The following is a 72,089-nucleotide window of genomic DNA, read 5'->3' on the forward strand; positions in this document are numbered from 1 at the left end:
CTAAAATCTCTCAAAATCTCAATTGAATACGTCCTTCTAAGATAGAGAGCAGAGAAATAGAGGGAGGAGTGGACAAGGTCAACAGAGATTGACGGAGAAAGAACCTGGCTTCTCTGCCCTCCCAATTCCCATACACTCTTATTTTCTCCTATTTGTGCAGTCACGGTTAAACCATGTCAACATTTTATATCACTATTGTTTTTTGTCTTATTATTGCTATAAAAAAATTAATATAAAATGTTAACGTAGCTTAATTATGACCGTACAAAATAAGAGAGAATAAAAGCGTATGAAAACTAAAAGGGCAGAGAAGCCGGGTCTAGAAAGAAAACGAGAAGAAGATGGTGAGGTCCATAAAAAGTCATTAGATACAGACAGAGAAAATATAAGATAATATTATTTTATATTATATTTTATCTATTTTTGTTAATATAAAATAATAATCGTTTAATATCAATTGCTCGGACAATTTAATATTATTGTATATCATATTTTATCTATTTTTGTTAATTTAAAAAGAATAATTTTTTAACATCAATTGATCGGACAATTTATTTTACGGAGGGGAAATGCACCCGGACAAATTACCGTTAGCGGTGTAATTGGTTCATTCGTACGACGAAAACTGCCGAACAGAATAATTCACATTTTCAGAGAATCTGCACTGCGGTCTGCCGTTAGCGGTGGCGCTGAATGATTGGTTCATTGTTACGACGAAAACTGCCGAAAAGAATAATTCATATTTTCAGAGAATCCATATGCAGGAAAACACTCATTTGACATTTTGCAGTGCTAAACAAACTGTCACACAAGAACTTGTTTGGACGGAAGGAAAATCCCAGGGAAAATCAGTTCAATCACCGGAGAATTGAACAAAAAGAGAAGACAAATGGAAAAAATGATAATGCAGGCATACTCTGTCTCATTCTCCTCCTCCTCCGCCTATAACTCCCCCAACTACCGCCATTGCCGCCACATTGGAGTGAGTAATCGTCGGAGTCGAAAGAGGAGCAACACCTCAAATGCTCATTGGCTCATCTTCTCCACATCTCCGTCATTGTCCACCATGTCCACCACCACTAGAAGCGGCTGCAATTGGATGACGAGGAGGAGAGAGAGAAGCAAAGACGTCGAATCATCACCTGGGCGCTGTGCAGCTGCCTCGGGCGCTGCATTGCCGCCGCCAGTTCCGCCAAATACAGAAAAGGTCCGCTCTCTGTCTTTACTTTTTTCTCTTTGATTTGATTATCTTTCTTCTTCTTCTTCTTCTTCCTAATGAGCTGGTCGCATTATTGCAGCAAAGGGAGGTGCCTAAACTCCGGCCGCTTCTCCGAAGATTATGGAAGGTGGCGGCTCCCTATTGGTCCTCCGAAGACAAGGTGCAAGCGAGGATCCGGCTCGCCATAGTCTTCGCTCTCACTCTCGCCACCACCGGCATCAGCGTCGGCTTCAATTTCCTCGGCCGCGACTTCTATAACGCCCTTTCCGGTCTCTCTCTAATTTGTTAATCTTTTTGGTAATTAATTAAGTTAATTCTTTTACTGAAATTTGTTTCCTCTTTGCTTCCGTAATTGGATTTTGATGATAATTTGAAGACAAGAACCAAAAACAATTCACGAAGCAGCTGCTTTACTACTTAGCTGCATTTGCTGGTGGAATTCCGGTGAGTACTTCCTCTGCTTAGTTTTTTTCCCCTTTTTTCGGGTCTTCGCCTTCATCCTTCTGCAATCACAAGAAAGGAAAATACAAAAAGGCAGTTGCTAAGATTTTGTCCAAAAGAAGACTGCAAAAGAACAATGAATGATGAAACTAATGCCAGATGTTTATGCCAGTGAACTGCAACCCACAGTGGAAAAAACTTAAAATTTGCTCGACGAGTATTAGCTTTTCGGGTGTTCTGTTCACAAGTTTCCACTTCTTTGCAATTTGATCATCGCCAATGGGTTCATATTCGTATGATTGTTGTTGATTCGTTTGCCTACACAGTTATGTGGACATGGGAACAATGACCTGGTCTTACTGATATATTTGTTTCCTGTGTTAACGACTTTTTGTGCAGATTTTTGTGTTGCGATATTATGCAAGACAAACTCTTTCTTTGAGGTGGAGAGCTTGGATGACAAAACATTACATGGACCGTTACCTAAGCAACCAAGCCTTCTATAAAATTCAATCCCAATCAATGATCGATAATCCAGATCAGCGCATTGTTGATGATCTAAATTCGTTCACAGGGACTGCCCTATCCTTCACTGTTACAATTTTCGATGCCGTGATAGATCTCATATCGTTCAGTAACATCTTGTTCAGTATCTATCCTCCGCTGTTTGCTGTTCTATTTGTATATTCAATTGGTGGAACAGCCATAAGTATCTATCTTGGGAAGGTAACTCTACCTCTTTTTAACCATTAAGTATTTCCCATGTATGCAATTGAAACTCAGTTTAATGAAAACGTTGTACCCGTGTTTTCAGAATTTGGTTTCTTTAAACTTCATGCAAGAGAAAAAGGAAGCTGATTTTCGTTACGGACTTGTGCGCGTCAGAGAAAATGCTGAATCCATTGCTTTCTATAGCGGTGAAGCAAATGAAATGCAACTTTTGCTACAACGCTTCACAAGTGCTTTCAAAAATATGAGTGTATGAATAATTTTATCTTCTTCTGTTTTCACTTCTCTGCATGCAGTTATGCTTAAGACTTGCTGTTTTTTCTAAAGTTACCTTTGGTACGCAGATGCCCACGAGGTTTGATCTAGAGCATGATGTTCTGTTTGCATTTAATATTTTTACTGATTCAAAATTACTATGCATGTAGATTGTTATGCCATGCACATCCAACTGATTGTGTTTTACTCATATTCCAACCTTGCAGAAATTGTTGATATGTTCAAGAAATGTCGACTTTTTCACCAGTTGGTACATCTATCTTGTTCAGATTCTTCCCGCTGCTGTTGTTGCCCCTATGTATTTCTCAGGCAAAATTGGGTTTGGTGTCATTAATCAGTCCACATCTGCTTTCAATCATATTCTTGATGATTTCTCCCTTATTGTCTACGAAATTCAGGCTATCAGTGCATTTGCAGCTGTAATTAATCGACTTGGTATTGTCTCTGTATCTTTATTTATATATTTGCTATAACGAGGATCTGTTACGTAACTTTGATTTGACCAGATAGAACTTCATAAGGAAGCTTTCTAATTTGCGTGATATAACGGGGTCTTAAGATTGAACGAATATGGATTAGAGTCTCACTAGAAAGACACGGACAAAATAATGGCACGTTTTCTTATCGATATTTTAATTTCTATTCAGTCAGATAGTTACCGACATCATTTGCCCACATCGTGTAACTTTTTGTACTTGTTGAGGCCATTTGAAGCCATCTTCAATAATATTTGTTATGACTAGGGATGCAAAAACTACTAGAACGTGACCAAAATTTCAACTCAACTTTTCTATTCTTCACCACTGCTTTTATGTTGCACTTACCACTTTTTTAAAACAAATCTTTTATACTTGAAGTTATGAGGTTAACTCTTCAAGTTAATTAGATTTATTTTATTGTCTACAGATTCATAATAATGTGTTCTTGTCATTTTGTCTGACCCTGTTAATATTTTTATCTATGATGTTCAATATGGCAATGCTCTCTTATGTCTCCGTTCAAGGAGATCTTTAATGGCATAGATGTATGTTAAATTTGAATACTTATTTGCCTAGTGATATCCGAAACATACAGGTGAATTTGACGATCTGTTGGATAGGAGCAAGTCGGAATGCCATTCTGACCCCTCAGAAGGGATAAGTTTAATATATAGTAACGTCAAAAGTTTACCGGAACCGGAGTCAAATGGATCCATTCCCATAGAAAAGCAACAAAAGTTGGTGGATATAGAACACTTGACTGTGGAGACTCCAAGTGGTACTGCATTGGTTAGGAATCTATCGTTGGTAATCAACAAGAATGAGCATTTATTGGTTAGTAACTCCATTGTTCTATTGAATTTATCATTAGTTTAGTAAGTATATCTTGACTGGGAGCTGAAGAACTTTTCCCGTATATGATCATTTGAACAGGTAACAGGACCAAGTGGGAGCGGTAAAACATCTTTGTTAAGAGCAATGTGCGGTCTTTGGAGTACTGGAAAAGGAAAAATCATATTCTATGTGAAGGACGGAGAGGATAATCAACCGTCCATTTCTTCTGGTGCAGTAGTTCTTGAGGTAGATACTGGTAGTGATAAATGTGGGGAACTTGGAAGGCCCTCGAATAGGAATTATGAAGGCATATTTTTCCTTCCCCAAAAACCATATATGGTATTGGGAACACTACGCCAACAGTTGCTTTATCCTACATGGGCTGAGGATGCGATTTCCACAGCAGACGGTACTAAACCAACTGGTATGTACTTCAACTCCTTTTGCCACATGGTATTGCGCTGACTGCTGAGGAAGCCATAATCAGCAGTGACAATTGTTTTGTAATTCTTGCAGGGTCACTTCCTTTCTTGAAGCAGGCACCAAAATCAGAACATACGAGTGAAAAGCCTAGTAAGCCCACAACGGAGGACCTGATACAGGTTTTGGAGGATGTCCGACTTGGCAATTTATTATCCCGATTCAGCAGTTTGGATACTTCAAATGACTGGTCTAGTGTTCTCTCCCTTGGAGAGCAGCAACGCCTTGCTTTTGCGCGCTTACTGCTCTCCAAACCAAAATTGGTTCTACTGGATGAATCTACCAGTGCTTTAGATGAAGCCAACGAGGTATTACCACGCTCTTTCCTAAGACTTTCAAGATTCATATGTTTTTCTCCCAAGTCCTTTATAGTAAAACCTTGTTACCCGTTTACTGTCATGGAATGGATGCATGCATGCAACATTTAGGCAAATTTCGCACTATGCACACGAACACCTGAAACGAATAATCTGGTCTGTAAAAGTTGATACGCATAGGCTAATGAACTTGTTCCAAGTCGTTTTCAAGTATTGGTGTTGTACCACTCATTTGATATCATATGCATACATTGTCCACCTGCTTCATTTCTTTCCCATGAGGCCTAGAAGAGTAGTTGTTGAATCACTACGAGATAACAGGATATAATTCCAAGTTCTAATGACAATCTCCCGGTTATGCTTTCTGTTGGCAGGCTCATTTATATCAGCAGGTTGAAAAGGCGGGCATAACATATATAAGCGTTGGCCACCGGCGAACTCTGTACGACTTCCACAAGAAGAACTTACTGATATCCACCGTGGATCCCAGCAGCGCCGAACACAATTGGAGCATTGACTCCATCGATCGGGAAGCATCATGCAACTTATGAAACCTATAATTTTAGTTGCCTTTTCTTACATTATGTCACTTGTTTGTCCTCAAATCTGGAAGTTTTTTGTTTTCAAATACTGCGGAAGATGTATGAAGTTATTTTGATGGTAATGCACTAAATTTTATGCTCTTTTGAATTTCTTTCAGGGTGATTTTGTATAAAATCAATAAAAAGTTACAATATTAACAATTTATCAGTCATTTAGTACTACGGTCTAGTGCATTCCTCTTTACTTGTAAGTCAGAGGTTTTAGGTTCGATTTTCGCTACAGGCGAATTTGAACCAGCCCATTGTTAGGCTTAACCTACCTCTTAATGTAGATAATATCATTTGCTCAAAATATATATATCTATATATAAAGCCGGCAAAGCTTTTGAACAGTGGTTTTTGGAGTCACATGCTTCCCCAAAAATAAGTGGATAAAAATGCCCCTCAATCAAAAAAACTTTAAAAATAGCCCAAAATAATGCATCAAATATGGCAGGAGTATTTTCGTCATACAAACAATGATAAACATTGTTTTTAATATTTAACTATTTACTATACAGTGATAAACAGTATTTTTAATATTTAACTTTTTCTTGTACAATGTTTTTTTTATTTTTTATAATTAGTACTCACAATGGGTTAACAATAATGTGATTCAATCAGTTGTTTATTAAATATTATTTTCTCTATTTTTAATGTAAATTCAATAGAATGTAGATCAAAATTGAAAGACTAATTTTATTATATGAATTCAACAGCTTTGATTGGTTTATGAGAGGTTTCTTGTAGCATGGTCTAATATTATTTATTTAAAACGTGTAAGTCGTGCGTAGCACGCCGTAATTTAAAAAATGTCTTCTGCACACACGTGAGCACGTGCATGAAGGCTAGTATGCATGCATGTATGTATGTATGTATGTATGTATGTATATGCCTTTAAAATAGGTCAATCATATATTGTGATACTTAAATACCTTTAAAATAAACAAAACTTACAAAATCTGCCACAACAACTGGCACCCACTCCAACTGACACCCCATTTCTCATTATTTTTTTTTATTTAGGAATAAGTCAATACGGATCAGGCACTACGTTGTAGTATCTGTTCCTAATTCTGTTTTTTACATTTGAATTTAAACAATGCGTTGCAGTGTACGTTTCCTGATTTCGTTTTTTTTTTTTTTCCATCACTCACACACCTCCTACATGTTCTTTTTTACATTTGGATTCAAAAACTACAATGCAGTTTCTATTTCCTGATTCTGTTTCTTACTTTTGGATTCAGATGCTGCGTTGTAGTGTCTGTTTCCTAGTTCTGTTTTTTCCATCACTTACACGTCTCATACCCTTCACACCACACGTGACTCTTGACTTTTCCATTTGGATTCAGACACTGTAATGCAATGTCTGTTTCTTGGCTTAGTTTTTTAGATTTGGATTTAGACACTCTAATATAGTGCTCGTTTCCTGGTTCTTTTTTTTTTTTTTTTTTTTTTTTTGTCTCAAAGATAGAATTTATTAGATTCCAATTGAAATGTTTACACCTTCCGTCAGGATATTGAAAATAAAATCTGGGCCAATACAATCCCATAAATGGACATCTCCATACTTAGAGACATAAGAGGCAACAACATGAGCAGCGTGGGCACACTTGAACGTTGCATTTTGGAATGTTTGAGCGAGATTCCAGAGGTCGTGAATGACACCCTACAAAGGTGCATCTGTTCCAGTTTCCTTATTGATCATCATGCACGATCGGCTTTGCATCAGTTTCAATCTCAATAGACTGGGTATCTTCCCTTCACGTTCCTATAGCTCTCCCTTCAATGATGTAGCTTCAGCCATTTCAGTGGAATGGAAGTACAAGTTTCCCATGCAATCCTCCTGCAGAGTGCAGTAGACCGGCAAAGTCCTTTATAACCCATCCCACTCCACCTTTATGTGATTGTGGATTCCAAACTGCATCACAATTCACCTTAAGTGTCGTACACACTGGTATTTTCCATCTCACCTCAAATTCCAGTTCATTGACTCCTTCCATTGCATTTGTGGTTGTTGTGCTTCCTTATATTCAGACATTTGGATTCAGACACTACAATGTAGTGTCCATTTCCTTGAGTTGAGTACACTCCTCCATGTAAAAGAAGGGCACGAGAGAGAATGATAGAATATTCATGTTCTAACTATTTATAATAGTTAAAAGCTTATATGACATTCATAAAGAGAGAGAGAGAGAGAGAGAATAATAAAAGAGTCAAGTTCAAACTATTTTTAATGATTTAAAGTTCATATGGCATTCATCATTGACTAATGCATAATTAATAAAAATATATCATTGATTAAGTCCAAAACAAAAATGGCATTGATATATAGCTAAATAGTAAAGCTTTTATTGACTTTCAGCTTAATTACCTTTTTTTTTTAATTAAAAGAGAAGAGAAATTGATTCCTAGTTTTGTTGCTCATCTATTCTTTCGGTCCCTTCCTCTCCATCTCCCTTCCACTTCTTCCCTTGAAAAGCGAAAAGTAAGAAAAAAACTTATCGAGTCATTTGATACTTGTGCACATGGCGAGGCAGGATTTTAGTCGAGAATGGTCTAAAAGTTCCAATCTGAATTACTCTCTTATCGCACAAAAATAACTCTGTCATGTGGTGAGAAACTGACCACCGTCATTTGGATCTTGTATGGTGTCATCCTCATTATCCTTTTCCTTAAACCTCTAGCCTCTCTAACTTTCTTCTTCTCTCTTTCCACTGATCCGCAGATCAGAGTTCTCAAAGCTTACAAGCAATAGATAGACTGCCTGAACTCCATAAGAGTCACCAACCTCAAATTAAACCAGATGAACGAAGTTAAAGTAAAAACGTTGGTTTTGGATCCTGAGTCTACAAAAACCTTGAAAATCATAAACATAACACAATTTTTTTACGTGGAAAAAAATGTCAAGATGGGGCCTGGGACTATTCTAGTCCCTCCATGACTACGCATTTGTTTATGCAAAGAAAATGCTAGGTGGGACCTAATTATAATAGCAGGTCCTCAACTCTATTAGAGAGGTGATACAATTGGATCCATTGTGGTCACCTTTGCAAGACGCTATATACAATGAAAGTAGCTTGGGGAATATGCTTCTTGTCTTTTTCTCAATCGTAAATCATTGTAATAAAAGTATGGTTGGGTTGCGTACGGTTCGGCCAGTAGGCTAGGGCGATACGCTCACATCCTTTGCACTTGAGTTCAATCTCTCCGTAAATGACAGTTGTTTCAATTTTCAAGTTACTACTTTGCATCGTTCAATCATTTCCCTTTCTTTTCTGACACTTACTCTTAGAAGGTTTATGAGGCCTTTGAGCTTGTAAACGGACTTAAGAAGACAACACTTGGGAAGACCTTGGACCTTTTTAAAATGAAACCAATGGATGATAGGCCATTGAACCTTATGAACTAAAAGCTTGAGATTACCTTAGAGCTTCTTATTGTGGTTGTGGTTGTGGATTAAGAGTAAGAGAGGTAATACTTGAATTTGAATTGGCCAACTGTACACAATACAAAACAAAAACAAAATAAAAAAATTAAAAAAAATACTACCTTAGTTGTTATAAACTTTAAAAAGCCTGCAAAAGCAACAAAACACATCAAAAAAAAAAAGAAACAAAGAAAGTTCTTTTACTTGAAATGATTGACTTGCCCAATTCAATCTTTTCATAGAAATTGTGGTCATCATCCTCCAAATTAAATTATTTTTTTTATTTGCAGTACGATTGTATTCCAAATGTTCAAAATTGAAACTGTTTCAAAACCACAAAAACAAAAATGTTCAACCCAATCTGATTTGGTCTATGTTTCAATTTCGGTTCCAAGTGCCCATCCTACTTTGAGATAGTCCTAGCTTGGAAATATGGAACAAGTAACAAGTCATTAGCCAAACTTGTCACACAATTAGACGGAGAAAACGTGTAACACAATCCTAGTGACAAGATTGTCAAAAGACTGGTCTAAAGATTACTTTTCTAACCACAGATCCCCACACTATCCAATTGATCTCAAACAAAAAGGAACATGAGAAACTATCACAGGGGAACACAGCTCTTTGGTCTTAATAATTATTCAGATTAAACAAAACATGTTAATCCTTTAAAAACAAATATTGAAAACTGAAAATGTTGCCTTTAAACTCTTTTGCCAAGGCCAACACTGTCAAAAGTCCTCACATATATTGAAAGAAAACAAAAAAACAAAGAAGAGTTCCATGGAGCAACATCAAACTTCAAGCCAAATCTTCTTTGGAGTTACCAGCTGTGTCATTCAAAAACTCAAAATCCAGCTTCCTCCCCAAGACAAGCCCTCTAGCACTACGCCATCTACCCATACTCAGCGTCTGTACACATAACCGACACCTACCAAAAGCAGTTCCGGAGAAACCAATACCACGAGGCCATCACCGACTTTTCTCTCAAAAGTGGACGCCATTACCGTTGCTATACACACCATTCAGGGAGCCATTGGACGGCTTGAAAGCGTGTCCATTTTGGTGGGCTTTAACCGTCCTGTGTCCATTACTCGTCCCATTTGCAACTGGCTTTGGTACATGGCCATTGATTTGTGGGATTGTATTTGGATGCCTGCATGCTGCTGCTATTAGTCCTGTGACAACAAGAAATTAATCCCGTTAGCCAAACTAGACGCAATTTAAAATCAAGCTTCCTGGTCACTGAAAACAGACAATAGTCAATGCTACAACCATTGTGGTTCTCTAACAACGAACCACTGTCGTACAAAAAAAGATAAAGTGAACTCTACACTTCATCCTCAGTGCATCCCCCATGTGCTGAGGGTTGATGTAAAGCACAATTGTCCTCACTGATGGCCAGCTTAGCGACAGAGCGGTCACCAGGACCGACGTACCCAAAATTAAGCATCCGGAGACTTCCACAAAGATGTAATCAAAATGCCACCTAGCCTCTCAAAATTGACCTATGGATGTCTTACTAAATCATCCAGAAAAGTTAATTACATAACAGAGTAACTAACACTTGACAAAAGAAATTTCTCGTTCTTGCAACTTTTTATCGATAGATTACTTGTTTCATAAATGTAATGTGGCCTGACCAAAAAATAGTTCAGAGCAAAGCAGGGGGAGGAAAAGGGAACAAAGAACCAAAAAAATACCTAAGAACAGAGCAGAAGGTTTCCCAGGCCTTGACTTATATTCAGGATGAAACTGAACGCCAACAAAGTATGGATGGGCAGGCAGCTCAACAATCTGCAGTTATTAAATAATTATATGTTCATAATTACAAGAAATGGAATAAACTAAATTGTTCAGCCACTTGGATTCATATACAGCTATCAACATATACTTACCTCCATGCGCCGACCAGTTTCATCTCTGCCAACAAACGATAAACCAGCATTTTCAAGTTGTGATATCATATCAGGATTGACCTACACATAACACAAAGTCTGTTTCATGAAAAAGAAGACAATTCCTTTTCTTTATCATTGTACGTGGGGTCTGTAGAAGGCATGTAAATTACATGTGCTGACGATGAACTAAACTTACCTCATATCTGTGTCGATGTCGTTCATCAACAAACGCCACATTACCATACCTAAACATGAACCCAAACCGTAATGCTATGTTAGCATGACTTGAGAATGTACAATGGGGGCTCCATGAAGTTTATAGAAACACATATATCACATATATGTACTGTATATATAAGATGTTAGTTTAAATCAATTCAAAGTGCTCACAGTTTTGCAGATTTGCAGTCAGTAATCTTGAAGAAAGTCCTCCTAGAACCAAGACGCATAGTTCCTCCCATATGAGTTTTTGAACCCTTCCAGTTGAAAAAAGACAGTTTTAGAAAAACTAAAGCCAATTCAAGTATAAAAGTTATATCACCTTCTGAACGAGTATAAAATCGCATACCTCTGGCATAAATATGACACAAGGACTTGTAGTTTCAGAATCAAATTCTGTGCTGTTAGCATCAGCGATACCAAGAACAGATCGTGCAAACTCAATGACAGCAATTTGCATTCCCAGGCATATGCCAAGGTATGGCACTTTGTTTTCGCGAGCATACTTGGCCGCAAGAATTTTCCCTTGCACTCCTCTATCTCCAAACCCTCCTGGAACTAGAACACCATCAGCACCCTGTAATGAAGAGCATTTAGAGGATCAATGAAGGAACTACTACCTGAATATACAGCCATTATAACATTATGAAAAAGGACCATCCAACGCAAAAAAATTATAGAAGGATCACCTTCAATAGATCCCACGCAGCCTTATAAGCATCAGGGGCCTGCAAACATTAAATTAGTAAATTAATAGTATTAAGAAGGGAGCGGACGAAAATGCTATTCGTTGGGAAATGTTTCACTATACTAAATTTATGGCAATATGGTAAGTTAAAATTAGTGCTAACCTTTTCAGCAGTAACATCTTCAAGGTCACCTGCTGCAACCCAATCTACAACAAGTTTGCGGCGGCAAGCAACAGAAGCATGTAAAAGAGCCTGGAACAAGAAGCTAAATATTAGAATCTGATCTCATATTTTTATACTATGCAATTAATGTTCTAAGAGGTCTGAAATAAAATAAAAATGAGATTACAAAATGATTTACCTTTAAAACAGAGAGGTAAGCATCTGAAAGACCTGTGTATTTTCCAACCATAGCAATTCTGACCTGTAATGCATATAAACAGTTAAGATCAAGATACTGGTATTACATACATAAAAGAAATCAAAATCCAAAATTGAGGAAGTCTTGAAAACTCACAGGATCATGTAAATTGGCAGAAATTTCTGTCCTGGCTGTCCATTCCCTCAAATTTGGCTCTCTAGCAACACTGTTAATTAAGGGAAGGTTAAAAGGTAGTTTGAAGCAGCACAAAATTGTTACTGGAAGACCGTGGAATGGGGAGCATCCATGCAGCAAAATAAGAGAGCAAGATATTATATGGAAAACAAATAATTAGTTTGCAAGACAAACCCAAGAAGGTTGAATCCTTTCAAGATTGCTTCGTGCGCATTCTGATCCTATTTGTGACAACAAAAGAACAGAAGATAAGAACACAGAAAAAGAAAAACTAAAAAAAATCTTGCTGTAAATAAGTACAGCCAAATTTTGTTTCAAGAGCATTACACTTACTCTTAAAAGCAAAGGAATGTGCCAAATGTTTGGAACATCGTAAAGAGTGACAATATTTTCAGCCTGCATAAGGTCGTTTCCTAATTAGTAAATTACAGTTAAAGTCAAGGGAAAAACATTAGCATTCATATTATATCGTTATGGTACCGGCACGTGGCAAAATTGAGCGAGTTTTGCTTTAACGTTATCCTCAAGTGGCTGTCAAAGACAAAGAAAGCAAACTTGAGATTCTGCAACCACAAACTACTAGAGAAAGAGATCAGCAGTGGAAAGCAGAAGACAAGACCTTTGTACTCCTACAAGCTAGAATATTAGGTGTCAAACCCTGTCCTCGGAGTACCCGAACGCTGTGCTGTGTAGGCTTTGTTTTCTACAAATTCAATATTTAAACAAAAAGTTAACTAGAGCAGGTATTTGACTGCAAAATTTAGTCAAAAATACGCATGAGTCATAGACTATGCCTTGGCAGGTTCCATATTAGTGGAACTGACAACTACTATTGACCTGCACAATGTTTATAATACAGCACAATAGACATTGTTTCGATTACCTGTTCACCAACAACATTGAGAACTGGCACAAGACTGACATGAATCAAGCAGAAATTTTCAAGTCCTAATACAAGAAACATTTGCAGAAAGAACACCAGTTAAATAAAAGAGATAACAAATTTAGGTTACATATCCATATCCGTGTGTGTGTGTGTGTGTGTGTGTGTGTGTGTGTGTGTAATACAAAAAACTAAGCTCATCAAGTTCGTGGTCTTACCTACACGATATGAAAACTGGCCAAGGGCCTCAATAAAAGGCATTGATTCGATATCCCCTGCAATATGGGAAGTGAAATGTTAATTAATCTATTTCGATCAGATTGTATTTTAATTATTTAGCAATAGGAAGATACCTCAACCTAAACAACTAACAGATTTTAATGTACCTATAGTTCCGCCCAATTCAATGACACAAACATCAGCTGGACCTTCTTTCCCATCGACAGGTACCATTGCCACACGCTCAATCCACTCTTGGATGGCATCTGTAATGTGAGGAACAACCTAGTGTGAAGGGAGAACCAAAGTCAGGTACAACAGGAACAAAAAAATTTCAAATACTGGAAAGGTAAAAAAACAAAGAGTGTTCATATTAACCTGGACAGTCTTTCCAAGATAATCTCCCTTTCGTTCTCTGTCAATAACAGACTGAAAACAACCAAGAAAATAATAAATGAAGAAAGTGGTCTGGCATGGCTTTACATGATAATTTAGTTATATCAAAACATCAAACATGGCTACACAAAAAGAAAGCAGCAAGTAAAATAACCTGATAAATTTTTCCAGTCGTGATGTTGTTATCGCGGGTCAAAATCAGATCTAGAAACCGCTCATAGTTTCCGAGGTCCAGGTCCACCTTCAAAAACAAAACAAACCGGTCATGACCAAAGATTCTACCTTAACAACAGAAACCACCAAAACCCACAAAAGTTAAACAAAAGCATGAAATATTAAATCCATTTATCAGGTAATCTACCTCACCACCATCATCTAAGACAAACACCTCCCCATGCTCAAAAGGAGACATTGTCCCTGCATCCGTGTTTAAGTAAGGATCTGCATACGTAGATAAAACGCAACATAAGCAAATACTGATGCATGAAGAAACACTAAAACTTATATTTCCATGTAAAATAAAAATACAAGTAAATTGTATTAAGGATGTGTGGTAGAATATCCAGTAAGTTTGACACATCACGAGCACGAACACTTCGATATAGGGCTGAGACTGAGGTGAAGTATATCGTGATTGACTAATATAATTTCTCTATCAGAGAAATTGACATCCAAAATAGTATCACATAACTATATTCAAGAAATTAGGGTCTGTTCGGGATTGCTTCTTCAGAAAGCACTTCTAGCATATAAACACGTTGAAATTTTATTAAAGATCAGAAGTGCTGCCTAGAAAATCACTAGGAAGTGCTTCCTAAAAAGCATCTGGCAGGTGCTTTTGCAGAAAGTACTTCTATGATATTAAGCATCTTCAAAAAATGTATGCCTTCTGGCTGTCAGAAAGCTCTTTTATCCCTTCCAGAAGCAATCCCAAACAGGGCCTTATGCTAGTGGAAGAAACTTGTACTGTGACAATGTCGGAATTGATCGAAACGACACCGGTCCTAGTACAATAAAAAAGAACCTTGCAAAATTGTTTTATACACACATCCAAAGGATAAAACAACACGAAAAGCTGCTTATTTAAACCAAAACCAGCTGAGAAAACACTATAAAGAGAAAAGTACCAATTTTGATGGATGTAACACGAAGGCCGCAGGCTTGGAGGATCAATCCGATACTACTGGCTGTGACCCCTTTTCCGAGTCCACTAACAACACCACCCGTCACCAATACGTACTTCATTTTGTCTATTTCTGTCAAAAAATTGTATCTTTTTCCACACACAAAAAAGGAACCTCTCTCTGCTGACTGCTGCTATCAAAATCTGAGAAAACCCAACTCTCTAAGACTGAGACAAACCCATAAAACGCAGAATACATGTAGTAGCAAGAACAAGTAAGACTAGCACTACTTATAAGGCTTATCAGTTATAGCCAGCAAGACCCAGTTGTCTGACAAAACCAAAGAATAATAATTAAATTTTTCAACCAATGAGAGGCTAATCTGCCTAGCTATTAAGGGTACAGGCTAGATAATTAAGGAGGGGTGAAAAAAGAGAGAGAGAAATCAAACCTTGTTAACAATGGCGGTGTTTACAAAGGGCTCTGTCCTCTCCCACGCTTTGCTCTCTGGGATTTGATGTGGGTTCACAAACTATCAGATAAATACTCAACTGGGTATCACCAAAAATCTACACAGCGTATGAAACCAAAGCCAAAACCAGAGAAAACCGCAAAAGCAATGCAACTTTTTCTTTTTTGCTTCTTCTCTTATGCACTTTTTTTCTGTGGAAAAAATGGAAACAGAGGAGAGATTGGTATGGTTATCGTTAGTATAAACGCGAAAAGGGGGACTTTGGAATACAAGATAGACCCCCAAGGCCTCTCCTTTGTTCTCGTTTCACCAGGCGGCGGGTGGTGGAAACCAAGCGCTTAAGGAGCAAAACGACCTTGGCTTTTAACTTGGGCAAAAAACCCAACTCACCCCATTTCTTAGATTTTTCATTTTCTCTCTTCTAAATAAAATAATTAAATAAAATAAAATAAACCTAGCAGTTATACATTTTAGGGTTTTCAAAGTGCTAATTTGGTATTCTTGTGCTTCTAAAAAAAATTATTTATGTTGTATTGTGAGAATAAATAATTATAAATTAAAGTTATTAAGTGTTTGGTAAACATTTTTCTTAAATTTTACAAAAGAAAAATAGTATTATAAATTGCTATAAATATATTGATTAACTAAAAAAAATATGGCATTTAATATGAATAATAATTGACCATGAGAATAATGTAAAGGCAACGATTGTAATTTTGTAAAATTTGTAGAGGTATAATTACCATTTGAACATTTATTAAATGGCACTAATTACTATACTTTGAAAGAAAAAAAAAAGCATGGTAGACCTTATTTCTGTTTTTCTATGATTTTCTACTACTATTGACAGTAGTTTCTTTTTTTGTTTTACCAAACATTTAATGTTTCAGATTTTTTAATAAGCTTTTTTTTTTTAAGCACCACAATTCCAAACCAAGGGTCAAATTGGTATTGTTGTGCTTTAAAAAAATAAAATAAAACTTATTCTGCTATGTCGTGTGAATAAATAGCTGTAAAATAAAGTTGATGCATGTTACATCCCACATTAGTCAGGGGAGTGGATCATGTAAGTCTCATATGTATATTATCATCTCTACCTAGCACGAGGCTTTTTGGGAGCTCACTGGCTTCGGGTTCTGTAGGAACTCCGAAGTTAAGCGAGTAGCGCATGAGAGCAATTCCATGATGGGTGACCCACTGGGAAGTTCTCGTGTGAGTTCCCATAAACAAAACTATGAGGGTGTGGTATGAGCACAAAGAGGACAATATCATACTACGGTGGAGTCGAGTCCAGGTTGTGGTGAGGGTCCGGGCTGGGATGTGACAATTTGGTATCAGAGATAATCCTTTGCCAGAAGTGTGCCGACGAAGACGTCGGGCCCCTAAAGAGGGTGGATTGTTACATCCCACATCGCCCAAGGGAGTGGATCATGTAAGCCTTATATGTATATTTTCATCTCTACCTAGCATAAGGCTTTTTGGGAGCTCACTGACTTCGGGTTCCGTGGGAACTCCAAAATTAAAAGAGTAGCGCACGAGAGCAATCCCATAATGGGTGGTCCATTAGGAAGTTCTCGTGTGAATTCTCAGAAACAAAACCATGAAGGTGTGATAGGGGCCTAAAGCGGACAATATCGTGCTACGGTAGAGTTGAGCCCGGGTTGTGGTGGGGGCCCAGGCGGGGATGTGATAATGCGTATTTGGTAAACTTTTTTTTTTTTTTATTTGTAAAAATGCTTTTAACAAAAAAAAAAAAAAAAAAAAATTAGTGTCTGATTGTTTGATAAACTTTTATATAAATTGTTGTGAATATGTCAAATGACTAAAAAATATATAGTATTTAATGTAATGTAATAATTGTCAAAGAGAATAATATAAGGGCAAAGATTGTAATTTTGTAAAATATGTGAGAGTATACTTATCGTTTGAAATTTTCTTTAAATGGGCACAAACAATATTTTTTTCAGAAGCATGGTAGACCTTGCTTCTAATTTTCTACTTGTCATTGACAACCTTTTTTAAACCTTTTTTGAAAAATCACTTTTTTATTTTATTTTACTAAACATGTTTTATGTTTCAGATTTTTTTAATAAGTTGTTTTTTTTTTTTTAAAGCATCGCAATCCCAAACCAGCTCCAATTCTAAGAAGACCCTTGTGCTAATTGTCTCTAATCTCTATTTGCAGGTAGAAGGTATAACGTCCAACTCTATGTGAATGACAAATTCGTTATTAAATTATTTTACTAGTTTTCTCATTGTTGTGATTTAGCCTAAATCTTCAACTTTATGTGAATGACAACTTCAAGCTTTCTCATTGTTGTGATTTAGCCTAAATCTTATATTCACATTAATAAAAATATATTGTCGTATAAAAAATAAATATTTTGTAACCATGTAGGGGAATTGAATTATTCTCACTTCCAATTCTTCCACATTTATTAAGACATAACAAATAAAAAAATGGAACGAAAGAATAATAATTCTACTTACTTATCACTAAAATAAAATTTGAAATCAGTTCAATGCCAATCAGACCAATTTGATGACTAAAATATTCTTTTCCTAAATAATTTTTGGAGTAATAGTTAATAGTTAATGAGAAAGCTTGAAATTTCGAACATATTGTGAAAGCATGATGTTTAAAACAAATGAATTATTGATGGGTCATCCATGAATTAGAACATTTTGGAGGAGCAACTTAGGCCATCTCCAATCGAAGGAGGGCTAGAGGGTTAAAAGAAATTAATATTTTAATGAATAGTGCAGGGCTATATTTCTTACCATCTCCAACCGAGGGCCAAAGGACCATAGGGCTGGTTGTAGCTCTGTCACAAAAAATCATCTCTAACCGAAGGTCAAATGGTCATAGGAACAAACATAATTTATCATTTAAAAAAATTACAAAAAAATATACGGCTAGCTGATGTCAGCTAGTTACCATTGGAATTCAAATTTTGCCCCCACCCAGGAGCGGCTGGCTGGCTGGTTTGGGCCGGCCGATTGGCCCTTTGGCCCTTTTTTGTCCAATAGGGCCCACGAGCCCTTTGGCTTGGCCCTCGGTTAGAGACGGTTTTCGGGCTATTTTCGACCCTCTTACCCTCTGAATCCTTCGGTTGGAGATGGTCTTACCTGCACTTGATATGTCGTTATAGTAATATTTCAAGTTAACAACGCATTGTTAAGTAAGAAATTCATAACACATTATCAATTTGCAATACTCCCACAATAGCTCGCCGGTTTAAGTAATCATTCTCAAAATGAAGAGTTGAACTCCTGAAATTTTGTGGCCCCAAATTTTATTTATTTTTATTAGTTATAGTTGCATTGTTATATGTTTTTTTAGTATAGCGATAGTATTAGTAGGTGAAATAGTTAATAGGGGAATAAAAAATGGTTGGGGTTAAATTCACACTAAGGTATATAAACATGATTATTTTCCGTCACTGTTGTAAATCATCATCTACTTGAAAAATTCATTATCATATGGTTGGTGATGAGAAAATTAAGATTTTAATTTTTCACTTTATCATTTTTAAATTAAATTACAAATATCTAGCAGTTAACATTTTAGGGTTTCAGGAGGAACACTATAATTGGTGGTCACTATAAAGATTTAGGGCTTTGAGGGGAATCAAATCAAGAGATTAAAGATAAGATAAAAAAGAGCCGAAGAGCATCACATCTTTTTATTTTGTTTCTTTCTTTTTACCATTTTAGCCATTCATTCACACCAGACAAATTAGGGATTTTAATACTAATGAACACAGAACCATACACGTGGCACTGACCATGTATCTAGGGTTCACTGAGTCACTGACAGTTGCATATGCTGCTGATGGAATTGGATCCTCCTGAGCAGGAGATCAAGATCCTTTTGATCCATTAACACGGATCGTTAAATTTTGATGCAACAGTTACAATTATTATAATTTTTAGAGGGCCCCATATTTGTAGTCGTTGGATCAAAATCCAACGGCTCGTGTTAGTGGGTCAGGAGGATCCTGATCTCCTACTCAGGAAAGGATCCAATTCCTGCTGTTGATATACACCCCTATAGCAATTAGCAATGAATATGAGAGATTTTTCAGTATTCTAGAAACACGGCACGATACATCAAGTGCAATATTACAATTAATTGGACATTTAAAATAAAATAAAAAAACTTTAACCAATTGTTTTATAACACTTATATACCAAACATGTTCTCAAGACACTAAAAAATTTCTCGGCCGTATAGGCCATCCCGTGTGCAGAACGAGTCCCTACTCCTTGTTGAATATGCTCTTTTGCTTAATTAATCTACATTATCCCTTACTTAGGTTACATCTTAGGTCTTTATCTTAATCCTCCTAATCACTTTTTATTTTTAATATTCCTTTGAGATTTGGCTTTTCCTATTAATCCAAAGCATGCTTTCAGACTGTCCCTAATTTTTAATTTTTTTCGTTAGAAAAATTTAAACCCTTGGTAGTTATATTAGGTTGGATGCGATGAATGATGCTCGAGTGTTATCTAGTCAAATTTTATCCGGCTTTCTTCAACGTATTTTGTCAAATACCTTTAATACTAATAAGTAGCACTCAAGCCCATTCCCCACTTCATTAATATAGATAATATCGTTTTTTCAAAAAAAAAAAAAATTAGCACTCATTTGTGATGTAAATTGGGTTTTTTTTTTTTTTTTTATATATATGGATTTGATATGAATTGCGGAGGCCCTGGGAGACCCATGTTGAAGTCTAACTAAGGTTTTCCATATTTGTGCGACAAAGGCAGGCACTCAGTTTGATCAAAGCTTATAATAAGTTAGAAGGCTGGAAAATTTTCCTTTTGGCATTGTTTTTAATTGGAAAGTTTGATTTTAAAAGAAATTGTGGCAAGCAATTTTGCGTAGTTATGTATATATTCACTAGTTTGTGCGTTTTTGCTTTCTTAAAGTTTGTAAATCCACTTGAAGAAACTATGTAATTTGAGGGATTAGTAGTTTTTTAGACTAGCGATGCCACACCACCGAATTAGAAGATGATGCCCCCACTTAAGCTAAAGCATCCACAATAAAAATTAGCCTCACATAACATATGAGAGAACGAAACACTTTGAAATTGACAAGCCAACTTTTGGACATTATAGATAAGAGAGAGATGTCAGGGAGAAGATCTATCATTAATGACACCTATAAGGATCTTCAAATCCCCCTCCACCTCCTATCGCAAAAATCCCTTGTCTAACGCAATCTTAAGACCATCCACCAGAGCTTGTCCCTCAACCACAAGAATGTTAGATTTCTCAATTCTCCTAGCAACAACTACTAAAGGAATCCTCACATCATCATGATGACATAAGCACAAGCAGCTCCATTGTCAACAATAACCAATCCATCAAAATTGAGCTTTCTTCACAACACTATCAAGTAGGGATGGGCAAAATACTCATGGGTTTGGATAATTGCGGTTACCCGCCCATTTAAAGTTCACGGTTACAGTTATAGGTAATGATTTAGATGAATAAACGGTTATGGGTATAACCGTTTATCCGTGAAATTTAAATGGGCAGTTATGGATATTACTCGCGGTTATAACGGGTATCCATCGGTTATGGGGATTACCCGCAGTTATAATGGGTATCCATTTACCTATTTAATTTAATATATGTAAAATTTAAATAAAATAAAAAAATTAAAAACCCTAAATTTTCAATCTCTTCACTAGACTCAGAGTCTGTCTCGTCCCCTGCTCATCTCTCCCTCCTTGCTGCCCTCTCTCTCATCTTCTCCGCAAAGCACAAATATGATAGGGAAATGCTTATAGAAAGATCAACTGGCCGGATAATGTGTCCAGTGCGCTTGACATGCCCATCTGTTTTGAATCGAAAACCGGAAAGATTATGCAGGGAGCAATATATGTAACTTTGTGGTCCAACTGCTGTGTATGCCAATCAAACGGTACTGCTTTGCACGGTTGCAAACTATTATTTTTGTAAGATTGTTTTTGTGCTTAGGTGTCGCAGAAAAATATCGTTCGTGAACTATTATTTCAATTATTAGAATTGTATGAGAACTTAAATGATTAAAATAGGAAAATGCATACTTATAACGGTGTTTAATTGTCAGAAAATGGAAATTATAACAAAATTTTCTTTTGTAATTTTCAAGTTGTTAAAAAAAAAAAAAAACATGTAGACAAGTGAAAAAATGGGAAAATGGGTAAAAAAAAGGATAAACGGGTTCAAATATGGGTAAATGGTTATGGTTAAATGGTTAAACTGTTATGGTTAAATAGGTACACGATTATAGGTATAGTTAACCATTTATAAACGGTTATAGGTATGAGTATAACTGTTTATGCAATTACCCAATGGGTAAACGGTTATGCAGGTATGAACATAAACGATTATGGGTAAATAACCGCGGTTACCCGTCCGCCATAACCGTTGCCCATCCCTACTATCAAGAGGGCTCCACCTAATCAAGGGGTTTAATTAATATACCAGAAGAAAAATTACAATTTCAAAAAGTAAAACCATTCTAGAAATGGAAAGATAACAACCACGAAGATTAGGTTCAAAAGAGAAGCAAAGGAAGATCACATGCTTTGAAAATTGTTTCTTACCTGAGTTTCTGTCTTAAGTGAGAGCCCTTTTGTCTATGTCTTTGAATTAATTTATTAAATTCTTCACTCTTATCCAACTCAATGTTGAAATTTGTTAATTAGTAGCTCTAACTTTTAGACTTTTTTCTCCCAACGTACTCTTTAGCCTAAAATTTAGGCTCCTAATTGGGAACAATGGTTCTGGCCACAACATGCTCTGAGCTGATTTCGAACCTTTGCCAGAAAAGCACCAGGGAATCCGCCAACTGAAGGTGGCAATTTGCCAATCGCACTTAACCTTGTGGTTTAACTTAAAAATATTCGAATTCTAACGAAGTATGAAAAAACAAACAATCAACCCGTTCTAAGGCACACTAACCACACATCAAGTTCATCCTACACCCACCATATGGCGTGTTCAAGACTCATATAGATGAGTTTTAGCTTCAAAATCCGTGCGAAGACTTCACATAGATAGAGATGTATGCTGCATGATGCATGCATTGGATAATAATCTTAAATTTCTAAAGGGTTATGTCCTTAACCCCATGGCGTGTCCAAGAGTCATATGGATAAATATATGCCAGCCACGATTTAAAATACACTTGCATATATAACGTGTGGAGAATCAACACACTCAACTCAATCACTAATCAACGAAAGACAGTTTAATCGTAATATAAGGAAATCTATTTATTAATTAAAGTAAAGGGGTTGAATATAAAGTTGAAACCAAGAAGCCTTCTATAAAGATGTCAATGGGGGATGGCATGCTTGCTTGGATTCAACAGAACCTAAACAAATATTTTCTTACCATGTCCACAGGTAGGCAAGATTAAGGGACGTATATGTATGTAATACATGTGGTTCCTGTTCCATAAAATAAGATTTGTAGGCAATGTACATATACAAAGTATCAAAACAACAAAAGCCAACAACAAAAATTAAAACTATATCGTGCTTCTGAAAAGGCTAAAAACGCTTTATGACAACTAAAAAAAGCTTCTAACTGCGTTTGATGACATAAATACTTAGAAGTGATTTTGGCTCTGCATTTCTAGCTGGAAGCACTTGAATTTTTTTAAAAAAATTCAAATTTATTTATAATTAAAACACTTCTAACAGAATTACTTTCTAGAAAAAACAATCCCAAATAACCTTATTAAATACATGATATAACATACGTTTTGTCTAGAAATGATATTACTATTTAGCCTATCTTGTTAGCCCTAGCTATATTTCAGCAACTTATATAATTAGTCGAACATATGAGAGTTCCCTTCTGTTCAAAGGGAAGGAAAACTAGGAGGTTCAATTATTGTCTCTGGGAAAATTTGACCCATAATTGCAGAGAATTTTAAATAATGGAGTCAATGGTCGACTAAAAAAACCTTCATTGGGACATTTCTTTGAACACCTAATGGGCACTACTAATACTTATGTCGATAATTATTATTATTTGTAGGCTTGTGGAGGGTAGAAAGCATGGACGATAGAGGAAAGTAATATTAGACGAAGAAGGATGAAGTTGTAATTTGATTTGTCATAACTATTTATATGGGTTAACACAAATACAGAGAAATATACATGAAAATTTTAATGCTGTTGGGTTCATGATAAGCAACCAATGGCTCCATGCTGCATAATTGGTAACCTGGGTTTCGTGTCAACACCGCTGGCAAAATGCTCCGTAGGGACCTTCTATTCGACACATAATATAGGCAATTGCAACAAGATATGCAAAGACACGAGTACATATTCTGTGCCTATGTCGTATCATACTAGGCACATCATCATGTCCCACTGGCATGCGTATGTCTGTTGAAAAAGTGAAAAAGAACTCAATTTTCTGTAGGGAACGTGGATAATGTAGAAACCAATAATTTTTCATAGGATTTAAAAGCCTTACAAATTTAAAAGTTAGTTAAGCCAAATCAAGCAAGAGTATCGGATCAGTTTGGGTGAGAATTCAATTCTCTTCCGTCGTAAAATAAAAAAAGACGAATCCTGGAAAGTTTTTTATTGGATCTTCTCGTTTTTCTTTCTCATTCTTTAACGATTATTAGAACTGTTTATTATCTTGCGTTACTAGTTAATTGGTCATCTCTGCAAAAAGCAAACTAAGTATAAAATCATTTAGTCATCTAATGGTTATCTAATAAATAGATAAACCATGCTTCTCACTTGAACACTGAAATTTGGTCGATGTTAATCGAACGGTTAAACAATTTCTGATTTGGTAAAATTTTTACAGTGTTGATCTTTAAAGGGTGGTATAGAATGGTATAGACCATCAACAACATTGCATGATAAGAAGAATACCCAAAAAGATAGAACAAAAAGGATGATATAGAATTTTAACACTGTTGATCTTTAAAGAGTGCTATATAAAAAGTAAAACGGTACAAATCATCAACAACATTTTATGATTAGCAGAATAGCCAAAAAGATATACAAAAAGTTCAAGTGAGAATGTTGCCAGCTTCCCAACAAAAATGAAATTGCAACTCATCATAAAAATGAAGAGAGTTTCACATGCATATGACCAAGTTGTCATTTATATTGTACACCTTGTCACAACTAGGCAAGATATATAAGATAGTATTGCGATTCATGAAATGACACGCAAAGTAACAAAACAATTGAACAAAAACCAGCAGCAGAAAATAATATTCTAAAGCTTTTCGTAGTGCAAAAGCATTCCTCGACCGAGCAAATGATGAACCCTAGCTCTGGCATGATCGATGAAGGCTCAGTATGGATACACACACACACACACCTTATGTAACAGGCAGCTTCCACACACACATACATACATACATACATACATACATACATACATACATATATATGTGTGTGTGTACCAGGCAGCTTCCACACACACACACACATACATACATATATGTGTGTGTGTGTGTGTGTGTGACCAGACACTTAATTCAGTCCTTGTTTAATTGTCTGTGGAAAAGTTTGACACATATATAAGGGAAAGTGCGGGAGTTGGAGATGGCGAGACACTTCCATATTTCCTCATACATATATAATTATTTAATCTTGAGAGTAAGGAGATGGAGATATCTGATATCTGACCTTTCCTTATATAGCTTTATTTTGGGGGCGGGCTTCCAGGCCTTAACCATCAATTTTGGTGGACCGTTCCGTTGAGCCTAATTGGTGACCGAAGTTTATGCCTTGTCAATGTACATTTGTGCGCGTATGCAAACATGCTGTTAGATTATAGGTTTGTGCAGTGAATCAATGGAGATTGTATGAATTTCTAGAAGAGATGAAGAATCGCAGAGAGCATTCACTGTGATGATTGCACAACTGATTTCATTTCTCCAATATTCTCTCTACAAAAGCAATTGGAGATTACCGTTGCAACTGAACCACTCTCTCTCCTCTAACACAAGGAAATGATCTCAGCCTTCCATGTTATCTATCCTATGAGACAGCCTTCCATGTTATCTATCCTATGAGATAGTTACATGTGTCACACTACATCAGTTACTCTAACTTAATCTAGATCATCCTTTTGGAATGTAATCCAAGGGCTCTGATTTAAACAAGTAAAACAATTAAATATATTTTCTGCTAATACACTTATACTCTAACACTCCCTTCTAAGTGTTTAGCAGAAATCACCCCCAAAGCTTTCCTCAAGCATTCAAATCGATCCCTTGCTAAGGCCTTTGTAAATATATCTGCAATTTGCTTCTGAGTGCTGCAATACACCAGATCAATCTCACCATTCTGCAGTGCATCTCTGATGAAGTAAAATCTTCGATTGATATGTCTTGTCTTGTGATGTGCCACTGGATTCTTTAAAATTGCTATGACAGAAGTGTTATCACACAAAATCTAAGTTGGTTCCACTTGTTCCTCATCAAAATCTGATAGGACAAACCTTAACCAAATAGCTTGTGCAATTGCTTCTGCAGCACTCACATACTCAACCTCTGCAGTGGATAGTGATACACTACTTTGCTTGATTGAGGCCCAAGAAAATGCTTTAAAACCAAAACTGAAAGCATAACCAGAAGTGTTCTTCATGTCATCTTCACTTCTTGCCTAATCATTATCACAATAGCCAATAAGCACATCATCTTTTCCTTTCTCATCTGCAATTCCATAATTCAGTGTTCCTTGGATATATCTCGGCACCCTCTTTGCAGTTCCCATGTGTTTTCTGGTTAGATTGCGCATGAATCGAGCTAGCAAACTTGCAGCAAACATGATATCAGGTCTTGTAACTGTTAAGTATAACAGACAACTATCTTCCTGTGGAGACTTTCATCAGCAATCTCACTCCCACCAACTTTGCTTAGCTTTTTATTTGCTGCAAATGGAGTTGCAACAGGTTTGCAATCCTTCAATCCAAATTTCTCCAGCAAGGTCTTTGCATACTTCTTTTGATGCAGAAAAATGCAACCTTCTGTTTGAATTACTCCAAGCCCTAAGAAGTGATACAACATACCTAAATCTAACATCTCATACTTTTCCATCATTTCTGCCTTAAACCCACCCATCATTACACTAGAGCTTCTTGTGTATATAATGTTATCTACATACAAGGACACAATGAGAATTCCTGCCTCAGTTGCCTTGATGTAAAGAGTTGCCTCACTTGGACTTCTATGAAAACCAAAATCACAAAAATAGGAATCAATCTCTTTGTACCAGGCCTTTGGTGCCTGTTTCAAACCATGCAAAGCCTTCTTAAGCTTGTAAACCTTGTCCTCCTTACCTATAATTAGAAATCCAAGTGGCTGGTCCACATACACTTCTTCATTTAGAACTCCATTCAAGAATGTAGATTTTACATCAAGTTGGAACAGTTTCCAACCTTTCTGTGCAGCAAGTCCAATTAGAGTTCTAATAGTGTCAAGCCTTGCCACATGGGCAAATATCTCATTGAAGTCGACCCCAGACTTTTGAGAGTATCCCTTAGCAACCAACCTTGCCTTATTCTTCTGTATAGTCTCATATAGGTTTAATTTTGTTTTGTAGATCCACTTGACACCCACTACTGGCTTATCAAATGGTATGTCAATAAGTTCCCAAGTGCAATTCTTCTATATCATAGCAAGTTCTGCTTCTATGGCCTTTTGCCACGACTCATCTTTTGCTGCCTCCTCAAAGTTCTCAGGCTCAACTATGCATAAGTTGCATTTTGCATACACTTCTGTCAAGCTTTTGAACTTCAATGAAGTGTGATCATAGTCTTGGAGACCTGTACTATTCTACATTGGAACCAATCTTAAGCCATTTTCAATTGATTCATAAGTTTCAGATGCTGGTATCAGAGACTCATCATTTACATCACATGTGTCACTTGAACTTCCTTCTTCCATTTGTTCACATATTCCCACTTCAGGCATTGGTACACTGATGTTCATCTCAGATTGAGATTTCAAATCCCAACAAGCATTTTCATCAAATATCGCATCCCTTGACACAATTATCTTCTTTGAAACAAGGTCATAAAGTCTATAACCTTTCTCACATATGCCACACCCTAAGAAAATGTATTTAACACTGGTTTCATCTAGCTTATGTCTAAGATGACTTGGAATGTGGGCATAACATATAGAACCAAAGATCTTCAAGTGTTTGATTCTTGGTTTCCTCCCACTATATGCCTTAAAGGGGGTCTTCTTATCAAGAGACTTAGTGGGACATCTATCCAAGATATGCACTGCTGTGTTGACAGCTTTTGCTTAGAAATCAAATGGAACACCTTTCTCAACCATCATACATTTTGCCATTTCCACTATGGTTCTATTCTTCCTCTCAGCTACACTGTCACGCCCCAACCCCGACAGACATCCAGAATTAACACGTGACGTCACCAAAAATCCGTAACTATCATACCCCACATCTGGGATATGGGCAAGCACAACTCAATAATCGAATCGTATAGTTATTTTTCGTATGCATTATGGCTGCATCTAACCTCCCCGTTAGACTGCCGACTACATCATAAAAGTTGTCACGCCCTAACCCCGACATACGTCTATAATTGACACGTGACGTCACCAAAAATCCGTAACTATCATACCCCACCTCCGGGATATGGGCAAGCACAACTCAATAATCGAATCACATAGTTATTTTTCGTATGCATTATGGCTACATCTAACCTCCCCGTTAGACTGCCTAGGTACCCTAAACAGGGATCAAGCCATTCGTAGTTCGTCATGCACAATAATTGACATATAACACAGTCCAATTAAGTTGAAAGGTATAACATTTCTCAATCGATCAATAGAACTTGACAAGCATGAAATTACTAGACTCAGGGTTACATAACAAACCCACCTGAAAATCATGATTTCCCCTCCATCAATATATAGGTCATTATGTCGCAACATGATACCGCAATTCACAACATATATCATTTCAAAGAACCAACGATGTACAATACCATTCTCTAGCCACATTTATCAACAAGTCTAATCATAACAATAACAATGATATCCAACATAACAATCACACATGACGATTAACATTTCCACTTCATCCATCATATAAATCATCACGTTTCCCACATAAAATCGCATTTCATAGCATGTAACATATTTAAGAATTAAACAAAGTACATATTATTCTCTAGAAATATTAATCAACTAAAATACTTATAATAACCACACTCATATCCAACGTCATTCCACAATCCCGTCAATTAATAATGCCAACCATCACATCATCAATAACACATACAACACGTCGAAACGCGTGGGCATCAAAGGGAATTTCAGCTGAAGACTACATCTTTGAAAAAGGGAATTTTGGACCACCCAACGGAACCAAGGCATCAAAGGGGATTCCGGACCATCACTCAACGGAATCCAAATCAGGATATGATTCTGGACCATCACTCAACAGAATCGCGGAGTAGAAGGGATTCCAGACCATCACTCAACGGAATCCAAGCAGAACTCAGTTCCGAACCACACAACAGAACTGAACGGAAGTCCAAGAAGCATAAGAACGGCTCAAATGAGCAAGACATGATTCAAGTTACTCAATTCACGAAAACTCAACGAAACGAAACAATATCGAGCAACAAATCCACATCACAATGGGTTATCGGTCCATTACTAGACCTCACATCTCCCAAGCAATTCAATATGCATTACAATCACATGTCACAACCATTTCCAATACCGAAGTCAAATCACATTTCACTTCATCATACCAATCATTATGCTTCCAACATTATATCCCAATCCATAGCTTGTAACATATCAATGAATCACGAAGCACAATAATAATATTTAATTACGTTAATCAATCAGTGAGATAACATATCATTTCATGAATTGAATTAAAGAACTCTACATACACCATTTTGTTGTGGTGTGTAGGCCACTGTTAGCTGTCTTTCCATACCCATTTCTTCACAAAACTCTCTGAATTCAACAGATGTATACTTTCCTCCTCTATCACTCATTAACTTCTTTAACTGGTAACCACTTTGTAACTCAACTGTGGCCTTAAACTTCTTGAATATACCAAACACCTCAGACTTGTTTCTCAAGAAATAAACCCAACACATTCGAGTGCAGTGATATATAAAGGTAAGGAAATACCTATTCCCAGCCTTAGTAGGAGTTTGCATAGGCCCATAGATATCTGAGTGAATGAGTTCTAGAGGAAGAGAAGTCATCCATGATGCTTCCTTTGGAAATGCATCTTTGCAATGTTTCCCAAGGGCACATCCTGCACGTATCTCATCTGTCAACTTGAGATCAGGCATTCCCAATACCATATCTTGTTCTTTGAGTTGCTTCAGACTACCCATATTTAATTACCCTAACCTCCTGTGCCAGATCATAGAGGATTGGCGCACACCAACTTTTAGAGCAATATGCATCTCAGGTTAAAGTTTCAAGGGAAAACTCCTATTTCCTTTCATTGGTATCTTGGCTACCAAGTTTGACAGAGAGCAATCATTATATATCTTTGCATTTGTACCACCAAACACCAGAAAGTAACTGTTCCATCATTTGCCCTACACTGGGCAAATTTTCTTTCAACCCTGGAACTAACATTACCTCTTTGATATACCTTCTCCCCATTTTGGTTTCAACCACCAAATTTCCCTTGTTTGTGACATCAATGAGCTGATCAGTGCCTATTTCAATTTTAACAGTCATTGCTCTATCAATGTCAACCAATAAATCCTCCATTCCAGTTATGTGGTTGCTGCATCCACTATCCACATACCATATGTCTTCACATTTCTTCACAATGACATTGTTACAGGCATAAAACATTGTAGGAGTGTCATTGACTTGGTTAACAAAGTTTACATGTTGGTTAGCTTTCTCCTTTTTGCCACGACAATCTTTTGCAATATGTCCCAACTTATGGCAATTATGGCATCTAGGCTTATCCTTAAACCAACATTCACCAAAATGCAATTTATCATAGTGTATACAAGGATTCTTAGCTCCTTCAGAGGTACCTGCAACTCTTCCAGCTTGATTTGCAGGTCTATTATCTCATTTCTTCCCATTTGATTTCCAATTTTTCTGTGGCTTGAACCCTTAATTCCCATTATGCTTATTTTGTTTTGGAGCAATATTGAGACTAACAAATGCCTTCTCAGTTTGAATCTCATCATGCCTATCAATCTTTGTTCATACCCATTTAGTATAGCCACAACATCTTGAACATCAACAGTCTTTAGATCCTTAGTATTTTCAATCACAGAGGCAATACTATCATAAGATCTAGGTAAGCTTATCAGCAATTTTTGAACAATTCTTTGATTACTAATATCTTCACCATAACTCCTCATTTGACTGAACAAATCAAACAATCTAACTAGATATGCAAAGAAAGCTTCATTCTCACCCATTCTAGTATACTCAAAATCACAGCGTAAGCCTTGGAGTTTCACAGCTCTTACTTGTTTATCTCCCACAAATTCTTGTTTCAGGACATTCCAAGCAAAATTTGCAGTCTCTTGGATGGCGATTCTCGGGAAGATCTGATCGAAACCCACCCCTTGGATGATTCTAAGTGCCTTTGCATCTTTGACGATGTTCTCCTTCAATAGCTTGCTCTCAGCTTCTATAAGTTCTTCATCCTTCTTCGCGGAAGTAGGGAAACCCTTCTCGACGATGTCCTAGAGTTCGTGAGACCAGAATATGGTCTTCATCCGAATCTACTAGAAATCAAAGTTGTCTCCATTGAACATCAATGCTCGAAGATCAGCACCACTCGATCCAGCCATATGAGACATGATTCAAGGTCACTAAGATTTCTTCTCTGAATTTTCTTCAGTAATAGAGCTTGACGATCAATTCGAGTTCTTCGTGCAAGCTTCATAGATTCATGCCCAGTTGCAAATGATGCAACCTGGCTCTGAGGTGATGTTAGATTATAGGTTTGTGCACTGAATCAATGGAGATTGTATGAATTTCTAGAAGAAAAAGAAAGAGATGAAGAATCACAGAGAGCATTCACTATGATGATTGCACAACTGATTTCATTTCTCCAATATTCTCTCTACAAAAGCAATCGGATATTACCGTTGCAACTGAACCACTCTCTTTCCTCTAACAAAAGGAAATGATCTCAGCCCTCCATGTTATCTATCCTATGAGATAGTTACATGTGTCACACTACATCACTTACTCTAACTTAATTTGAGCATCCATTGGAAATGTAATTCAAGGGCTCTGATTTAAACAAATAAAACAATCAAATATATTTCTGCTAATACACTTATACTCTAACACATGCACATGGACATGGTTCGACCTTCAATCCGCAAGTTATGCCCGAATTTGACAAGAAATATATCGAAGATCGTGTAGAACCTAACACTAGCTACCTAAAAGAAAAGAATGTACATAAATTTATATTCACTAAAATAAACTAGCAGTAGTCACTAATTATATGCACTAAAACAAACTAGCAGTAGTCACTAATATTAGTTGTACATAATAAGGTGGGTTAGAAGACAATCAGTAGCCATTGATATGTCTTTTAATTACTTGATTAGCTATTGATATGTCTTTTATACCCACCTCAATTTGTGAATTTTAGTGGTTGTAATCTGTTTTTCTTGTAGTAATGGAAATTTATTTCAAACGAGCTAGAATAATTAAATTTAAAAAATATATATATTGGAAGCTACCAGGTATTTTTGAAAGAGAATCTTGTTCTTCTTTGAATTTAGTTATATACATTTTGATGCCAAAGGAGAAGTAATAAATTAATTAGGAAAGGATATAGAATCTGAGCCAAATTTGTAACATAACTAACATACAAATTAAGACTGAAAAAGACTGCCGCACAGCTTAATGATATAGGATGGACATCCATCCATGCATGAAGTGACTGTATCCATCGATCCGCGACTTTGCGGGTTCGTAGAGCCCTAGCCGCCTTAGCTAGCTACTTGGAAAATTTTAAGAAGTCAGTTCCGCACCCAAGGTATTGAAATGGGAATCTCTGCTGCGTTGATGATGAAGTACCCACATGATCATGATCATGAGAGTTACTAAGTTGTTGAGTCGATGAAGAAGGGTTGCATTTGGTTTGCGACGTTGAGTGATTAATATCAAGGTTCTGATGAGATGCAAGGACCTTGTCCAAGAATGACCAATCACCACCACTGATGAAGGACCTCTCCTGCTGTTGCACGAGTCCACAACTACCAGATGCTGCTGCAGCTGCCGCGGCGGCGGCGGATGTTAGCCTTAACAGGTTTTGGGAACACTGAATGTCCATCGTGTTCAAGTTGATATTGTGTGGTGATACAAAGGATGAAGCAGCGACAGCCGACTCTGGACTGAACAGCTGTGGGAGGTGCATGGATCCAGCGTGATCAAAGCTACCAGGATAATCATATAGTCCTTCCAGATGATGGTGATTTTGTTTTTGCTGATGATCTAGTAGTATCGGGGCATGAGAACCACTTGCCTTCATGTTCGTGAAGTGATCGTGGTCTTGATGATCTTGATGATCTTGATGATGAGCAAATTCTGGTTGATAACCTCTGTTGTGATTCTTCTTCTTGAAAACCCTACATACCACCCACCCATCTTCCTGCTGAATCAAATTAAAGTATAACATATTAGTTATTTCGAATATCGACACGAGTAAACCGCATTATTTGATGTGACATGCAATCAGATTCACTTGTTGCATCAAATTAACATTCATAAATTGACACATCATGTATCACATAAGGGAAATGGATTTTCACACTTTTTTAGACGCACACCTTCTTCCATTCGACATTTGAACTGAAAAACTGTGCAGAAATTATTCTCCATCTCATATATAATGTGATTCAGTCAAGCAGTCTAATAAAAAATGTGGTGTTTAAACATTAATTGTACTTCAATATTTTACCTGAACTTGATCAGCAGTAATGTTGTCATCTTCGAGGCGATACTCGTGCATGATCCAGTCGGTCTTTTGGCCATGGGGAGCACGGCCAGTGTAAAAGACTAGGGTTTTCCTCATGCCAATTCTCTTGGAACTGGTGAGGTGGATCGCTTTGTCTCTCCCAGTTGCCTTCCAAAACCCAGCTGTGGTTGCGCGGTTTGTACGAGTTCCTGTTGGATATTTCTTATCCTTGTGGCTGAAGAAGTACCAGTCATTCTGAGGCCCTGACCCTATTCTGCATTTCTCTGCATGCACAAAATTAACAATTATTACCAAAATTTACAGTCGTATATGTCTGTGTAATGAGCTCAGGATATGTAGAAATATAAGAAAGAAATTGCATTTGGACATATGGAGTGTACAACGACTTTTTTGAAGTGTTAAGAACAGCTTATTTTGTGAAAAAACATCTCACCCTTGAGGTCCCAGGGTTCAAGTTTGTTGAGATCCACCTCCCTAATAACATCAAGGTCGATGGCTTCATAAGACACTTTCTTCCTGAGGTAATAGTAGAGAAGCTCCTCATCTGTCGGATGGAATCGAAACCCTGGAGGAACCGTCAATTGTCCATTTCCTGCAGCCATCATCCTCCTCCTTGATATATATATGCAGATTTATATGTAAATTTGCACCCTGAAAAAGAAAGGCATGCATGATATTATTTGTAGAATTTAAAAGGAACTAATTAATTGCACTCTCGTTCAAACAAATTTGTTCAGATTCCATGGATTTTTATCCCCCAAAGTTAACAAAATCCCTAAAAACCTTTATAATTAACCCTTACATCATATTCTATGGAGTTTCATCCCCCAAAGTAAACATGTTTGTTTTTAGTTGTATGTAAGCAAAGGAAATTAGTTACGATACAACCTAGAAGTCCCATGAGATGTAAGACCTAGAAATCCAAGTAAATACTTATTTATTAATTTATCACTAATATTAGGGTTTAATTGGAGAAAAACTTCACATACATAGTTGTAAACAAGACAAAATAAGCTTCAAACGTAATCAATAAGAGATATAGGTCGAAATAAAGCTGGGAAAAAAGAAAGAAAAGAAGAAGGGAACCATATAAAGTGTAAAGATGCAGGAAGAGAGAGAACAAAAAGCAGGTAGCATACCTTTTTGCGGTAGCTAGCTAGAAAGGCTTCCCAAATTCCCTCAGACACAAAGAAATGAAGACAACCGGTAACGCAGGAAAAAGGCAGACAGCTGAGAGAGCAAGCAATACTGCAGATTTCTACGCTTCAAGGGCACGATGTCGTAGCTAGGTTGAGAGAGAGAGAGAGAGAGAGAGAGAGAGAGAGAGAGTTATAGATGAGTTTAAAGCCTTCCTTCTGACAGAAGAAGACGGGCACAGAAATAAAGAAACAAACAATAAGCAATATAAAAACTATTACGCCATGGTATTGTTATTGGCACTTCAAAATTTTTATTTTACACTCCAAATTTTTAATAATTAGAAAGAAAAACATATTTGTCAGGAGTGTAGAATAAAATTTTAGAGTGCTAATAATAGTTTTCTTAATTTATTTGCATACACAAAATTAACATACTTATTGACACACTAGCAATACATGTGAGTCTTCCACCTGTATTGGAAGATGTGTTAGAAAGTTTGTCAATTTTGTGTATCCAAAGGTGTTAGCCCTCATCTATTTACAACTAGTGTTACTGTTATGAAATACGGAATAGAAGAAAATGAAAGTAGAAAATAATTAAGTTAATGATTAGTAATGTCAAGGAGATAACTTTTTTGTACTGCATGAGGGGACAAATGATGCACAACATCTAATAAGATAAATATATCGATTGACATGATTTGTTTACATAACTTATCACAATGGAATATCTATGTGGTACCAAAACACGATCTCTATATCATTTCCTTTAACTTAGGAAATGTTAGGGAGGTTGCATTTTTGTATCACATTGGTGTACCATGTAATGAGCCAAGTGATGTATATATATCACGTTAATTAATGAATTTATCTGATCGAATATTAGTTGTAGTAATTACTTGCCACATCATTTAGTACACTAATATGATATAATTATGCAGTATTCCTAACATTACTATTTAACTTAACGTATGAAATGAAAAAAGGGTGTAAATTTTGGTAAGTTAATAATGTATGAGGGGGGCGGTGTCTTGTTTTCTCGTGAGGGTATGATGTGAAGGGGATTTGGTAAATGTCCATTGAACGGGAGACCTTAATCCTCAATATCGCCTCATTCAGATGAAGAAAATCTGCAAAACTGTCAATTTATTCCCATTTAGTACAATCAAATTTTTCTTCTTTCTCAATTTTAAATAATATTTTTCGTCTTTTTCAATCCAGTTTTATCCATTTGTCTTCAGTTACACATGCTCATGTACAGTACTTGGTCAGGGTCAAAGAGGAATTACAGAATTCTTTCTTTCATTCCTTTATATTCCAAACCTTGTTCATATCTGATCTTTTTTAAAACCATGTGACCCTTTTGCCCAAATATTATTCGTAAAAATACCTTATTTATAATTATATAGCTACATTGCACTAGTTCCTTTCATGCTCCATTTAATTATTAGTTTAACTTATAGAAGCTAGAATTTTTTTTTAAAAGCTGCGGTCAAACTCAAAGGATGGGTCATCGACTGAGTGCCCTGAAACGCGTTCATCAAGTGACAAAATTTGCATCAAATTCAGTGCAAGTGAGAAACTTGATAGGTTCCTAATTTAGTTGTTCAAAACGTGCATACATGCCATATTACTTATTTATCCACCCCCATTGCCATATTGGCATTGTTTTAGGGTAATGGGGTGCCGTGCTGCATGCAATCGACGACCGTGATCCAGGACTCCGATGCATATAATGATCCCGGATCCTAGGCAGAACTATAAACTATTAAGTGTTGATCCGTAAAAGAAACCATAAAAACCACCCGAAACTGATGAAAATATATGGTGTGTCCTACCGATTGCAACCAAAGCCAAGGCTAGATACATATATCTCCGGTGATCCACTTGACCTGATGGTAATAATGTACCACATCACCTAAATCCTACTAGTGCATGTCATTCACAGTTTAACGTCGGTTTTTTATTTTGTTACAAGTTCCATGGAGAATGGAACTTCTCCTTAAAGAGTATGAACTCTATATATATACACTGCTTATATCTTCTATGTCACATTGTGATCAACAGTCTAACTATGTCGGTTTCTAATTTTGTTTAATATCTCAGTTTCTATTAATAACCTATTAGACCATTGACTCTTTCGTTCATCTAACTAGTTAACTGCTACTTTTTATATATATAACACTCGTTGGGTTTATTATTTGATCATATTATTCTATTTAAAAATTAAAAGTCCTTGTATAATTGAATGAATAAATGAAGGTTCTATTACTAACTCGACTCATTTTACGAGACTATCTATATTGTTAGATTATAAATTTAAATTACATATTCAAATAAAAGGTGAAATTGATTAATAATTTAATAAATTACCAATTCATAATCTAACAACACAAGAATATGAGAAGAAAATATTTATCTAGTACGTATTCAATAAGAATGGAAAAAGCTCCCCCAATGGACCGGTTCCTGGCCTTGTGGGGTTAGGAGGTAATAAAGTTTCAAAAAACTAAAACATATAAAACAAAAAGAAATGAAGGAATATCATATTTAGTTATATATGAAGGATTTGGATTCTCTCCTGAGCTAATGGAGATGATCCTCCTCATCAATTATCGTGGACCGTTGGATAAAAGTTTCAAAAAACTAAAACATATAAAACAAAAAGAAATGAAGGAATATCATATTTAGTTATATATGAAGGATTTGGATCCTCTCCTGAGCTAATGGAGAGGATCATCCTCATCAATTATCGTGGGCCGTTGGATTTTTATCCAACGGTTACAATTATTATAATTTTAAAAGGACCCTCCTGTTTGTAACTATTAAATAAAAATTCAACGATCCATGATGATTGATGAGGAGAATCCTCTTCATTAGCTCAGGGGAGGATCCAAATCCATATATGAATACGCCCGATAAGAAAGCAGAATCCTTAAAGTCCGTGGCATTTACACGTGCTTGTTCAACACATAATACACGATTCAAGGCCTCGATTAGCTTAATTTAATACCAAATGCAATACGTGGAGCCGGGATTCGGATGGCTTTGTTTCAATACCATTCAGACCCAAAGGGATTCCCACGCAATCTTCCATATGCACATATTTCCTGGTCAAACACGCTGAATGGATGGTGATATTTTTCAGTATTTTTAAAACACAGTCATATACGCTATATGTTATTATATAAGTGAAATAATACTTAAAAAAAAATGCCTCCACTTATATAATGATATATGTCGTATAATGTCGTGTTTCGAGCACATTGAAAAATCTCTCAAATAAATACTCCTCTATTATATAAATACGCATATTACTTTATGCAGTAGAGGAGTACTACTGGTTTTGTGTATACCGATCTTGTATGTATATGTGTGTATATATATATTGTATAATTATATATTGTTTACATACAACAACACAGCTGGTGCCGTTGCCTTTACGAACACTACTACAAACTTCCCTCGCAGCATTAAATTCATCAAATATAGAATGGAATCCTATGGAGCATGGGAGCTTCTATTCTCCTCGCATCATGAACCCTAAACGCTCATTTCCATGATGCTTTTGGACCTCCAACAATCATTAATTCATGACTCTGGAGATCTGGTCAGCACCCAATTAATTTCGAACAAGATTTCGCTGCTGAAATTTCAACAGGACGTCATGCTTACACCCAATCTCAAGTGAACACGTGTCACCCGGGATTGAGTTTAAGCAGAAATTCCTGCTGAAATGTTCAACAGGGAAGTTAATTCCATTAATTTCCATGGTCTAACCCTATATGCATGCAAGTATGTATAATGCTCGGGAGATTAAATTTTTTAAATCAAATTACAAATCAAATGATGTATCATCAATAAGAAATAAGCACGTTAATTGACACGTAATTAATAATTCAATCATCTGCAACCACATCGTTTAATTTACAAATTTGATTTAAAAAATTTGTTCTTCCTAATATTACTCTACAACTTCAAGTATATATATTTTTGAGAAGTTTTGTATTCGTCCAAATAAACCACAAAGTTATTCTCCACGCTCAACATGTAAATTTGGATATGGCCTTTGGAAATTGGGTTAATTATGAAATTTCCTGCTGAACTTTAGGTGTTGTACCACTTTGGTCCTTGAAAAACAAATTTTGGTTCCGAGTTGATCCCTTAAATTCTTTAAAGTGTTTCTAATGATGACAACAATACTGTTAGTTACAAAGCTAAGGAGACTCTCTCAACTCAACTCTACGACTCTTCTTAAACTCTTTGTCATCTTATGTTTTTTACATAATATTTTATAATATTGGTACGACAATTAACGTTAAACTATTAGGTGACTGAGAGTTTATAAAAAGTCCAACTTTGAAAGACTCTCCTTAGCATTTCTGTTAAAGAATTATTGTAATTACGGTTTACATGCAACAACGTACTGGCGCCGTTGCCTTTACGAACACTACTACTTTTATAAGTGTTGCATTAATTTCATCAATAAATATGTTATAATATGGGAATCCTATGGAGTATGGGAGCTTCTATTCTTCCTCGCATCATGTTCCATACACACACACAAACACATAGTACGCTCATTTCCATGATGCTTGTTGTAGCTCCAACTCCAATACTCATTAACCACTCCACTCTCTCTGCTCTGCTCTGCTCTAAATTAATTTGCATGGCGACCTAGATGCATGCAAAGTGAACACTCTTATGGCGCGTTTTGTGCTCGTCCCTCTTTGGATATATCTTCTGAATTTAGCATAATCAAATATACTCGTCATTAGCATTACAGTCTAATGATATATGCCGTATATATTTTTCTTCACTTATAAGTGATCAAAAATCTAAAGTTTGACTAAATGAATAATGCATTTATTATCTAATTATTATTGCTTACTTTTGTTTGTCTTAGTCTTACTCTTCTTAAGTAAAAATATCGTTGTATAAACAAATTAATAAAAACTTAACTTCAAAAAACGAATAGGGTTACGTGTCATGATACATCTGAGATTCTGATGACAAGCATTCAGTCAAAATATGGTTTTCCATATGAAAACTTGGAAAGGGACAGGAGCAACATGATTTTCTCTTCGCCATATGTATCTGCCGTATCTTTGGTTTCCAATCATATTGAAGAATCTAAATTTTGTGCAAAATTCAGGGACATAAAAAAGGTGTAACACTAACACTTGATCTCATCTCATCTTATATATTTGTGATGCATGGAGCAAAAACTGATACATTGGAGCAAATCTTCAATTGACCAAGTTACTACAATCAATCAAGTTGTAAGCTTAAGATACAGATAATGTATACATCTTGGTATAGGCTGTTTCAACCTTTGCTCGTCGGATTAAACCTCAGCGGATGCAGCGTTCTTTGTGATCGTGCGACTTGGGGATGCACCGTAGTTATCTCCAAGAACAAGGTTCGCATGGTCTCCATTGTTTCACACTGTCTGTCAATGGACCTGTTACTGCAGCAGACCATGAAGTCACCTCTGGCAAAGGTCCCGTAAGTGCAAGATAATTTTCACCAAAAGTTTGTGGCATTTTCTTCCAGCTAACCTGTTCAAACATCAAACTCTGAGTTTTCTTCTTTATAAGAGGCATTAACCTATTAAAGGAAACAAAAATATGATTTACTCAGAGCAGAACGAAGACAATGAGAACCATGTACGGCTTGGAGAATGCATGCACAGAAAAGCCAAGAAGCGCAAATTAACGATTAACAAATTGGCACCCAAAATTCTCATAAACATTTGCAGAATTGAGTGTAAGGAAGAAGCTGAAGTTGATCATATATATTGTGTAAATACTAGCTTGTTTTCTCTGTTTCATGTTTAGATATTTAGCAGCAGAGGACACTTCGGATGTTCAGTTGAAAGTACCTGTTCTAGTTAAGTGTTACTCAAAACTTAATTCCTTAAACCAAGGAAATGACCAACCACAACGAGATTCAAACACAAGCACTAATCAGACAGATAATCAGAGCTTCATTACCAAGCTAAGTAACCGTTGACTAAAAAATGCATTTAAATTTGATCTCAAAGTTAACCGAACAACACAAGCTCAATCGTTATTATTATTTATAACAACACGACACACTAACAAGTTCATTGAGCTTTGTGCTTATGCACACATGCAAATACGGAGACAGGTGCATGAACACCGAACTTGTTAGTTCCAGCCATGATTGCAAATAACAGTTGAAAACTTTGAAAGAAGGTGCTTGAGAACTAAATTAGGATTGCAGCCATTCTAGTTTCACTGAACAGAAAAACATGCCCATTATATTTTCAGACTTCAAAATTTTCAATAGACAAGAAAAATAGCTCATCTTTCTCAAAGGCAATTGCATTGTAACAGTAGTTTTGTATGCTCATGTTATAATTAGTATGTAAAATTCGTACTTTCAGTTTGTAAATATGGTAAAATAAATAAATTAGTGCAATAATGATAAGTAATTAGATGTTGCAAGCTGGAAATACTTAATCAAAAGATTATCAACCTAAAAAGCCCTACTTGTCCAGGGAATGCTTTAGATAATGCCTTGATAGTAGAATTTTGTAGCCAACTTTCATCGGTGGATATATGTTTTGGATGAGCTGCTTCCTTTCTGACATCAGATGCTTCATCTATGCCGCCACAATTCACCATTAGGCGGCCATTCGGCATCAATTTATTCTTTATTTCCAACCAAGTTGTAACCTTTCATATAAAATACAAAACAAACATAACTTAAAACACAAGATAACGTGTGATGTGGTCATAATGGATGACAACGAAAATATCAAGGCATATAGGCAGTTGGATACAACATAGCTTACTGTGGAAGAAAGAACAGCTGTACGAATAATAGCCACAATATAATTAGCAACAATGAAGGTACATAGTAGTCATTCCTAGCAAACTTATTAGGTGGAATAAATTCTAGGATCTATATTCTTACTTACCAAGCTCCTACCTTAACATGTAACCTGAACGTACATAACAGCTGGACATTTTGTTGGTTTCAATCTTCATTAGCTGTATTAAACCCTAAAGTCAAACTTCTGCAAAACGTCCTTAACTGTGTGAGCCTGTTGATTTTTGTAAAATTTACAATTTAATTGATCTTAAAACTTCGATGCCTTGTAACTAAGCTGTCAACTAATTTTGATCCTAAATTAAACAACATTTAACATCACTTTCCTATGGGTCCTTCAAGGCTTCCCCTTTCAACCTCATATCCATGTTTACAAGGGTTGTTTTCTCTGGCCAAGTCAAAGCAGTATTCTGAATGACATTTGAGGCTGGCGAAGTCAAGGCAGTATTCTGAATGCCATTTGAGGATTTCTTCTGCACATTCAAGATGACTAGGAGACTCTTTTGAGTCTAAATCCATAGGTGTTTCTCTCTCCTTATTTCCTTGCTCCTCCCATTATTCCTTGATTAAATAACTGCATTCTCTGCATAAATTCTCATTGAAATTTCACTACACCCTTTCAAAAACTACTTCTAGGTCTTTCTAACGAAACTCAGAATAAGGTTTTTCAAGTGGATAGCATTCTCTATATGTTTCCAGAATCCAGATAGCTATGCATAAAAAGTGGGCTTGACAACAAGATGATTGATAAGATAGCATTCTTCATACCTCTTGCAACTGTGACAAAACATTTCCATCAGAAAACAAGTCAACGACAATGCCTGATATTTACTGCAAGAACAAGTTAGTAATACACTAGGGACGGAACTGTAGGGAATTGCGAAAAATGAGGCATAAACAATGTATGTACTTGGGAAGTATGCATGAGTACAAAAATTACAAAATAACCCTTGAATCTGTGCACAACATCCAAGAAACAGAAGAATGTGCTCCAGGTAATACAATGAGCCATGTAGACAAGGATCTCACCAGCATATCCTCCAGGAATATTAACTGAAGGAGAAAGGGCATCGCCAATATGAATGTTAAGTATGCCACCAGCTTGAGTATGCTTCTCAAGATCAGACAGCCCAAGATATTCTCTTGCTTTATCAATCAACTAAAATTTTTAAAATATTGAGTAAGGAAGCATTCACAATGAACAGATCCTAGCATATAGCAAATGCAAATATGATTTTACCAAGATTAAACATATGGAAAAACTGAAAATTATAACCATGACGAATCCTACATATTAGTTTAATCATGCTAATCACACGTCCAAGTACATATTCAGTAACAATGCTGCATAGCGACTTTAGCTGTCAGAGCTAAACAGATGAGATAGTACAACTTCGGAAGGTAACATTTTCAAGAAATTATTGCAGACCAAGCAATTTTTTTAAGTGATATTTTTCTTGTCAGTGACCTTTACACTGTTAATCTAAATGTTGTTGACCTTGTGTTCATGACTTCTTGAGTAGTTTGGCATATTTTTCAGCTATTTGAGATAAGAATTATATCCATAACTTATCAAGTTTCAAAAGGAATCTCCTTACAGCTAAATAATTTTCAGCACATGATACTCTGTTTCTGTATTTCTTCCAGAAAGAATTTGTTATGATTACTGTTCTTATAAGGTGCCGCTAAAGGCTAAGACCTTAGATCTCAGTGCCACTTGTTTAGTTTTCCATGAATATATGATTTTCAAGCACCAGTTAGGGAACAAGGGTGAACAATGAACTGCCTTACATGTTCTCTCCTAAACAATGGACAGAAAACTGTCCATTAGCAGGCCCACACCTTCAACATGATTTCATTCCGGTGTACACGATTTGAAGATTACCACGACCTAGTCTTATGATTCCCATAACCTATAGTTACACAAAAAATGCCATACAAGAGAATATAAGACCAACACTAAAGCATCTTGGCATTGCTGCAATAGAATTGCAGCCACTGGACAAATTACATCAGAACTGAAATAAAGATGAAGCACATAGAACTGCTTAGTAGTAGAGATGTCTTGGTAGATAATGCTTTAAACCGAAGGGAAGCGATTTTAGTCCTTTGGTCAATAGTCCCAATGTGTTCTTTAAGTTACCATACCCACATGATATTAATTCAATGTCATGAATAAGCTTTCATTTATATATGTGTAGTTCATGTGGTGCAATTATAAAAGATAGTTCAAACCTATGAAGTCAAGTCAAATACTTTTCAAAACACTCACAATTTGATCAATTTCCCAACCTTCAAGCTGCAATGACGGCCACAAGTCGAGCATCAAATGAGCAGCTGTTCCACCACCCTGACTTGAACAATTCAACAACACTTGTGGTCAGGAAATCACTAGTTACAATACAAAAGCTATTTCACAAGATACCCAACATTTGTTCAAACTGAAATGAATTACCAAACCAAGGATGGCAATAGGACCTTTCGGAACAATAGCAGGCAAGCTAGCAAACTCATCCTGCACAATGCAACACAAATACAAAGACTTTCTTTCACATATTCGAGGATACTCTAATCAAATCTAAACTACGTGAAGGAAGATTCGAACTTGGGTGCATAAACACATTTAAATACACCTACCCAGTAGGAAGCAGTCCACTTCTGGTCCTTGTAAACAATGCTATGCACATTATCTGCACGAACCCAAAACAAAAACAACATAAAAATGCAGAACAAAATAATGGGTACTAATTGGATTGAGGAAAAATATGTAAAGAAACACATACGAGAAGAGTCGAGGAGCAGCATTCTCGATTTCGGAGTGTCGACGATCACAATGTCGTTGAAACCGCTTTTCATGGCCGTCAGTACCCGAAATTCTTCTTCTTCTTCCTCCTCCTCATTTTTCTCTTCCAATTTGACTTCTTGGTTATCTGCGTTGGAGGCTTTGGTCTTGACTTTTCGGTTCCCATGACAGAACCGAAGCGAAATGGAGGATGTTGCTCTGCAGCGATGTGAATAGTTGAGATAACTCGTAGCAGCGGAGTGAGTTCGACTCAGACCGAGTTGTTGCGCGGGTAGGCCTAGCAGGCTATTTATTAACAGAGCCATTGCTTTCTTCAATCTTCCAGCCCCAGCAGCTTCACTTCGCTGTTTTTTTATCTGTTTGTCTATTGGGGTTTTGGTATTTTCAATGGATGTGGTCACTCAGAAAACTGCAGGGCCACCTGCCGAACTGTTGTAAGGAAATTGTTCGGCTGTATACCACCGAACAGACTTTTATTTAGATTATTTTTCTATGTTCGGCAGGGGGCAACCGAGGATATATTAATTATTCGGGTGCTGGTTTGCTGAACATTTCAGCGAACCCAGAACTAAAATGTGGCAAGCAGTTGGATTGAGCACTTAAAACATTTAGTTTCATTCTGGTATGTCATTTAGTGAATGAATTCAAGCAACTTAACACCATTGTAATTTTAACATGCTTTTTTTGGAGTTAGGACCATGACTTTTTTTTGTTGGGACATATGTTTTTTCTTTATTAAATAACGTATTGTTGATAACATGTTAATAACATAACGTACTAACATGTTATCGATATATTATCTTTAATATTAATATGAAATCCGTCATCTATGAAAGGACGAACATCGTGTACAAAACAATCCAAGGTATTATCTTCTGATTTAGGGTGTTGCAAGCCATGGTTGATTACAAAACGCACTGATCCAGAGAAAATAGTAGGCAATGGGAGTGCTAACTTGGGCAGAACATCTAACCCTATGGAGTTCGAGAAATTTTTAGAGTTACCTGACATTTGTGTCAGGTGGTGTTCCCACTGGTTGGAATTTGATACTTAGATATTCTTTTCTTTCATTTTAATTAACTAAAAATTGGTGTTAAGTGGGGAACATCACCTAACATAAGTGACGGAAACACTTAAAAATTTTATGTATGCAATAAGGATAGTAATTCTAGTCAAACCCGACAACCACGGATAACCGTCTGAATGAATTGGATTTGGGTATGAAAATTTGGGTATATTTTGGGTATGGGAAAAAACTGTGAATATTATTCGGTTATGGTTTTGGATATGATTATAGAGGTCCCCAATCCATATCCGTACCCGAATTCGAACCAAATAATATATAATATAATGGTATATAGTATTAAAGTATTATATAATATATGTATATGTATATGTATATGTGTGTGTGTATATATATTCATTATTCACCGAATCCATTACCTTGAGAATACAAAAATTGTATTGTGTGAGTTGCATTTTATGGCAAAGTTCAATAGTTTTGATATGAATCAAAATCTATGAGAATTTAATGGTATTTATGTGCAATATCAAAGATCAACCAACACTATCAATGTTTAGCTTTAATTTTCATGCTCCACAAGATCCATTAATTAAATCATTTTATACATCAAATATTTAATGATGAAATTAATATTTACTAAATTATCATGTGTCAATTGGCGCGAATATATTTTTTGTACTAACGAAGATGAATATAATCGTTAACCGATGTGAAATCCGTTATTTGGTGGGTATGGTTATGAATAATACCTGATAATTAATTTACAGTTATAAATATGGTTAATTTTCGTGGTTATAAGGATGAATATAACATTTCCGTTCTTAAACCGATTCATTACCATCCAACTGTGCAATGCATATATATAAATATATTTATTACTGCATTAAAATCAAGACACAAACAAAGGATAGAGAGCTGCATGGAGGGGGAAGGGGGGGAAGGGGAAGAAGGGGCGACCCCTGCACAGCATATATATGGCCAAATCAGATAAATGATTTATGTGGTCATAAGATATTCGAAAGATAATTTATATGTTAAAAAACTCAGATCTAAACTCATATAATGTATTCCGTTAGCAAATTTAATCTAAAAATAATTTTTTCATTAACTATCTTTTAATACATAGTAAAATTCTATTTGACATGTGACCCACCCAAAAAACAACCTCCTCCTCCTCCTCGCTCCCTCCTCTCAAAAGGAATTTCCCGGCATCGATTTCTTCGTGGCGCCCCAGTCATCAACCTCATCCGCCCTCGAAGGTTCATCTCGATTCGATTCCTTCCCAAACCCAGCTTCCTTCCTTTGACCCCACTTCGAATCCGTCGACTCGTCACCGTTGGAATACCGGCCGTTTCCCTGATCGCTCTCATAAGTCTTGAACCCGCCGCCGAGCCGGTTCCGATCAAGCTTCTCGGCGATTCGCTCGAGTCAATCAAGATTCAAGGAGCACCTTCAAAGCTTCCCCGACAAGCTTTGTGTTGCTTTGGCGCCCCTAAAACGCTTTTTAAAATACCAATTCCCTCCACCTTCTTCCCCATTGTTTCTGCTGTTTCTCCTTCTGCGTCTTCGCGTCAGTAGACATCGTCGTCTTCGTCGTCGCGGAGCTACAATCAGCAGCGCAATGGAGTAGCAGAGCAATCAGAAGACTGCCCAACAACAAGACGAACTCGAAGAAATGCGGCATGGCCCTGTCCCTGTCGAACAACTTCAGGTGAGCCTATTTCGACTTCACACTCATTTTGAGCAAGTCAGCGGGTTCCCCATGCGGGTTCTTCTTCAATCTGCTTCGGATGGGGTTTTCTTGTTTAGATTCTTTGTTCCCTTCGAAATTTAAGAAATGGGTTTTCATTTTCTATGAAATTAGGTTCCAATTTCTGTGAATTGTTGTTAAAGATTCTATATTTCATATGGGTTTTGCGATTTACTGTAAATTATTGTTGGGTTTTGTTCTTTACCCACTAAGAGAAAACCTAGCCAGCAACAGACCTGGTTTTGGCCACCAATTTCATATGGGATTGGTCATTTTGGTTATTTACAGATTGGTTGTTCCAAGCTTGGAAGAAATTGAGAATCTGGATTGTGTACCTTCACTTTGTAATGATAAATTTTGATCAAAGCAGCAATCTTTTTGCTGATGAAAAGTTTTAATGTTTTTGTATTCAAGGTGTATTTATCATAAATGATAACTCATATAGCAGTTAGAATAATTAAATGAAATCATCGGTAAAACAAGCCAAAGAGCTCCAATCAAAATCCTATGGGAGTTTCTTTAGAATTCTAAGGTTTTAGTCAAATTACCCCTACCAAGTTGGGGGAATTAGAACCCATGGAAGAGGCGTGGCTACTGTTAGTATTTTAAGATATTTCCATGGTGTTGAAGCTTACTTTCCGGTAGTCAAGTTAGTCTTTCTTGGTGACAACCAAATAGTATGGGAACTTCAAGTATTTTTGTTGTAGTGTAATTTGGTTTTAAAGTTTTGAGCATATAAGTCTATTCAAGCACATTTTCTGTTATAATTGATAGTTTTTATAAAAATGGACATTTTTGAAATTGAGGGATACGTTTTGACTATATATGATAAAATCTTGTGTTTGGCATAGCTTCCATTGACGAGGAAGAAGAAGGCACACGTCAAAGTACAATTTTACCCATGTATTAACAGATAGTTAACGGAAAAATCACTTTTGAACTAAATTAAATCAGAGTTTTTTTAGCACAGGGCTATTTTCCAAGGGATCATTTATCCGATTTGGCCTATATATATTTATTACCGCATTAAAATCAAGACAAAAACAAAGGATAGGGAGCTGCATTGGGGGGAGGAGGAAAAGGGGCGACCCCCTGCTCATCATATATATAAATATATTTATTACCGCATTAAAATCAAGACAAAAACAAAGCATAGGGAGCTGCATTGGGGGTGGGGGGTGGGGGGTGGGGTGTGTGGGTGGTGGGAGGAGAGGGGTGGGTGAGGGAGGGAGGGGGAGGAAGGGGCGACCCCCTGCATACATAGATTTTGACAAGCTGAAGCCTGTTTTCCAAAAAACATCACAGGATTCAGCAGCTCTCTCCTCCATTCTTTCTAAAGTTTGTCTTTGGATGGCTATATATATCTAACCATGTCCCAAAAGACTGTACAAACCAACACTATCATAATATTATATATCACCTAAAGTCCCCTGTTAATTAGCAATAATAATCATCCCCTAAACCACACCGCAAACAAAAGATTATCCCTACTAATTATATTATATATAGAGGCATCAACTGCCTTCACAAGTGCATTCCTTTGAAAATGCTGTATTCACCGTCTTGTGCTCGATTGGCAAACTTCGTTACAGCTCCGTTTTGGTATGCTTTTGTTGCTCCTTTTGGGACATTCCTCCCGCATGCTGCTGGGAACACATGATTGCTTGCTGCATTTGGAACAATGGTCCTTTGGGACAACATGTCATTGCTTGCTCCATTTGGGACAATATTCCTTTGGGACAACATGTCATTGGCAGCTACATTTGGGACGTTTCTTTTGCTTTCGGAGCCCGGAAAGAGATTGTCCAACTGCCCACATGCTGCAGCTATAAGCCCTGCATGATATTACAAACTCGATGGTTATTTACAAGCTTTTGTGTTACTTCTGCAATCTGATGCACAGGTCATGAGTAGAGAAGAGTTTTGAATTCGGGTTCTCAAAAACAGCATGAAGTAAGATTCGAATGATCAAACTGCTAAAGTAAGATTTGAGTGATCAAACTGCGGCAATGAGGTACACAACCTAAAGGCCCATCTTCTAGCTCAAATATGTGACAACACTTTTAGCTGTAAATTGGATCAGGCTGGTCAACTTCAGAATTTTTCACCTTATCATGTAGAGAGTGTGAATCCCACATCGAGGAACTAAAGTCTCGTATAGCGATTTAAATGATCTTGGGCCTCTCCACCTATAGATTCTTAAAGGAACAATTGAACTATATTGCAAATTAGTTAAGCTTGGCCTAATTTTTAGAGGAACAATATGTAGCACTCTTTGTTTCAAGCTAAGTACCAAGTTACGAACTACTATGAATAATCAGTTTTCGTTTATCTCTATCTATTTTTAGAATCTGAAGTGTAGAGATTGGATCCAACGGTTGGAAGGTTAGCGATGATCACAACTTTCAACTATAAACTAGTAGTACGCGCGGTGTAAGTCTCAGGTTTATGTAACGTAGTATAACTGAAACACAAAGCTGAGTGTACAAATTTAAGGATAAATGAAGGATGTACCTAAGAACAGAGCAGAAGGTTTTCCTGGTCTTGATTTAAATTCAGGATGGAACTGGACACCGATGAAATATGGATGATTACGCAGCTCAACAATCTGTAACGTCGATATACCAAATGTTACCTCAGAATTACGACAATATACCAATCCATTTTATTCTAAAGTTATAAAGACAAAGAATGAAAGTTTATACCTCCATGCGTTGGCCAGTTTCATCCTTGCCAGTAAAAGAGAGGCCGGAATTTTCAAGGCGTGCTACCATTTCAGGATTCACCTGGACATCCAACAGAATTAGTCGTCCTGACAAAAATAGTGTCATAGAATACACAACTGTTTGCATTGGGATGTTATGTACCTCATATCTGTGCCGATGTCTCTCATCAATGAAGCGTTTGTTTCCATATCTAACAAAACGGAAATTGCAAAGATTAGCCAATATAGGCATCTCATCACATGCTGGTATGTGTATCAAATCAAGTTACTGATTGATCCTTGCAAATCAATAAATTTTCTCAGAAGGTTTGATTCTTATGGAAAAATATGAGTGAAGATACAAATAAATGTGATCTGTAGATACAAATAAATGTGATCTGTGAAAATCAAGTGCGTGTATTTCCTTCAATACTCACAGTTTAGCTGATTTGCAGTCTGTAGGCTGAAAATAGGTTCTCCTGGATCCAACACGCATCGTGCCTCCCATGTGTGTTTTCGAGCCCTGCTTACATGGTACGGAGATCAGATAATGGGAAAAACAAGATAAAGTTCCATTCGCTGTCAAATTCAAGAAATACAGACCTCAGGCATGAATATAACACAGGGGTTTTTAGTGTCAGGATCAAATTCTGTGCTATGAGCATCTTTCAGACAGAGAACAGATCGCGCAACCTCAATCACAGCAATCTGCATTCCTAGACAAATGCCAAGGAATGGAATTCTCTTTTCCCGGGCGTATTTTGCAGCAAGAATTTTCCCTTCCACTCCTCTGTCACCGAACCCTCCGGGAACAAGCATACCATCTGCACCCTGAAGATATAGACCAGTCAGAGGGGTAACAAAGAAAGCAACTACAACTTAAGAAGGCTATTAAACATCAGTTAAAACCTTCAATAACTTCCATGCAGCTTTATAGGCATCAGGGTTCTGCAATATGCACATTTTTTTGTCAAGTTTTTATCTAAGGTAAGATGTACATAAATTTTACGAATGAATATAAGAAATAAATAAATTTTATGAATGAATATAAGATATAAATAAATTTTACGAATGAATATAAGATATAATAACCTCTTTTGCAGTTGCTTCTTCAAGGTCTTCAGCCGACACCCAATCCACGAAAAGTTTTTTGCCACGAGCAACAGAAGCGTGCACAAGAGCCTGCAGAAAGTAGTACAGATTTATATCCAGCACCATCACCAATTTGCAAACCATCCATATTATTTCAAAATTAGAGTGTCAGAATGAAAACAATACAATTAACACTTGCTAACAGAATTAAGTGGTAGCTAGGTGCACCTTTTGTACTGAAAGGTAGGCATCTGTAAGGCTTGTATACTTTCCGACCATGGCAATTCGAACCTGTTACACAAATGACATTGGAATTTCAAGTTTCCACCAACAGACAAAACTAAAAGTATGACATTAGGAATTGCTTTGGATTTGTAACCTACCGGGTCATGCAACTTGTCACAAGTTTCAGCCCTAGAAGTCCACTCTTCCAATTCAGGTTCCTTCGTTAATCTGCAAATTATGGATGAATGTTACAAAACTAAACGCGGCAGCAACTGATCCATAGGATTACATCCCAAAATTACATGGCAAAAGAAAAAATAGAGAAGAGTTCATGGGACAAACCCTTGAAGGTTGAGCACTTTGAAGATTGCTTCATGAGCTTTCTGATCCTATTTGAGAAGAAGCATGTGACAATTAGAGATTCAAAATGATTTAAGAAAGTTGATACATTTCAGAATTTGTTGATAACAACTTACTCTTAAAAGTAATGGAATATGCCAGATGTTGGGAACGTCGTAGAGAGTGATGACGTTCTCTTTCTACAAAATATTTGGTATTGCATCTTCAGTAAAGTAAGCATCTTGCAGCATCTTTCCAAGAAAGATAAAATTTCTAGTAAAATGCTTGAACTAAAGTTTTTCTAACATTTACCTGTACATGGCAAAATTGACTGATTTTCGTCTTCACGTTCTCTTCTAGGGCCTGTAATTCAGAACCTTAGGCCAACATGACAAAGAAAAAAGTCTGTATGTTTGATAGAGAGTGAGTGATATAGACAGACCGTTGTACTGCGACAAGCTATGATATGCGGTATCAAACCCAGACATCTCAGTCCACGAACACTGTGTTGTGTTGGTTTTGTTTTCTGAACATGATTTGATACATCAATTAGAGCAATTAAAGTAGTTTTTTTTCTCATGACAGAGAAATTTAACAGAGGTTAGATCATATTTCTATACGAAAAAACTTGTGAACACAGAGTTATAAAAGAAGCTTTACCTGCTCACCAACAACATTCAAAACAGGCACAAGGCTCACATGAATCAAGCAAAAGTTGTCACTACCTGAAATGAAAAAAAGAAAAAATCAACCAAGTTTTCAGAAAGAATGTTACATAATTGTGCCATATGAAGTTTGCTATACAATTTGCTTACCGACGCGGTATGAGAACTGTCCTAGTGCCTCAATGAAGGGCATGGATTCAATATCACCTACAACCATGAAATTTTTCAGTTACTTGAAACAGCTTATGCTGCAAGACATCAAGAACCCTGTTGTGAATATATATATATATATATATAAAATGTATGTATACCTATAGTTCCACCCAATTCGATGACACAAACATCAGCTGCACCTGACTGTCCATCCACCGGAATTTTCGCTACACGCTCGATCCACTCTTGGATTGCATCTGTGATGTGAGGGACAACCTGCAGAAAAACGAAGGAAGAAACAATTATTAAAAAAAAGAGGGGCTAAATAAATATAGTACAAGGGAGTCAGAAGTCAGAGGTACGTAGACAAAAACCTGGACAGTTTTTCCCAGATAATCTCCCCTTCTCTCTCTGTCAATAACATCCTGTGACACAAGAAAAGAAAAATCAACTCTTTGCTACTTGGTCATCAAGATTATGCAGAGATTTTTTGGAATATGGACTAATAGGTATTATATAAATATAAAATACACACACACGCACACAAATATACATACATACATACATACATACATACATATATATATATGTTTTTATATTGACTTGCCTGGTAAATCTTTCCAGTAGTAATATTATTATCACGGGTCAGCTTGATATCTAGAAATCGTTCATAGTTTCCAAGGTCCAAGTCCACCTGTGACATTGAAAAAAAAACAAATTAGCAAATAGAAAGTCTGTGAATCGCTCACATTTGTTCCAGATTTTGACACTCGAGTCCAAATTTCATATTTATAACTTTATTAGTTTTGAGTGTCACAGATAGCACAGATGTGAGTTTATAATAATTAGATTGATAAACAACAAATATTTCTCAATAATAAAGTTTCCACCTTATGCAGACGTATGTTAGGTCGGTTGGATAAGATAGTGTGCCTACCCTTTTGTACTGAAGTTTGAATTAATCCCCTCCCAGTAAATTAGAGTAATTTACAATATCCCTTAGTTAAAAACAAGTTTTCTGCCTTTTGATATCCAAAAATAGATTCATCAGCTTTTCTTCAGAAGATCCAAAGCTTCTTACAAGTCACAGTTCCTCTCACAAACTGTCCCTAAAAGGAAGGAGAACAAAATTATCGAGAAATGAGAAGGAGAGTAAGCGTATGTACCTCACCACCATCGTCCAACACAAACACTTCACCATGCTCAACTGGGGACATAGTTCCGGCATCGGTGTTTAGGTAAGGATCTGCATGACAAAAGAAACAGAGAAATCATGAAATGAAAAAGGAGAAATAAATTCCCACAAAAGACAAACAAATCCATATGAAAATTGATTAGAGAATTGCTGCAGGCATTCAGTTTTTATCACTGAAATTAAACTAAAATTTTTCATACTCCCATTAAAAAAGAAGAATGTTTAATTAGCAGAAAAAGCTAAATCTGATACATCTTTTTTCCCTTAAAAAAAAAAAAGAAGAAAGAAAAAAGTGGGTGAGCTTTCCAACAAAAAGGGCATAATGGGTTGCCTCAAAAGGTTAAAACAGCAGGGATTAGCAACATAAGATTAATAAATAAAATGAAACAAAAATAACAAGAACAAAAAGAAGAACAACAAAAGAAGAAGAAGAAGAAGAGAAAAAAGAGACCAATTTTAATGGAAGTGACTCGAAGTCCGCAAGCTTTGAGAAGAAGGCCAATACTGCTAGCAGTTACTCCTTTCCCAAGTCCACTTACTACTCCTCCTGTCACCAAAATATACTTCATGCTTCTTCTCCCCTTGTTCTTTCAAAACACCAACTTTTTCTGTGTAATTATTCCTACACAAAAACAAACAAATCCCATCACCCCCAATTAGCATTTTAATCTCCACCATTGATCCTGTAAACCAAATGAAGAAGAAGAAGAAGAAGAAGAAGACGAAAGAAAAAGTTGGATTTATTTATTTGTTTTCTTTGCTATGAACTTTCAACTCTGTAACAGAAACCCACCAGCCAGTAGTGCTTGCTAAATCTTTACTTTAAATTCTCCAGTTATTTCTTGGTAACTTTCAAACGTTATCTGATTTCTCTCTCCTTAAATCCAACAAAGAAGTTCAAAGAGGATGTGTTGTATCATACAAAATCCAAAGCAAGAAAAGACCAGTCACCAGCTTGTTAACAGCAACAGACAGGGAAAAAAAGGGAGAAGAGAATAATGTGGTAGTTAATTCAATGGGGAATTGGTTAGGCATATGGCTGCCTTTTATAGACAAAGTGGCAACCCATCATAAAATAAAAAAAAAGAAAACCATGTTCTTTTTCCCCTCTAAAAAAGGACTAATTATTTATGCTCTTCCATTTTATCAATTTTTATTTATCACGTCACAGCTACTGCAACTGAGCACCCAAGGTATTCCCCATCCCACCAGTAACTTGCAAATGAACTATAAATAAAACCACGACCAGTTATCTCCTTATTTTCATCCAATTAATTGTAATTTATAAGAAATTAAAATAAATTAGAAAACTGGTCGGTTGTGGATAAATATTCTTGATTCTTTTTCCCTTCAGTGTATGCACTTTTCTCCGGCCAACAAAATGTTTACTCTTTTCTGCCAACTAGGACAAATTGAAGGCACTAACCACTACTAATAACTATAATTAATAAACATATCCTCTTTTTATAACCACTTCTTTCCATTTGTATGTGTCAATCTCAACCTTCCATCTTGCAACCTCCTCAGATTGTTACCAAATATATGCATATTTACATGACCAAATAAGAGTTCTCCCGTCCCATCCACCTTCAAATTTAGTTATGTATATATACAGTTACATGTACGTATGTATAAACGCACACCCACTGCGAGTACTTTTTGTTTACTTCTTCTAAAAGATATAAAACAACATAATTACAAATTAAACTTTAACAAGAATTTGTGATTAAACTCTCTATAATCGTAACATATGCATCTTTTCCATCTCCCCCAAATAAAAACAAAAAAACAAAAACCTAACTATATCCGATGTTCTTAATTACAAACTAAACCTAACTAATTCTCTCCCCTAAATAAAAAAACCAAAACCTCCCAACTATATCCGATGTTCTTACATATTAAACCTAACTAATTCTCCACTTCATCCATATCGAAGGTCTATTCTGTGTATAGTACAATAACATTAACATATAACTAATACCGTAAAAGGGAAGACGTAATCTTAGTTACAAGAGGACAATATTGTTTTACTACCAGTAAAATTAAATTATCCTTGTAACTTGGATTGGTTATGTATTTATTTTCTAGACACATAGAGATATTAATATATATATATATATATATAGATAATGTTATCATCTGTAATATTGTATTAGGTTTTCCTTTTTCGTTTGTCTTTGGTAATTTGCCTTCTTGTATTTTCTTGGAAGAGGCCTGAACTTATTTCTGTTGTCAAAATCAAATATGATGATACTATATAATAACAGTTGAACAAGACAGAAGGGGTTCCGGCGAAGATGGAGATGGCCAGCAAATTTTTTTTTTTTTTTGTCGTGTTAGGAACTTGGAGCTACTGTTAGTTTATGGGAAATTTTATTTGAACCCATACAACATCTTTCTACACCCAACTTACTTTTTACATCCATATTACTTTTAATTAAGATACCAGTATCTCTTTAAACCTAAATTTATTACCTAAACTATCCTCACAAACTCAATTCAATTTGTAAATTTAGCTATACACCCATTTATCTACAATGCAATCGCCAAAATCTCTGCCTTCAATTTTGCAAAACCTATCAATGTAGCACTGCCTCATGCCCAATATCTGCATCTACAGGCAAGGCAACCCCAAATTATTTCAGAAATCAAACCCACAACAAAACCTCAAAAGGTCCTCCTTGAAAATTTTGAATTCTTACAACATAATGTCATTTTAAGAGTTGGAGGATCTACGGTTCTATGGGTTTAAAATTTCTTTGAATTTTTTGCTCTTTAAAAATAGAGATTTCTTCTTTTTTTAATTTTTCTATCAATTGCTTCAATGAATTTTTATTTGATCTTTTTCCTAAAGTTTCAAATTTCCAAATGGATTTTGAAAATCCAACCCAACAGAGACCAGTGATGTAGAAAGATTTCCTGATTTGATCTTTTTCTTAAAGCTTTGTTTTTATTATAAGAGCTATTAGGGGTTTTGCCGGAATGAATGTAGAATAAACAATGAGTGATGGTAGAGTTTAATTATAGGGTGTGAGTTTATTCATAAATTTTAGTTTTATTGTTAACTTTATCTTGTACTTTATGGTAATTATGTAATAGAGTAAAAAAGACAATTTACATTTAAAATTTAAGTTGAGTATAGAGAAAGGTTATGTGAATTTAAATAAAATTTCCCTTAGTTTATTCAGAAGTTATCAAGTGGAGAGGCCAACCTCAAAGTAAAATACTTTAGAATTATTGATAATTTTTTTAGGGAATTGTTATCAGCACTCCAAAAATCTCATTTTACACTCCAAACTTTCCATATTAGGAAAGAAAAATACACTTGTAAGAAGTGTAGAATGAGATTTTTGGAGTGCCAATAACACTTCCCTTTTTTTATTATTTTAATATACTCTTTAACATGAAATGAGGCTCTATTATATATACAACTCATGTAAGGGAACATGGGATTATATTCAGATCAAGTTAGGTACTTTCATATAGTGCGAAATGTTGTATACAGTTAAAGTAATTTTTTTTTTGGAGTATGTAAGATAATTGGGCCAACTATGAAGGTGTGTACGCAGTGCCACCGCACAGGGTTTTTAATTTTTTTTTTTCTCCACATGTATATTAATATGAGTAATGTTATTCTTACCATAATTTTATACCATATTTATTTATCATATTAGGTGGCAAATGAGTTGGACAAGCTACATCATTTAATTTCAATCTTTTTAAATGATGATTGTAGTATACGAGAAATATTCTTCTTCCACCTAAGATTATTTAAGTGTTTTAATTAATAAAAAGATTGAAATTAAATTATGTAAGTTGTCCAACTCATCTGCCACCTAAAATGGTAAAGAAATGTGGTATAAAATTGTGATAAGAATAGTTTTACTCTATTAATATACTATATTAATACATGTCATTCTTCACATATTTAGCGCCCGACGCAAATGGTATAGTGCTTCCTGATTGTTGCATGAGCTATGGGATCGATTCTTGCCTTATGCACGAAATCTCAAGACTTTTTAAGGGCTTCTAATTTAATATTGCACATAACTCTTAAAATCTTAGAGCCGATTCTGCTTTTTAAAAGCTTCCAATTTATTTCGCACATGACTCCTAAAATTTCATAACTAATCACGTATCATAATATAACATGTCAAGTATGTGCTAGGAAACACTAACGTTTAAATATAGCATCTTTCTATCTTTTATGATCTAAAGATGACCGGTTTGCCATGCTTGAATTTGATGTTACAAAGGATGCAAATAAGATAGAAAGAGGTGGCAAAATTGGATGGCGGTGATACTGCTTTAGCCTTTAGTTTTTAGCCACGCGAGGTGTTACTTCCTTTTTTTGTTCCTTTCCATTTTAGTTCCAGTAAATAATGCTTTCACTTTTGCAACATCAAGTTCAATCTTTGAGGAGAAAGAATATTTCCCTTAATCATGTATCTTCCATGATTGGATAACAAGATTAAGAAACAAAATATAATTAACCCACTGCAAACCGACCCAAATCAAATTATCAAAATATAATTTGATAAAAAGACCTATTCCTTTTCCTTTTATATTTTTTTTTCAAATATAGCAACCATGAATAAATAAGAGGTCCCGACCACCCACTAGCTAATTCCTTTCCAATTAATTAGAATGTCACCCCACCACGTAAGCCCTAAGGTATCTCCCGTGTAACATATCTATCATATGACAACAAGGGCTCCACCTTATAATTTCTTTATTTTTATAATTTTGTGATCAAAAATGCTAATTTATTTAGATGAGTAATTAAAAGTAAAGAAAAATGCTAATTTATTTAGATGAGAAGTTAAAGGAAAAATAACTCTGAGTTCAGCATGGAAGAAAAGGATATTTTCCATGCATTCACATTCACTTTCCGAAAGTGCCAAAATGATGATATAATAAAGAAAAACAAAGAACAAGAAATGGGGTCAAAATTCTTAGGATAAAAAGAACTTTGTGGAAAACTCAAAGGATAAAATAGCAGTCCAAAAAGGAAATAGAAAATCAAACAAGCATCCTTATATCCCAAGAAAACTACCTGCCAACTAACCAACCAACGGCCAACTAACCAGTCTACCACTCTCATCTTTTTTTAAGGTATATTCAGATTTTAGGATAAAAAATGATAAGACGATTAAATTTTCAGATCATTTTTTGTAGATTACATGATATGATGGGTAATGGTTGGGCTCATTTTTTAATGATTTTTTTTTTTTTTTTGCTATATAAGAAAGAAACATTTTTTTAATGATTTAAAGAAGGAGTCTTTTGACCAAAAGAAAAAAAAAGTTCAATCATCGACCGTCACATAATGTGGTCTACAAAAGATGGTTTAAAATTTTGGTCATTTCAGCATCACCCTTTTAGGATAATTTCTGAGTAATGTTAAGTAAACTAATTTTTTAAATCATTTTTGCAAACCATATGATGTGTTACCAATAGGAAATAACTATGTTAACCAATAATCTAATCATCAACAACCACGTCATATTTACAATATATAGTTTAAATAATTGGTCTCTCTAACTTTGCCCATTATTTATTGTCCCATATCTAAATACATGATGTGATTACAGTAAAAAGTCAAAATAATTGTTTGTTAAGGCACTAAACTTATGATTAGTGAGCTAACTAAGTTGTATAAGCTAGTAAGGTACTGATAATTAGCATGCCATAAAAAGGAGATTATAAATGATTACTTGCAACTATATTGAAATAAACAACCCACGCCTAATTAGTGCACCCAACTATTGACTAAGGAAACTAAATTTGTAAACAAAATTTTGTAAACTAAGTAAAATGGAAGTTGATGATTGAATTATTACTTAAGCATTGATAAACGTGCTCATTCTTGTTTGTGCCACATTATTTAGTTTGCAAATTTCATCTACAAATTTTGTCTCTCTAGCATTACCCTTTGAACAAGAAATCCACACTCTCTAATACAAATTAATTAAGCTATAATTTTAAATTGTTTTCCTCATACATGACGATCAATACCTCCAAATCATATGCACTGTTCATAGAAGTATGCCTAAGCACCTTTTGTTCATGGTTTATTAATCTGCATTGTCCCGTTCCATCTGTCCTAAATCTCTCTAGTCAATTTATGCTGTTGGGATGAAGGGAAACATCCGAATGATATATCCTATCTTGTTTTGTTGTTTTTCTTTCTTTAATTCCCCTTGTTAATTTGTTTTGAAAAAAATATTTATGTGCACAAGAACGTCAACAAACTACTCGAATATATGTACAAATCGTAATTTAAAACAAATTGTCTCAGTATGGTCAGGTTTTGCAAGCTTAGTAGTACCAAGAGTTTACCAGACTCATCATCTCATGGTTCAAATGCTTCATTTTCGAATCAGCATTCATATATTGAGATGTAAGCATTAATATTATTTATTTATTTATACAAAATAAGATACTTATAACAATATTGTTAGGACGAGTAAGCAAATTAGACAACAAAGGTATACACTACCACAATGTGACCATTCACAATTAGCATTAAACTCATCACAAATTTATGTAGTCATCGCATCCATGTGACTCGAACCTAAAATCATTAGCAACCAAGTGAAAACAACTTTCATATACCAAAGCTAATTATTAATCAAGAAACTTAGAGTACTTATTATTAATGGAAGATTTTAGTCATAATTCTAATGATTACCAGTTTTATCAACAATCACATTATATGGTTTATAAAAGATGGTCTATAATTTAGTTTCTTTAGCATTTTTCTTCACCTTATGTCACTCAACTTAGAACTTATTTATCACGCATTAAACTTGTGGGCGCTACTTGTTGGATAATACTCAAGTACTCACTAGCAAGTACTTTATATACTCACCTTTTGATTTTGGCCCAATGATATTTTAATACATGTTTCATTGTTTTATAAAATAATAGACATGCTAATTAATTTTTCTTGAGTTTTAAAAAGCGAAGAACACGTGACATTTTTTAATTGGGTCAAATCTAGAAAGTGAGTATGTAATGCCAGGAAGACCAACTGTTTAGACTAAATTTTGTAAACTGTCTGACATAGTTGTTGATGATAGGATTATTACTTAAGTGTTGATTAATGTGTTTATTCACTATTAGTGGCATTATATGATGTACAAATTTGGTCTAAAAAGTTGATTTACCTAACATTACTCATATATATATACATATATATATATATAAAGTACTCACTAATGAGTACTTAAGTATTCTCCCTACTTGTCTAATAAGTTTCGAAATATACACACTAGGGAATAGGACCATTAAAGTGACTGATCAGTTGCACATATATATCCACTACATTGATCCGCAAATTAAGTAATGAGTAAAGAGAGTAACTGGGGGATTAGGATTGACGGGTGACTTTGAAGAAAGTTGAGGTTCTATCATAAAACCAATTGGCAATATGGAGAGTAGCCCAACTTCTTATAAGCCCGTACAAGGTTCCTTCTCCCATCAATGTGGGACTCATTCTTAACATGCTCCCTCACGTGTGGTGAATTTTCGAGCCTAACACGTGGACAACACAACGGGGTGACGTGGAGCACATGTGGCTGTTTGGCTTCACACGTGGGATAACCTGCTCTGATACCAAGAAGAAAGTTGAGGTTCTACCATAAAACCAATTGGCAATATGGGGAGTAGCCCAACCTCTTATAAGCACATGCAAGGTCCCTCCTCCTATCAATACGAGACTCATTCTCAACATACCTGACTTGAGCAGGAAAGAAGACGAGGGCCATAGAGAAGAGGTTGTCGGAGGCCGGTGACGTAGAAGGAGGCAGAGCCAGTGGGGTTGAAGCTGGCGTATGTTTGCATGCATGCACAGATATTAACTAGCTTTTCTACACGCTCTTTTACGTGCTCAAAAAGTCTTTATTTTTATGACACACGTGTGAGTTACAGTTTTTTAGTGCATTAATCTATGCCGTCATTTATATGCACAAATATTAACTGATTGAAATTATGGTAGTTTTAGATTCAGTCTTAACTATCTTATTTTAAAGAATGGTTTGAGAACAATTCCAACTTATATGTATACAGTACACAATGCACGACATGTAATACTAGAGGAATGTCTTTCTCATTTTTTTTCTCAACGGTTACTTAACTAAAATCCAATCCAACCAAAAAAAAAAAAAAACCTACAATCCAAGAGGAACCGTATAAACAATGAAAAATAAAAAAAATAGAAGAAACTCAGTCGGTTCTTGTTTCCTCACTTGCTCCAAAACTTCCAATTGGAATGCATGCAGGCCAAACAACAAGAACGAGATTCGTCGTTATTATATTATTACTTCGAACTCATGCGTGCAGATGTTTGTTCCAATTTATATTGTGAGGGAAGCCGGATGTTAGACTGTATTTCCCAAAGACTCATTAGAACTTGTCGAGAATAAATTCTACGTTCATGGAAAAAATGATCTTGCATAGGTTTATAAGTTAGTGGAATACTCTCTATATTGCCAATTAGTTTTATAATGAAACTTCAACTTTTTCCATAGTATCAAAGCAAGTTGTTCCACGTGTGAAACCTAACGGCAACATTGCTAGCTCCACGTCATCCCATTATCTTGTCTACGTGTTAGGATTGAGAATTCGCCTCATGTGAGGGGGTGTGCTGAGAATGAATCTCATATTGATGAGAGAAGGAATCTTGCATGAACTTATAAGTAAGTTGGGTCCATATTACCAATTAATTTTATAGTCCAACCTTATGGAAAAATCAAACCTTTTTACGTATGATCAAACCATGTGGAACATTCTTAACAAAGAAATAAAAAACATGACATGTGATATTAAAACAATGCTGCCACAAATTTACGTGTAATAACCAGCAACACATTAACGTCCCAAAACAAACAAATGAAACATTGTTATATCAGTTAGAGTTTATTTTAATTTTTGTAAAATAAAATTCTTTATTAAACGTAATACGATAACATATAGAATAAAACCTATCAATAAAGTTTTATTCTAGAAAAGAATAAACTTATATAGCCAATAAGCATCGGAAAAAAACAAATTATCAGTTTAGGATTTTAAATTGATTAAGCATAACTAAAATCCTAACAGGTTGGTAACATAATCTAGAATGACGAAAGATTTGTATAATACGAGTACACTTCCATAGTAGTATCTCATGCTAGTGAATTATAGACGTGTAAGATTTTGTCCAAATTCATTAACACAGGACGTCAAGTGACAATATACATGTTAAGTATTTTTTTCCCCTCTATATGGCATAAGAAATAGGTACTCGTGGTGCTGACTAAGCTTATCCTTTCTAGGCCATGTAATACTCAAGTTGGGTGGAATTGTGAAAATCATATATCTATTTGGGTAGGTACGGAGAGGGATACTCTCCGGATCCCTTCCTCCTAATCCATCAAGTTTAGGGATCTGTGCCGTTGAAATTTGATCCAACGGCTACAAACAGAGGTCCATTTTAAAAGTTACAATAACTTTAACCGTTGGATCAAATTTCAATGACTTGGATCCCTTAACTTAATGGATTAGGAAGAAAAGATTCGGAGATGATTCATTTCCGGTACTTACGTATATATGGTATGGTACTTTACTGTTGGACCCTTGAAGAATTGGACACCTCAAATTTACATGTCACCACGTCAGCGTTGACATAATACGTGACCGACTTCATCTCCTCCTTGGGAGGCACGCCCTCCACCATGCGTGCCCTGTAATCCATTGGCCTCCCTATGCACAACATAAAAACCATCACTTCTCATGCCGGCCAAAATTGCAGATGAAGTGTTCGTAGAAAGGCGTTAATGAGAATCTCTCATTGGCACCAACCATTTGGTCACTGTCTTTATTTTTGTGTCTCCATTGTATCTTAATTTTTCGACACTTGTCTATGACTTAACTGAGAGATAATTCTGTTAACTTTTTTATTTGTTATTTAAAAATTAAAATAAAAAATTTTAAAATACAGTGAAATATGAGAGCATATTCTTAATCGAAGTCAATCTCCTTCTCGATTCTCATCTCTCAAACCTTATCTGAGCGAGAAAGAATATTATGACGAGGTGACCGCAACTTGTACAATTGCAATCGGCGGAACCTTAGGGGTTGCGTCGGGACCGCCAATATTTTCGGTGAAGCACGTGCGGAGGTCGTCATCAGACTACATGGTAGGGTTCATAAGAGTTTCATATTTGTACAATCAATATGGAGTGTATTGGATTGTCTACTCTACTGGGTGAGGGGTTGAGTAGGAAAATGGAGGGCTTGACAATTATCGAAAGGGCAAATCGCCGAAGCTTACGCCTTCTCAATTGTTGGAATCAACTTTTTCAGGATGAAATCCTTGTTCTAAGTCGGGAGAATCCTAGAGGATATCTAGAAGTAGATATTGCATCCTCTTTAGGAATGTGATTAATTGCGGCACACGCAATCCCTAGATCGTAGGAACTCCAAGACATATCAAGATCTAGCTGATTCCATACCAAATTAGATCTCATGTCTTGCAGAACAAGCATGCTCATTTTAGTGAAGTCACTCAAACTTCGCCCATAGCCCTAGAATAGGATGATAGTGGAACCACTGCTCCGTTAATCCGGCCCTGCTCGGAGCTGTTGAGTCTATGACCGAACTTTTGAGGTAACCATATTTTGATCAACCTTACTCCGACCCTAGAAAATTATGGTCCCACATCAATCAATCAATGTAATGGTTCATGAAGACAATAATTTTTTATCTGAACTTTTATGTATTTTTTAGTTTATGTTTTTTAAACATTATTGAATTTTTTTTTTTTTTTGACAAGAAACTATAGCATAGTCTTTCATTAATCAACATCAAACAATTACAAAGTGTCATTGGGTACATAATTCCAGTGACCAATAAATTGATCTGGAATGAATTTTCACAAAACAGACAAATAACATTAAACCCCTAGTAGACACTCACAAGCTCAACCACACAGTCGCCAAGCGAACAAATCTACCAGTACAGATCTGTCACAATAAACGATAGCCACAACAGAAAGATACCGGCAGACACAACGGTGATCGCTGAATAGCGAGGCCATAAAAAGTCATCGTAAAAGTGCGAGACCACGTCAAAATCATCGTTAGCAAACGAGACTCACAATACACAACGCACAAAGGCGAAGACCAAATTAGCCAAACACCAGCGCCACCGCGGTGCATAAGGGCGAGAGGAACTAAACTACACCGAGAAAGATCCGATGTACAACTCAAAAACATGCGGAAAGAGGCACCCATGCCTAGGCCTCCTCCAAAATCCGGACAGTGGGACACCGGCGTCCACGCTCAAGCCGAGCCGAGCCGAGCAGCACTTAGACGAACACGCCAAGCTCCCAGACCAAGCCGATCCTCCAGAGCTGAGAGCACAGAAGCCGTCGAGGAGGGAGACACCACCATGGAGCTGAGTTGATGATAAGGGGATCTAACTCACCTGCAGCACAAATCTAAACCCCAAACAAGGAAAACAAACGCTAAATCGAAGAGAATCTTGAAAAGGCATGGCCCGAGTCAGGGTATAGGGCATAGATCCATGGATCTTTGCACCCAAAATGGTGGGAAATAAGCAAGGGAGGGGAGATGAGGAAGGGAAAGGTCGAGAAAAAGGGGTTGACGTGAGGTGGTGGGGAGAAAAACGAGAATGGCAAGAGGTGAAGGATGGCTAAGAGGGGGAAGAGGAAGGGATGAGGAGCTAGGAAAGGGAGGAGAGAGGCTGCCACCGGCCCCCAGCCATAGCCAGAGGCCGGTGGCAAAGGGGTTGACGGCTAGGGTTTGCTGGAAGAGGGAGAGCTTTTTGGGAGAACTCCCAGACATACTTGGAAGTCTTGAAGATATTAGGAAAACTCCCAGACAATTGAGATTTTAATTACTATAAAGAAAATAGCAGTGCATCCATGGAGAACAAATTGGGGCAGAGTTTTGCTTAATGTCACCTTTTTAACCAATAGACAGGGAGAAAAAAGGGAAGATGGGTTTTGAGAAAGAAAAAGACAAAAATTATACAAGATTAACGGTGTTGTTATTGCAGTAATTAGGAGGGCAGAGATTCTGATTTAGAAGGTTGAGTTTTGCTAAGGTTTGAGAGATAGCATCGAGCAGAAGATTGAAATACGCTCGTGTATTTTATTGTATTTTTGAGTTTTATTAGAAAATGTTACATGTCAAATAAAAGTGTATATCTATAAATTAAGATTATTAGATCATGAAACATGTGTCTAAATATTAGCAAAGAGCTATAATGTAGACACAAAAATGAGGAAAGCAGAACCGTGATCCAACCATTTGGGCATTTGAATTTTAACTTGTTCTCATTAGTTAGCTAGGATGAATTTTCCCACCGTTCGTGCGAATTTTTTTTCATTAGCAAATAGTAATTGCATTAGGCAGCCTTTATTTGCTTTTATTTGTTTTTTCTTCGGGCTATTAGAATTTCTATCCACCTGACTATATATATTATAGTATTCTCAAGTCAAAAAAATTGTAGAATTAGTCAAAGCTTACCATTTGAGGCATGGGTTTTTGGTAGAGACGTGGAGGCATACTAATCAAATTCCGTGACTTTAAGGAAGAGGGAGTCAAACCCCCCAATGGCGAGTGGTACACCCAAACGAGGAAAAGAAACCCCTATGGTTTTCTGTTTAAATTTGTGTGTGTGTGTGTGTGTCTCTCTCTCTCTACCAAACGAGGAAAAGAAGCCCCTATGGTTTTCTGTTTAAATTTGTGTGTGTGTGTGTGTGTGTCTCTCTCTCTCTCTCTGAAGAGACTCCATAAGGTGCTGACAGTGAAAGGTTTCCACATGGTTACGTCCGCGAAGGTGGTTAGAAACATAAAGCAACCAACTTGAAACTACGTACGTACAGTTGTTTTACCCTAACGTCATTAGGGCAACCTTAATTTTTGGAGAACTGCTCCACAAAACACGCAGACGTAGTCTGTGACATATAGCTTCTTATCATGTTTATTGCTAAAGTACTGCACCTTAAAACTAACTAATCATACGGTCCCACAGTGTACGTAGAGAGGCAAACATGATAAGTGACAAGTGACAGATAGGGTCTGGACTTTGGATTTTTGGAACCGATAACCTCATGTAATTAATCAGAGCTGTTTGATACCATTTAATTGGACATAAATCCCAAAAACTTTAAGCTATCAGCATCCATCGCTAACGGGAATATGTTCACATATCAAATACCAGCAAACTATGATCAGATCTTCAGTAACAAATACCTGTACCACAAAAGCAATTTGAATTGCGGAAACAGGTCATTTCCCGCGATGAAAAAATGTTAATATTTGAAGAAACGGGAGAGAAAGAAGATTGAATTTCATTGACCAAGTTTTCTGAATACCAAGAATATTGGGTCGAGTAAGTCGCTGGTATTGCTACAGTACTCAAAACTCTTAACAACTTAACAGCCTTGCTTAATTAACTCTATGAGATTATGACATTACCTGTCAAAATCTCAGCAGTACATTTGTCATAATTAACAAAATAGACAGGCACAAGCTCAATAAGTGTTCTGGGAACCTGAAACAAAATTTCCTTGATCTGACCATCTTAGGCCATCTCCAAGATATTAATATTTTAATGAAGAGTACATGACCATATCCAACCGATGGCTGACCAGAGGTTAGCCCTCTGGTCCTCCAAGATATTAATATTTTAATGAAGAGTACATGACCATATCCAACCGAGGGCCAGAAGGCTCGTTTTAGCCCTGTCACAAAAAACCGTCTCCAACCGAGGGCCATAGGGCCAAACATAATTTATTATTTAAATTTAAAAACTACAACAACTTAAATTTAAAAAACAACAACAACTTAAATTTAAAAACTACAACTTATATTTAAAAACTACAACTAAAATTTAAAAACGACAAATTAAATTTAAAAACTACAAATTAAATTTGAAAACAACATTAACTTAAATTTTAAAACTTCAACAACTTAAATTTAATATTCATAATCAACATCATCCGTCATTGTAGGAGTATAAAAAATATGAAGTTCTAGGAAAAAATGGAATTTAAAAAGAAATATGAAAAATAGAAGTTATAGGAAAAATTTTGTAAATAAAAAATAATAATAAAACTAAAAAAAAAAAAAAATTTCAAATGCAACGGCTAGCTGACGTCAACTAGCCGTTGCATTTGAATTTTTTTCTTAAGAATTCTTGTCGGTTATAACCGACAGGAAAGATGATTTTTCTGGCCAGCCCCGGCAGCCAGCCCTTTAGCCCTCTCCGATTCCGTAGGGCCTTCTCAGATTCCACAGCCCTCTGGCCTAGCCCTCGGTTGGAGACAGTTTTCGGACTATTTTCAGCCATCTGGCCCTCTGGACCCTTCAGTTGGAGATGGCCTTACTTGTACTTAACAAACAGTTATTAACTCAAAATAATGGAGGCAGATTGTCTGCCCTCCTGTGCCCTTCCCATCCTCTTCTATTTATGCGGTCACGGTTAAACCACGTCAACATTTTATATTCCTATTGCTTTTTGTCTTATTATCTTTATAAAAGAGAATGAGAAGGGCACCCAAACAGGAAGACAGACAATCTGCCTCCAAAATAATAACTAAAAGCATGCTTTTCAAAGCTACATACACTATACAACAAACTAACTAGCGAATGAACTAATGGTAGCTAGTTGTCTGTTAATTTGATTGGACAAGATCAAATTCGATTAACTTGAATGTAATGACAATCAATATTTGCTAGTCCAAAAGAGAATATGTTACACAACATGCATGAAACATAATATTATGATTCTGGAGATTAGCATAACTCATCTATTTGAATTTGTAATTTTTTCAATTTAACAGAGATTTTTCACAGGATATCGAAAATTATTGATAGTGGACATCTCAGAAAGATCATTTCTATCAATTTTAAATTTCAGAAACCAAAATGAAAAGTTATAGCAATTCTAAAAAACCATTTTAACTAAAAAGTCAATCTATATAATTGTTCACCCTATGGCATCAAATTTAATTTCAAGGTAATTTTGAAGGCTGTTGCCGGCAAGCCCTCCCCACTCAACGTGGTTTATACTTAACAAATGTATCGAATATGAAGGAAACTTGATGTCTTTAAAGTCGTGACGTTACTTCTCGTGAAACTAATTTCCCATTTCAAGAGTCCAATCGATCACATCGATAATATACTCTTATCTTTCCTCCCCACGTCAACAAGTGATGTTATTCCACATCTCCTAATAAACCTAGTACAAAAATTAATTTCGGCTTGTGTTATCTTTTGGAATTCATACCCACGAGTAGCATTTGAAAAGTTGACTTGAGCTAGAGAGTGTTTTTGCAAGCACCAACCTTTGTTTTCTTCAGAATTTTGGAATGGAGATTGGTAGTTGTAATATATTAGAATATATGATAAATGAGCAATACTTATTATTCAAATAATGTATATATTAGAATAATACTATTTGTATCACATTTACTGATAATTTTTTTAATAAAAATGGATTCTACTTATATGCAGAGAGACCATTGTACTATATATTAAAATGATAAGGACGGATTTGTGGCACTACTTTTTTTTACACATCTTTTGACACAAGTTTATGTAAAGACCACTACGTAATGTATTTCAATGATCTAAACTGTCTATATTTTAGAACATCATTCATAAATCATTCTTGCAAAAAAATTAGAAAAATTCTTAAACCACTAAGGCCATCTCCAATCGCAGGAGGGTCATAGGGCTCGTTTTAGCCCTCTGGTTCTCTAAGAAATTAATATTTTAATGAACAGTGCAGAGCCATATTTCTTACCATCTCTAACCGAGGGGCCAAAGGGCCACAAGGCCAAACATAATTTATTATTTAAATTTAAAAACTACAATAACTTAAATTTAAAAAGTATAACAACTTAAATTTAAAATCTAAAATCATCATCATCTTCATCATCTGCCATTATAGGAGTATAGTCGGAGGTAAACGACTGCCGTCGGGCCATAATTTTCTTCTTTTTCCTATCAAAATGCCTTACTTATTGGAGTGTAATTTGAAATGTTCCTTAGCATATTCCTATCGTCCATCTCTTCTTGTATTTGTTTGGCCCGTTCTTCATGCCTACGGTTCCTTTCTTTCGCGACGTGGCATTTTGCTCCGCCATGAAACGCAAAGAGGCCGTCATTTCCTATTGAAAGGCGATATCATCCTTCGCCTTGCCATTTTCCTTCAATTTTCAGTCTTTGTTTCATCCCATAGCCCTAGGTATGGAACCTTCACCCGAAGACGGATTTTCTACCCTTGTTTCTTGAATGGTAGGAGATCCATCTTCATCCCCATCTACAGCTGAGGATGCAGTTCCAAACACTGGCGTAGGACATACTCTATGTTGAGGTGGATCTTCAAATAACACCCACCATTTACAAATTTGCTAACAACTGTGATGCTGAAAAGGTTTCGAGTTGCCCTCCATATACAATTCCTCTATTTGGCGTACCTAGAAAATATAATTACAAAAAATTAAAGGAAATTAATTTATGAAATTAAATGTACTATAATTAAATATTTAAAATAAATTGTGAAAACACTTACTACATCGTAGTAATTGGCGGCGCTTTCATGTCTACTTGTGCCTATTTGTGCTTGATGTCATTTATTCAAACTTGGATGAAGATGCTTCTTCCATCTTGAAGAATAACTCTCGTGGTTTCGGGTATTCGGTGGAGTGGTGCATTCGTAGAACTCCAAGTATTTTTTGGACACACGAGTCCAAACACCTTCACTTGTTTGAGAAGTCCCCCTCACACTGTCTTCCAAGACCCATCTATAAGCCATGCAAAGAGCTTCATCTTCTTTTTGGGTCCAAGCCATACCTTTCATTGCAAATGCAGTCATATGAAAATTATTGAAAAAATTGAAGGAAAGATTATTGGAAGAGTTAAGAAAATAAAATGTGAAGAATTGAAATAGAATGAAGTGAGATAGTATGGAATGATGAAAATTATGTGAGAAATGGTGTAGGAATGGCTTAGGCGTTTATAGGAAAAAAAGGGCAATTTGAAAAAAATAAAATTCTTAAAATTTAGCCCAAAAAAAAAAATCCAATGGTATCTGACGTCAGCTACCTTCGGATTCAAAATTTCTGCCCAGCCTGTTGGCCCTTTTCTCTTTTTTTGGCTCGGTGGGGCCCACAAGCCCTTTGGCTTGGCCCTCGGTTGGAGACGGTTTTCGTGCCATTTCAGGCTATTTTTAGCTTTCTGACCCTCTGGCTGGATCGGTTGGAGATGGCCTAAGACATTCATTTGTTATGAAGAAAATAGTTAAATACGTTTCTACAAAAAATCCTAAACCCTTAATCTAACGTTCTTATATTTTCAGATTTGGATGATAATTGGTAGACATGATCTTTTGGTGATAATCTAAAAGATAGACAGTTCTGATTGTTGAGATACTTTATGAAGTAGGCCCACAAAAACTTATGTAAAAAATTCTATAAAAAAAGACCCTGATGCCATGAATTCGTAACTTTGTATATATTATCACATTTACTGATTACCCTTCTATATATTATCACATTCTTGTTCCAAAAGTATCTCACGTATTTTTGAATTGGTAACTTTGTGCATGTGATAGCACTCTATACATGGAAAATGTCGTCCTATTAGTTGAATGGAACAAGAAAACCGAAGCACTCATGAAATAGAATAATTTTGAATCTTAGTCAAAGAATATCATCAACATTTGTGGTTAGGAGGGTTAACAGACGAACGAATAATTAGGGATGGATTTCCCTTGTGTTTTTTTTACCTCTCTTTTCTACTTACGTAGGAATAAACCAATAAATGTTTGGGAAGAAGAGAGGTATGGATAAATTTGTTCTTTGTCTCATTTTTTATTGTAAAAAATGTTACAACATTTATACTATTTCTTTAATAAAAGTAGCCCCGCCCCCCCTCCCCCCCCCCCCCAAAAAAAAAAAAAAAATTTCATCACTAGCATTCATGCACTCGTTGAATCACGGCGTGCTACGCATGACTTATACTTTTTAAATATATTTATGTGTAAAATGACAAAAGGAAAGTCAAATATTTGAAGTAAATGAATAATTTTAGATCATGCTAGAAGAAACCCCTCATAAACCAATTAAAGCAACTGAGTTCACATAGTAAAATCAGTCTCTATAGAATTTACATTAAAAATAGAGAAAATAATATTTAATAAGCAATTGATTGAATCACATTATTGCTAACCCATTGTGAGACTACGCTCATCCCCCCTTTAGTGTAGATAATATTGTTTGTTAAAAACAAAAAAAAAACAATCATTTGACTAGGGATGGGCGAAATACCCATGGGTTTGGGTAACCGCGGTTACCCACCCATTTAAAGTTTATGGTTACGGTTATGGGTAACCATTTAGACGAACAAACGGTTATGGGTATAACCGTTTATCCGTGAAATTTAAATGAACGGCTATGGGTATTACCCACGGTTATAACGGGTATCCATTTACCCATTTAATTTAATATATGTAAAATAAATAAAAAAAATTAAAAACCCTAAATTTTCAATCTCTCTGCCAGACTTAAAGTCTCAAATGCCCCGTCCCATGCTCATCTCTCCCTCATCGCTGCCCTCTCTCTCATCTCTGTCGCTCGTCTATCTCTCATTGCCGCACTGTCTCTCATCTCCGTCACCATCTCTCTCATCTACGCTGCTCATCTCTCTCTCATCGCCACTCATCTCTCTCTCATCTCTGCCGCTCATCTCTCTCCTAGCCCCTCAAGGTGCATTTTACCCTTCCGATTTCATACTTATCTGATTAATTATTGATTTATTTGTTTATGAATGCTTATAAGATAGTTTCCTTGGTTTTTGCTCTATGCAAATGAATCCATTAGAGAGGT

The 72,089-nt window shown here is 36.0% G+C and overlaps 5 protein-coding genes across 6 annotated transcripts; 1 reads left to right on the top strand and 4 right to left on the bottom strand.

Moving 5' to 3' along the window:
• Window positions 1-576: 576 nt before the first annotated feature.
• On the top strand, window positions 577-5,409 carry LOC137729671 (ABC transporter D family member 2, chloroplastic-like). The gene is made up of 10 exons (XM_068468674.1): window positions 577-1,207; window positions 1,299-1,488; window positions 1,596-1,663; window positions 2,060-2,386; window positions 2,475-2,639; window positions 2,872-3,100; window positions 3,740-3,978; window positions 4,078-4,402; window positions 4,495-4,766; window positions 5,150-5,409. The coding sequence occupies exons 1-10, from the start codon at window positions 890-892 to the stop codon at window positions 5,324-5,326; spliced, it is 2,310 nt and encodes a 769-aa protein (XP_068324775.1). The 5' UTR covers window positions 577-889; the 3' UTR covers window positions 5,327-5,409.
• Window positions 5,410-9,370: 3,961 nt separating this feature from the next.
• LOC137727784 (uncharacterized) lies at window positions 9,371-15,590 on the bottom strand. Its single transcript, XM_068466599.1, has 22 exons — window positions 15,225-15,590; window positions 14,777-14,976; window positions 14,011-14,090; window positions 13,804-13,890; window positions 13,632-13,682; window positions 13,421-13,538; window positions 13,253-13,309; window positions 13,035-13,099; window positions 12,771-12,854; window positions 12,632-12,682; window positions 12,485-12,547; window positions 12,326-12,372; window positions 12,113-12,182; window positions 11,957-12,019; window positions 11,758-11,847; window positions 11,596-11,634; window positions 11,256-11,483; window positions 11,078-11,163; window positions 10,884-10,932; window positions 10,685-10,765; window positions 10,490-10,583; window positions 9,371-9,964 (listed from the first exon to the last, which is right to left on the bottom strand). The coding sequence occupies exons 2-22, from the start codon at window positions 14,892-14,894 to the stop codon at window positions 9,774-9,776; spliced, it is 1,812 nt and encodes a 603-aa protein (XP_068322700.1). The 5' UTR covers window positions 14,895-14,976; window positions 15,225-15,590; the 3' UTR covers window positions 9,371-9,773.
• A 16,407-nt stretch (window positions 15,591-31,997) lies between these two features.
• LOC137728466 (protein SOMBRERO-like) lies at window positions 31,998-33,874 on the bottom strand. The gene is made up of 3 exons (XM_068467246.1): window positions 33,663-33,874; window positions 33,212-33,492; window positions 31,998-32,905 (listed from the first exon to the last, which is right to left on the bottom strand). The coding sequence occupies exons 1-3, from the start codon at window positions 33,832-33,834 to the stop codon at window positions 32,249-32,251; spliced, it is 1,110 nt and encodes a 369-aa protein (XP_068323347.1). The 5' UTR covers window positions 33,835-33,874; the 3' UTR covers window positions 31,998-32,248.
• Window positions 33,875-39,516: 5,642 nt separating this feature from the next.
• LOC137730306 (uncharacterized) lies at window positions 39,517-44,479 on the bottom strand. 2 transcript variants are annotated; one of them, XM_068469375.1, is made up of 8 exons: window positions 44,013-44,479; window positions 43,867-43,919; window positions 43,685-43,744; window positions 43,502-43,579; window positions 42,259-42,388; window positions 41,998-42,050; window positions 40,873-41,072; window positions 39,517-39,929 (listed from the first exon to the last, which is right to left on the bottom strand). In XM_068469375.1, the coding sequence occupies exons 1-8, from the start codon at window positions 44,335-44,337 to the stop codon at window positions 39,857-39,859; spliced, it is 972 nt and encodes a 323-aa protein (XP_068325476.1). In that variant the 5' UTR covers window positions 44,338-44,479; the 3' UTR covers window positions 39,517-39,856. The 2 variants fall into 2 exon arrangements, with proteins under 2 accessions (XP_068325476.1, XP_068325475.1); XM_068469374.1 differs by having other exon boundaries at window positions 40,887-41,072; window positions 44,013-44,475.
• Window positions 44,480-48,071: 3,592 nt separating this feature from the next.
• LOC137727727 (uncharacterized) lies at window positions 48,072-54,202 on the bottom strand. The gene is made up of 22 exons (XM_068466545.1): window positions 53,973-54,202; window positions 53,631-53,801; window positions 53,151-53,230; window positions 52,592-52,678; window positions 52,359-52,409; window positions 52,143-52,260; window positions 51,982-52,038; window positions 51,827-51,891; window positions 51,609-51,692; window positions 51,479-51,529; window positions 51,304-51,366; window positions 51,170-51,216; window positions 50,986-51,055; window positions 50,831-50,893; window positions 50,603-50,692; window positions 50,420-50,458; window positions 50,114-50,341; window positions 49,948-50,033; window positions 49,674-49,722; window positions 49,512-49,592; window positions 49,321-49,414; window positions 48,072-48,641 (listed from the first exon to the last, which is right to left on the bottom strand). The coding sequence occupies exons 2-22, from the start codon at window positions 53,746-53,748 to the stop codon at window positions 48,331-48,333; spliced, it is 1,932 nt and encodes a 643-aa protein (XP_068322646.1). The 5' UTR covers window positions 53,749-53,801; window positions 53,973-54,202; the 3' UTR covers window positions 48,072-48,330.
• Between the last annotated feature and the right edge of the window lie 17,887 nt (window positions 54,203-72,089).

This window comes from Pyrus communis, chromosome 3 (assembly GCF_963583255.1).
Source record: "Pyrus communis chromosome 3, drPyrComm1.1, whole genome shotgun sequence".
In the NCBI taxonomy this organism is placed as follows: domain Eukaryota; kingdom Viridiplantae; phylum Streptophyta; class Magnoliopsida; order Rosales; family Rosaceae; genus Pyrus; species Pyrus communis.

Bases quoted from the DNA above. Each gene is read 5' to 3' on its own strand.
- LOC137727784 (XM_068466599.1), bottom strand. From the start codon at position 14,894: ATGAAGTACGTATTGGTGACGGGTGGTGTTGTTAGTGGACTCGGAAAA. The intron at 12,548-12,631 runs GTACCATAACGA...GACCTTATGCAG, and splicing joins CTCAATTTTGCCACGTGCCG to GCTGAAAATATTGTCACTCT. The intron at 12,183-12,325 runs GTTTGTCTTGCA...CTTAATTAACAG, and splicing joins AAAGGATTCAACCTTCTTGG to TGTTGCTAGAGAGCCAAATT.
- LOC137727727 (XM_068466545.1), bottom strand. From the start codon at position 53,748: ATGAAGTATATTTTGGTGACAGGAGGAGTAGTAAGTGGACTTGGGAAA. The intron at 50,894-50,985 runs GTAGGTTACAAA...TTTGTGTAACAG, and splicing joins GTGACAAGTTGCATGACCCG to GTTCGAATTGCCATGGTCGG. The intron at 49,593-49,673 runs GTACATAACATC...TTGGATGTCCAG, and splicing joins GACATCGGCACAGATATGAG to GTGAATCCTGAAATGGTAGC.
- LOC137729671 (XM_068468674.1), top strand. From the start codon at position 890: ATGGAAAAAATGATAATGCAGGCATACTCTGTCTCATTCTCCTCCTCC. The intron at 1,208-1,298 runs GTCCGCTCTCTG...GCATTATTGCAG, and splicing joins TTCCGCCAAATACAGAAAAG to CAAAGGGAGGTGCCTAAACT. The intron at 4,403-4,494 runs GTATGTACTTCA...TAATTCTTGCAG, and splicing joins AGACGGTACTAAACCAACTG to GGTCACTTCCTTTCTTGAAG.
- LOC137728466 (XM_068467246.1), bottom strand. From the start codon at position 33,834: ATGATGGCTGCAGGAAATGGACAATTGACGGTTCCTCCAGGGTTTCGA. The intron at 33,493-33,662 runs GTGAGATGTTTT...TTGTGCATGCAG, and splicing joins TGAACCCTGGGACCTCAAGG to AGAAATGCAGAATAGGGTCA. The intron at 32,906-33,211 runs GTAAAATATTGA...AATTTGATTCAG, and splicing joins TTACTGCTGATCAAGTTCAG to CAGGAAGATGGGTGGGTGGT.
- LOC137730306 (XM_068469374.1), bottom strand. From the start codon at position 44,337: ATGGCTCTGTTAATAAATAGCCTGCTAGGCCTACCCGCGCAACAACTC. The intron at 42,051-42,258 runs GTGAGATCCTTG...AGTAAATATCAG, and splicing joins TATTCCTGGAGGATATGCTG to GCATTGTCGTTGACTTGTTT. The intron at 41,073-41,997 runs GTATGAAGAATG...TTTATATGAAAG, and splicing joins TTTTGTCACAGTTGCAAGAG to GTTACAACTTGGTTGGAAAT.